Source organism: Myiozetetes cayanensis, unplaced genomic scaffold (assembly GCF_022539395.1).
Source record: "Myiozetetes cayanensis isolate MyiCay16 unplaced genomic scaffold, myiCay2020 scf2-11, whole genome shotgun sequence".
NCBI classification, from domain to species: domain Eukaryota; kingdom Metazoa; phylum Chordata; class Aves; order Passeriformes; family Tyrannidae; genus Myiozetetes; species Myiozetetes cayanensis.
Window position 1 is genome coordinate 55,617,240 of NW_026087411.1, and position 72,089 is coordinate 55,689,328.

General features: G+C 37.2%; 1 long non-coding RNA gene across 1 annotated transcript; it reads right to left on the reverse strand.

The window, feature by feature from the left end:
• Positions 1-1,753: 1,753 nt before the first annotated feature.
• LOC126640761 (uncharacterized) lies at positions 1,754-58,514 on the reverse strand. The gene is made up of 3 exons (XR_007629129.1): positions 58,446-58,514; positions 4,348-4,476; positions 1,754-1,893 (listed from the first exon to the last, which is right to left on the reverse strand). It is a non-coding gene; the product is annotated as an uncharacterized LOC126640761 (long non-coding RNA).
• Positions 58,515-72,089: the final 13,575 nt, after the last annotated feature.

The following is a 72,089-nucleotide window of genomic DNA, read 5'->3' on the forward strand; positions in this document are numbered from 1 at the left end:
TCCCAAATATATTTTATTTTGACAACTCACTTCCTTTATTTTTATTGCTTATTCAGTTACCTTGGTTGTCATTTTAATCTAAATACATTTTCAACTTAGCATAATACTAAATGTTTCTGCTTGCATGTTTTTGTGCCTTTCCAAAGACTTAATTGAGCTCCCATTTTGGGTACCACATGCTTGCCAGGTTTCTTGCATTGAACAAACATTTTAAAACTGTCCAATCAGGCTTACTTTTGACTTGAATCTAATTACCACTGTTGGACCTGGCCTTGCTTTGGTCTTTATTTGCTCTTTGAAGTTATTCTTTTCAGAACATTTAAAATTCATAAAATTAAGTTATTCAAGGAATCTAGATGCTTGGTAATCATTAAGCTTTTTTTTTTTTTTTTTTTTTAAGAAAACACATGTAAGAGGTCCAGCCCTGTCTAATTGTATAATCTATCGAGCTGGGCGATCTATTTATGACATAATGGAAAAGTAAATGAGAGTGATGCAAGCTGTGTGCTTGGCAGTAGCTGTTGTAATCAATATTCCAGTCACGAACAAACTGTCAAAACTTAAGGATGCACAGAACTGTATTATTTTATCATGGGCTGGATTATTTTCAAAGGAATCTGGGGGACTTACAGACCCAGCTCTCATTAAATTCTAATGGGAACTGGGAGTCACACTCTATTGAGCTGTCTTGAAAAAAATCACAGCAGTGGTGAATAATTTTGTGAGGTCACCCAATCAAAATAAATTCCCTCATGACTTCTACAGACAGTTAAACAATTTCGGGGGCATAATTCTTCTCTTTTAAAAGGATTAAGAAAACCTAAATAAATTGTATTTTCATTTTTGTGGGATTCCAAATTATGTTTTCCTGGCAACAGCATGGCTTCTTTTTTCCTTTTAGAGGTAAATTGGTTTTCATGTCATACTTTGTCTTCACTGTGCCATAATCCCATGAGAAAGTGATGAAAAATGTAACTGCTGATACACTTGCAGGGTGAAAAGAAGATGTGCAGTACATATTATGAGACTTTCACATTATACAGGTAGTTCTGGTAAAACAACTAAGTGTGATCAAATTTACTGTTAGATTAAACAGCAGGGATCAATAGTTCTCCAACATTAATAAACTTTCATCTCTTCATATAACCTACAAAGTTTTTCTTCAATAATGTATTCATATATTTAATGTTGTGCAAATTTTTACACGAACCCCGAATACATACTGGGCTTCTGTATAATTTAAATGGTGAAATAAGGAAAGCAAGTGCAGCAAATTGTCATGAAATGGAACATTTCCCCTGCTCATGAAGCAGTCCTGTGAGTGACTGTCATCAAGGTGGCCTGCTACCCTCCCTCTGGATCAGTGTTAATGTATTTTCTCACATAGACAGGAGCCTTTCTTTCCACCTTCTTCCTCTTACCTCATGACTCTGCAGGAAAATATTACCCAAATTCAAATTTTCACTCTTGCCAAAAGGTCATTTTCACAGTGACCATGGGCACATTTATAAATTATATACATGGTGGAGAGGAACCTGTCTCTCTTTTCATAAGGTAGGCAAACTGCTCATTCATTCTAACCTGAAGGACGCTGTTCTTGTCTCATCCTTGCAATTATAGAATTTCGCAAATCCATGTGACAGGACTGAAAATTCAAGTTCAGTGATGAGTTCAATGATGCTGTTCTTTGCTGAAGTCGTGTCTCTTGAGTTGGTCTACCTTGTATTACCATGCAACCCTTTTGGGGAAAACAGAGTCTGTTTGCAGGTCTGCAGTCCTGCATCCTCCTTCATGCAATGTCATGGAATGCTCACATTTGTAAAATAAGTGACTTGCTTGCAGCTGGGATTCTTCTCCTGTCATTTGCTTTATCTGACATCAAGGTATGTAAAACTGAAAGAAGAAAAAAAAATTAATCAGAAGCTGAGGACCTTAATTACCAGTAAGGGCTTATTAATATCAGTCTCTATTTCCTCCTTTTCCCCTTCTCCAAACATTCAGTGAGGATACCAGATACAGAAATTAGAAAACTCAGTACAAGTGAGGCAATTTTCTTTTTCAATGAAACCTTTGCTTTTACTGCTCCATGAAAGCAAGACAAGGTTTGTTAAAATTACATTAAAGATGAACTGCTGGACTGAATTAGAAAATAGGTTTTAGACAATCTAAAAAAGAAAGCAGTGAAGGAGATACAATCAAAATATTGATATGATGAATAAGGAGACAGAAAAAGGGAATGAGTAGCTTTTTAGACAAACTAAGTTTTCCTTCACTTCTTTCAATTTCAGTTTAAAAGCTTTCAGTAAATATGTGAATATATTTACACACATATAGGTATGCATGTAGGCATTCATGCATAGACATATACAGACAGACACACATCCTCAGCTAATGTGAAACAGCCTTTTTTCTAACATCTTTTTCATGTGATAACATAATGGTTGCTGTTTATCTAAAAGCTTGGCTATAATCCTTCACTCAGAACACAAATTTCTCAGAACACAGTTTTACATGATATTAATACAGGCAGCAGTTCCAAGAAAATATATCTGGTACTCCCTTTGTAACTACTCTATCATCTCATTACATTTCACTGTTATTATCAATATTAATTCCAAAACTTTCTTAAATTTATCACAAGGTACTTGTTTTGTTATGAATGAATATTTGTGAAGTTTATGATCTCATTAAAATCAATAGCAATAACTTGCAGGAATAAAGGCAACTGAGTTCTAGAAAAAATCCTCAGTAAAAGAATATGTATTTTTAACCACTTAAAAAATTTCCTCTTTTCCCCTCCACTTAGAACATTTTTAAAGGTTACTGGAGCTACTGTTTTTCACACAGTCTTTGAAACTCCAGAGTACCTTCCATCAGCACCTACAAGGAAAGCCATATATTTTCAATCTGTTGAAAATAATTGTGTGGAAAAAACCATTCTGTTGCTTCCAGACACAATCCAATCAGTGTAATGGCTTTTGAGAAAGAAGGAACTATATTCACATTTCATTCATGTAAAGAATGAGATAATAGAAGACTTTCATGGTAGATGAGCACCCTGCAGGTACTGCAGTTTGCTGCAGCATACATAAGGCCTTGTTGGGTTCATTGCATAAGGGAAAAATCTCTCTTAAATTGTATTCTTCCCCCAGGCTTCAAATACATATTTTTTTTAATGGACTGAAGCAGGAACTGGAGGGATTTTGCATCCCAGTACGACTTTTGCTTTTGAATGGCTGCTCTGATGTTCTGGGAGAACTTGACATAATTCTTGTCTTTCTTTAATGAGGTAAAATTGGCCCAAACAGCAGATATCAGGGCCCTCACTACTACGCTTGGATCATTATTTCCCAATCACACAAAGAAAAGCCCTAAAACAAAAACAACAAGGAAATGAACATCTTGTTTCTTTTTGGTGTTCTCTGTGCCTGCTCCCTTTGTCTGGTTTTCAGTTTTAACTGAGATTCAGTAACAGCAGAGTTCAAACGCAGAGTGGTTGCCAGTCCACGTACTGCAGCAGCACTGCCAGAGAGGTGAGGTTTTTTGACAAAGAAAAATGTTCCTTTGCTTTTTATAGCACACCATTGTTATCAGTTTCCTTTTTATTGAAGTGGGAAAGAGAGTCTCCACTTTCCTGTTGAAATGCTGTGCCCACAACAATCCCTTCTCAGTTGCTCACAACTCCCCAGATTACATCCCTCCTGACCTGAGACTGCTCACCTTCGCTCTGCACACAGATGTACACATTAACAGAGACATATCATTAAATTAAAAACTAGGGGGGGAATGTAGAGCTGGATATATTCAAATATGTCTGAGAAATTAGTTTTGAGCAGTGGTGACTGGAATTTACTCTATCTTGACTTGTTTGACTTTACATGTGTTAACTGATTTTAATTCAGGAGATGCTGATGCTTAACTGATATATAATACATATACTTATATAAGTCAGCAAGAGAAAATGTATGCGGGAGAAAATGAATTCTTGAGAAAAAGCCTCATGTTGTTCAACATTACTAAGAAGCATGAAAGATGTCTTCTTAGCAAGGTTTACTAGCTTTTACATTAAATCCTTGTGCTTCATTTTAAACTATCTGGTCTCACATTTTGGATCAGTTCTAAACAGCACTCAAGATTACAAATGTGTTTGCGAAGCACCACTTTTATTACAGATACAAAGATTTGTATTATTTATTTGCTTTATTAATGTAACATTGTCACAGGCAGAGTTTATACTAGTTTTCATCAAATCTTTCTAGAAAAACAAAATACGTGGTACAACTGCATCTGTAATATGGAATTTTTAGGTCTGGAATTGGCAGTCAGCAATCACACCTGTTCACATACCTGCGTAACATGGCCCAGGTTAACACATATTTGCAATTCCATGTGGTCCAAGTGAGTTCACCTAGAGACTTCCTGCATGATTTAGCACAGCTCATGAGTTCACTCACCCCTCTACAAACCTCAAAGATACTGAAAGAAGCCAGAGAAATATTTATGTTACTCTTGCAAATTTATTTTATATGTTAATAGTTAATTACAGCTCTTTCATTCATGGAATGTTATAGCTTTGGGTAATGCTGGTCTTATAGAGGTAATTTTCACTAAGTGTGTTTTATTGCATTGGATACATTTTTTGTGGAGACTAGGTGTTAACTATGCAGCTGAATTTAGAATGGAAACCACAAAATTTCACACCGAGGATGAATAATTCAGTTTTTTAGTTGCTAGCAAGATAAGTGTATTCCTGTCAAATGATCTTTATCTTATTTGTCAAGATAAAGCGCAGTCCCAAAGCCATAAACAGATTGTAAAGGAGACATTTCCTTCTTACCCTTTCTTTCACACTTTCAAAGATCTTTGCAAATCTGTCCAGCTAAATTAGAGCACATTTTTTCTCTTTATAAGCTGGTACTTTTTAAGCAAAAAAAATCTTAGTTTATGCACCAGTATCTAGAAAGGCTTTCATGCCAATTCTTTTAAAATTGTATGTATATTTAATTAGTGCATGCTGATATCTGGAAGCCCTGACATCAATTTTACAACATATTGTGAAAAGAAAAGCTGCATATTTTTATATTTCTGACATATAAAACTTCAGCCAACATATTCTACTCCCTAGATTTATAATCTATTTAAGGTTAGGTAGCTTTACCTCTGACCATAGCTACTACAGTATTGTTCTCATTAATGACAATGAGAAAAAGAGTATCCTCTCCCTTTTCTGTGTCTTTTTACTTCTCCAAAGTCCCACTTCCAGAAGTGTTATCATTTTGAAACAAAAGCAAATCAATCTCTTCCTTTCTACCTATCTTTCTAAACAGTGCTCCAGAGAGAAAAGTATTTTGACCAAACTTGGAACATATTTCCAGGCTAAACAGTAGTTCCCTCAGGCAACAACTTTGGACTCAGACCAGGACCTCAACTCACACAAATCATAAAATGTCTTTGAAATTAAGACTCAAGATCCCTCACTCCTTTATTCATTTTACCTTAATTCTGTTCTTTTAATAATTCACTTAAAATTATTTGTATATCAACAAATATTTTTTCAAGTTGCCTCTTTCAAATTTCCTTAAAAAGATGAAATTGGGAATTGTTCAATTACAAAATTTCTTTTGGGAAATCATACTGAGATGGGCAAAGCACAACAGAATAAGCAATTATTTTCTGATAGAGAAAATTATTTAGAAATCTAATACTAATATACACAGGGTCTTTGTCAAGACCTTTGTCAAGTTCATCTACAGTTTTAGGCAATACTGTCCAACACTGAATTGCCCAACACAGAGATCACAGAATCACTAAGGTTGGAAAAGACCTTTAACATCATCAAGTTCAACCACAAACCAAACATAACCACCATGTTCACCACTAAACCATGTCCTCAAGTACCATACCCACATGTTTTTTTGCACATTTACCAGGAATGAGGCTGCCAGGTGACTGAATTAGGAATGAGTAAGAGGTGACAGTGTGTCTGAAGTAGCTGATGGTTGAAGTCATTGGTTCCTGTGAATGGTGCCTTAGGCACCGAGGGTTTGCATTTTATGGGGAAGATGGATTGGACAAATTTCATAGTCAAGAGGCCCTGACATGACTAAGAATCAGACATGGGAAGCTTGTTTCATTGTGATACCTTGAGATAACCCCTCAGATACCTTGCCTCTGACTGACTGCTGAACCCCTCTTCCAACCTTCAAACAAGGAATCACGAGGCAAAGAGGATAACAAAGAGTTCCCATTACTTATTTATCTCTCAGAGTCTATCTCTGGTGGTTTTTTTTTTCAGAAAAACTTGTCCAGCGTTATCCAAATATAAGGTTGAGCATGCACGTTTCCCAGAGAAATATGTTCCATTCTCACAGTCCTGTTTTTCTCATGGAAGCAATATATGTATCAAAACAACTATAAGGAGCAAAACCAAAATGCCTCATTGTTTTTCAATATTTTCTGTATTTCTTTTTAAATAATAAAAGGGTTGAATCAGTACATCTTTTAGTGAATTTAATGAGTTATCTTGTGCATAAAAGAGTGGCATATATCTCTGTACTTAATGTTTCTGAGAGATAATCACTTATCATTGGATTATAAGTTCCTTTGGGGTTTGTGAGAGGGAAGGAAATGAATTTTCTTAGTATTCAGGAACTTAAACAGAATATAAAATTACATTTGTCTTTTCCATTGCAGTCTAGCAACAGAACAAGGGGCACATTTAGAAAGAAGTCACTCCAAATTTGTTGCCTTACCCATCTAACAGATCCTAGATGTACTGAATTTCCAAGCACTGTCTGCTTACATAGCGTGAAAAATGTCCCTACCCCTGCAGGATGCTTATGGTAAGCACTAGTTAGTGGATAGGGCCAGAAACCAAGGATCTGTGCAGACAGCCGTATGAGCCCTTGCACCCTGCTATACAGACCACACAGCAACAAAAACAAGCAGCATGGACTAATAACTTCACTGCCTCCTGTTAGAATATCCAAACACTCTTAATGCTGCCATGACAGGGACTTGAGCAAGGAGGAAATTCAAATGCTGGCTTGTCTGGAGGAGTTCTTAACTTTCTGTCAATTAATGGATAGGAGAGTTTATCGTGCCTCATTAAGGCATGAATTAATATTTTGTCTGTGCTCAGAGACATGTACCTGGAGTGGAAAAACTTCATAAGAGATGAGGGAAGTATTCTACTGGAGGATGTGAGGTCCTGCAAAGCATGTATTTCAAAGAGCTGTAGCTGTCTAAAAGAAAACAGTGAAAAACATTGCATTTGGAAGTGTTCCATATTCTCATTTTTTCCCCCTTACTTTGTACTAGTTGGGTTATTTACATGAAAACACCATCTTTGTTCCTAAAGAGTTCATCTCCTGCTTGCTCCCTGCCTGAAGTCAAAATAATGCTATGTTTGTAATAGCTTAATCACCTCTACTGCAAACAATTATGAAATTATAAACAGAAGATTATGACTTCAAGTGGGAACTAAGTGGCTGGAGCTGATGAACTCTTAAAAGCAAAGATCCTGTTATCATGCAAATACTTCCAGTAATGAAGAAAATGAAACAAAAATCATGTAAAAAAATCTAAATATGAGTATCTAGATCATAGACAGCAGTTGATCTTTCAGACAGGATAATGGTCGTTGAAATGATTTCATAATAAAACTATAAAGCCATGTTAGCAATTATTATTTCATTATATACCCATTTTTGCATCTGTAATATTTTTTTTTTCATCATCAGGATTTTGTTCTGAAAAACAGAATCCTCCTCTGGCCTACCATTTTTGAAACAGCATCTCATCATTTTCTGCAGATTGCCCACGCGTTTCACACCTTTTATTTGTTTATGGCAGTTACATCCAAGAAAGCAAGGCATTCATGGTTTATACCAGCTTCCCTCTCCTTCCGGTTGAACATCACTGAGGAAGTCAGGAATAAGCCTGAAATGTTTAGCTTCACAAGTACTAAAAGAAGAAGCCAGTGAGCCTATCTGGATACCAGAGCCTGCACAGAGCAGTGCATGCGTTCTCCAAACCCTTCACCTCAGCTTTGTGCACTGTTAGCAAAGGGAAGGGCTACCCCTCAGCCTTGCTCTTTTACCTGCAAGGCAGGATATACCGAGAAAAGTATTTTACACCAACCTACCTTCACAAACAGTTGCAATGATGCACCATCAAATGCTCAACCACTCCTTATATTTCACAGCTTTTCCTTACAGGAGTGATCACAAGCATTCTGCTCAGCATATCTGTGCAGGCTTCATTGGTATCATTCTCTCCTGATTGACGTGGCTTAGCAATGCTGATCAGCTGAGCAATGGCACTGCTTAGAGAGACCTGCTGTTCTCATGCAGGCTGTGGATTTGGATTGCCCTGAGAATCCCTGGCAAATCCTGACACATCCACTTTAAAAGCTGTTTGCTCCCAGTATGCTCTTTGAACTGCACTCAACCTTTGTAATAAGTAGCTGGATATTTACGGCTATCACTGAATTCCATGTGCTGTTTAGGAACCCCTGCACAAGATTCCTCTAAACTTGCCTTATCTATTTTTGGAGTATGTTTTATTTTTGACAACAAGGCGGGCAGCCTGAAAGACCATTTTAGAGATTGCTTTTGCTATTGGCATAAGAATTAGACAACACTAACAGGACACTTCCAAGGCCACTTAGTCTGGTAGAGGTGATCTGGTGCAGCAAAGGTGATGCACCTGAGGACTGAAGTGTAGCCCAGCCTCCAGAAGGCAGAACTAGTTGTAGCAGAGGTGGAATCACCAAGAGAAATCCAAGTTAATGTCAACTCTTTATGCAAGCAGATAGCATTTTGCCCCCTGAAGTCATGGTATATGCATAATTGACTGAAAGTGCCTGTAAAGCAGGATGGAGGTGAGATTAAGGATATGGCAGACATTATTCACATTGTGATTTTTTTTATGATTGCATGGTAATCAGGCGAAAATGAAGGTTTATCCAGAACTGCACTTTGAGAAAATGGTTGATATTTGTTAGATGACAGGGTTTCAGTATATTTGCTTTGCTTACTGAACCTACAGTTACTCTAAAGATGTAACTGTATGCCATGTGATGAGAGCAACACAGACTATAAAAACAGCTTCCAAAAGATAAAATCAGTCATCGGGTGAAATTTGTCACCTCAAAGGACTAAGCATAAGATTCGATAAGACTTGTTTTGGTAATGTTTGCTACCTTGCATGGAGTCTCAACCTCCAGGAAGAATTAATGCATACAAAATCAGGTTTTATTTTTTTAAGTAAATTTCTAGTATTGTGTTGCAGAGAAAATCTTCAATATATTAGTTGGGTGCACTTTGAAAGTGCCTAAATAAGAAATCTAATTTTAAAAATTACTTTTCAAAATCTCCTGGAAAGGGAGGAAAACATCTTCAATTTTATTTCAGTGTTAGGAGGCTGAGACAGAAATCTGGAACTTCAGTCACATTTACACAATAATTTGAAAATTTTTGCGAAGTTCATGATACTTTTTCTACATAAAGTTTGCCTTCAATTTGATACATTTAAGAGATATTAACAAATCCATACCAAGAACTTCAAGGGGCATGTATTTGATAGCACATGATAGCACACTTTCAAATGTCACATAAAGCCTTAGTTCAGCTATAGAAGCATTTACATAACTGTATCTTATTGTTCTTTCTCTGAAGAGTATATACCAACAAGAAATTTCACACCACCATTTACATCTTATATGTTCTTTCTGTAAAACTTCTTTGCAAAACTCACATAGTTGAATGAAGAAACTATTTCAGTTTTGCTCATAATCAAGACAATGTTTTTTATAATTTTGTTGCTCAACCTCATAATTTAATGGTAAGTATCACAGATATGGATTGTTTAACTCAATATATCATATTAGAAAATCTGAAGGTACAGAAATCAGAAAGATAAATAAAATGCATTAAACTTTAACAACCTAAGCCTTTCTAAGTCAGAAGCATGAATTCAGGGACTTAATTCAATGTGATGCATTAATTTTCCACTTAAAAATACTTCTTATATACATGCTTTGTTGTGTTTAAAATATAGTGTTAGGGGTTTTTTTTAAGATCAGCGAAATTCCTCCTATCTTTTTCTGAGATATGGAAGTATAAAACACTTTTACCTGCTGTCAAAGTTTCTTTTGTAGTGCTCTCTGTAGAAATAATTGAAGATGGAATGTATATATCTTTTATATAGAAAGATATTAATGCTTTTATTTGTTTTCCTTTTTAAGATTCTGAAAGAAACAACAAATAAACATCTATATGCAGTGATTGTGTCACTTTGCAATGCTAGCATTTCCTCACCATTCCTAACTCTTCTTACTATCACTGCTTCTTTTTCTCTTCTAAGGCCATGCACAAGCTGGGTACAAGCTGTGTTGAATAATTTTGCTAGGTTTGTAATATCAGTGTGATGTTCTAATGAAGATTCAAGGAGCAAAAAGGCAGCAGGCCAACTATTTTCACAGACGCACTTAGCAAAGTGAGACATACAACAATAGAAATTATTATTTTTTTTCTTCTCGGTCTTTGTGGGATGCTGTTGCAACCTGCAAATGCCATAGTGTAATTGTACAGCAACAGACTTCTATCATTCTCTGCTGCAGGAAACAACCAGTCCACTGTAACAGATGTAGTTCTCTATTATCCCTGTCTAGTGTCTCCAGCCAGAAAGTAACAACAGCAATTCATCCTTGGTCAGGTCCCACTTGGGACTATGTAATTACTATTGCAGTGGATCAGAAGCAATTAATTTTATTCCTCTTGCTTTAAAAAGCAGCAATCAAAAGAGGGGGATGGTGAGGCTTTTGATGCCAGAATTCAGCCCAACACAGAGATTATGCAATTAAAATAAGAAAATGTCAAGCAATAGAAAAGTTAAAATAGCACTACCTCAGCTGGCTTACAGTGACAGAGTGCTATGAGGAACAATGGCAGTTTATACTCTGCAAAGATCTATTGTAGGTTTCCAGCAGTTCAGACATTGCTATTACTAAACCTTATTTCTTATTAATCACAAAGTGCAGTCTTTTTTGCTACAACAAGGTTTTTTGCTTGATTGTTTTTATTCAAATCTCAGACTAGGAGATGATGATGACTTCTTGGATAAGTGTGAGTCACCATGGCTGTCTGCCCTCATGGTGCATATTTACAAGATCCCCACTAACAATGGCTTTGCTCTACCAAACAAGACTTTTGATTAGCCAAATGTGAGAGGTTTGTCTAACTTGTTTCCAGACTTGTATTGCATTTAATTTCAAAATAAGAAATCAACCACAGTAATAAATCCCATCTGTCACCACACCCCTCACTCATCGCAGCTGTAAAATAATTTGGAAAATATATGAGTTACATCCTTTCAAGTATCCACTGAACTTCACACAGTGAAAATATACTGCTGAAGGGGAGGCAATAAACACAGAGGGCACCAGTTGCTTGTGATGCACATTAAGATGGTTAAGTATGCTGTCAGTGACAGCCATCAAATTTTTGTCTATCCTCACGGAATTCCCAGCACAGAAATAAAGCTTGCTTGAAAGCCAGTCAACAGGTTGCCTTGTCCTCTTCCAAAAACAGTGTCCAGAAAAGAATGTTCTGTATGGTTAAGAGAGCAGTAGTTTTGTTAGACGTGCTTAAAAGGAAGAGACATTCTAAAACATATGACAGAAACTATCTTAGATCTAGTAAACTATGCTCTAATATCATTTGGAACCATGAACTCCTTATTAATTTGACAACAAAAGTATATGCTAGTTCTGACCCACTGTGGTGCTCTTGGAAGAGACTACAATAAAAATGATGTGTATACTTTTCTAAATGATCCATTTCTATTCAGATAACAAACCTCTCTTAACATCTAAAAATGTTACCTCATCTCTTTTCAAACCGAATGGGCTTGTCAATAGACTTGCATGGATGAACTGACTTGGGCTATTTTGGAGAAGGTTTATGGGGGGACTACAGATAAACATATAGGGAATATGAAACAGGATTAGATTATGTTCTGTCTGCCATATCACACAGCTAATCAATTTATTTACTTATTTCCTGATATTTATTTTAAGGTTTGGCTTTTTTTTTTTGCTGGATGTGGTTTTTAATGCTACTGGAAAACCTCCCAGGTGAAAACATGGATACTTTAACATGTCAAGCTTTAGAGTTTTTTAACCTCTAGTGTTGGGAGTCATGAATTTGCCTCACTATCTGATAGCACCCAAACCAGGCTAATAACTAAACGCATACTGCTTAGCTATCCTGCAGTGAATCATTTGAAGGGTCTTAATTCACTTCCTCCTGTTACGGAGGTCACAGTATATGATGTTACTAGGGGTAGCACAGAATTGTCATACTCTTTTGTTTTGGGAACACAAGCGCCACACTAGCAGCAGGAGGCTGAAATAACAGAGGATTTACACCCCCTGCTGTGGTCAGAAAATGTGTTTCCTTCACTCACAATTTTGAGTGAATGATTTGTGCACAGTCACAGCCTGTTTGCTGTGCAATCCACTGCTTGCCCGTCATATGGTCCCAGACCTGGGCTACCATCAGTAGATGACACTGCACATAACTTAAACTCTAGCATGCAGTTGTATCACATGAGAAAGTGCATTAGCTCACAGACATCAAGACTTCAGAAAATGAGGAGCACTGTAAGAACAGTTGTGCTTGCAGTCTTCGGTTTAAGTTACAAGGTGTAGTATTACATTTGCAATGTAAATGAAAAGGTTAAGTTGGACAGAAAACCAAGGCCTTAAATTCATTAGTGGTAGTCTACTCACTACATCTGTTTTACGTTGGCATAACTCCACTAAATTTTTCATTAGAGCATTTTCCTATACATCAGAGAAGAGAAGAACATATTCTAAGTACACATTCATACCCAACACCAAAGTCAGGAGAAAGGGTTTGTGAGCCACTTAACATGCAAAAACAACTGTTAGAAAGTTCTGCCTTGTCTTAAGGTTAACTTTTCAATGCTTTTGTCATGAAAGGCTAATACGCTTTTTTATTGGATTACATGTGTGGATCATATGTGTGCATATACCTCTTACACACACACAAAAATCCATTATCAAATCACATATTAACCTGAGCAATCACTTGCTTATCAAACAGGATGGATATGGATGTGGGCTGAGGTAGACTGTCTAGCTCTGCATTACTCATGCATCTCTGGATAAACAATGTTATACCTCAGGAACAGCCTCACCTTATATTCTATGGGGTACACTGAGAGTTTGAACTCCAATCTGTTTGTATCATTTGTGCAGTACATTTCTATGGATCTTGATGGAAATATTGAGGAACCAAAGGCAAAAGTGCATTTATTATAATAGGCAACCTGAATTCCTAGATATTTCTAGGAATCTTTTTCTCAAAAAATGCTTCCGGCATTCTGCCTACCACAGTCTGCCTTTCTGTTCCTAGAGCAGCATATTCAGTACTTAACAATCTAGCTAAATACCAGCCTACCAGGAGGGGAACCTGCTTAATTACCTGGATTCTGTTTTCACATCTTAAGCTGGACTAGTTCACATCTGTGGCTGTCAGGTTTCTGGCTTGCAAAAGAAGAAATCAGTTGGTCCTGTCCTTAAGGAATACCCAAGGGTACCAAACCTCACATATAAAGTCAAAACATACAATCTGATTTCCATACAGAATAACAATAATATATTGTGTTAATAAGGACTTTTTGAAATTACTATACTTACCTTTTTTTTTTTTAATTCAGAAGACACCATAATATGATTTTAACCTCAGCTATGTTATATGGGTGCATTCAGACTTTTCACTGACTCCATTTTGACTGACATGTTTGAATCATTCTATGGGGTTTTTTTAATAAACAAAAGTTATTATGAAAAGCCTGCCTCATGGCAATATATACACCAAAACTATCAACCAACTAAAAATCCTGCCTTCAAACCTAAGCATCAATTGAGAGGTGTGGAAAAGGGCAACCTTGTTGCTGTATAAGGAAGATTATTTTTCTCCTGTACAATTTCTCTCTTTAAATACAGTCTTGAGTCAAGGTAAATCAGTTTCTTTACAATAAACCTGAATGTTAAATAACTACAGAGCTGCAGTTTTTTGAAGCAAAAGTGAATCCTCCTATAAATCATAAAAGAGGTTTGCTGGCATCAAATGTTCTACTAAAAAAAAATCTGTATGACCTACTTTACCTTTCCCCATACAAACTATTTTTCAAATAAAAGACTGTGTACACTCTTCTGCATGTAAAAGATATTACTATATTCAAAGAACATTAAGGATGTCAAGTTAAGTAATAAAAAATGCTGGAAATCAGGTGGTTTTTTCTACTTTAGATTGTAAATCAAAGTCCATCACTATGGTAGCTGAAGTCTTCCATACAAAATCAATACCAATAACAAATTCCACACAGCATAGCATTTTCATACTTATCTGCTTTGACATCAGATTTTTGCCTGTACATGATTAATTCAACTGTGTTGTTTATGCGTATTGCTGATACAATCTTTAATTAGGTAATTACCTGGTATTTTTCAACACAATGCACAGGATGACTAGCTCTCTCTTCATGAGCAACTAATCAATATTTCTTCTTATCCTCCTCTTTATTGTGTAGTTCTGACCTTATTTATTCCAGAGTCTCTTCACTGAGCAGAAAAATATTTATTTCTCAGTAGATTTCTTTGTGACATTGCTGTCACCACAATATGACTCAAAGGTAAATAATTCATCTTTGCAATATAGTCACTAGCTAAAACCTTCGGAAAATTAGAACCTAGGGAACAACTGCTCTCTGGTAGTATCTGAAAGTTGTTTTCTACTGGTCATTCTTCTGGCCATGCTGTTGGAATTCTATCAAACCCACAGCATGGGAAAAGAAGAAGTAGATAAGTGGAACACATCTATATCCCATTTAATTTGGATGCCATGCCTCTGGAACTGGCAGTTGGAAAGCTTTTTTGGGCTTCACAGTTTACACTTGACCAAAGAAATAAGTCTAATAATTGCCCCAATTTTATGTGCACACATGTAGGAACAGAATTCTGTATCTTTTCCCAGTTCCTTAGCATTTCACAAAAGCAGCTCAGCTGGACATTAGCTCAGATTAAAATGGAAAAGATAAAAAGTGTGAAGGGGGTCACGCTCTTGGAAGATGGAAAATGTGACTGGCGACTGCCCAGATCTTCCTCTTATAGACAATAGCTCAGTCCCTTAGATTATCACACACAAAAAGATATGACATAACAATCATCAGTGTTTGAAGGAAGAAACTAAAGGCAATTTACAGCAGTCACAGTAAAATAAGTAGTAGATAAGTGAATGCCAAATTGAGCTCCAGCACATTAAATGTGGAAGCTAAGAGGAAAACTGTGGTGCTGTGTACCTTTAAGTTATTACATTTTAAAATGTTCAATTGTTTATGAAAATTTAGGGCAGAAACTGATAAAAGGATTTTTAAAAGACATTTTAAATATTTTTCCATTGAGCAGTGGAAGATATAAGGCACAAATATGTATGTATGTCCTTCTTTCTACTGTTGACACAAAGAGCATTCAGATAAGAACAACACACCGTGGGAACATGCACTTTCCTCATGGACCTCTACAAATTTCCATAGTACCTTCACATCCTCTTACATAGCTTTGAGAAGACAGTTCTTGGAGTAATGCCCAGAATACTAGGCATTTCTTCATCACCCAGAGCAATGGGAAAAGCAAGAGTTATTAACTAGACCTTCACAGAGAATTTCAATGCCCTCCTGACAATGAATTTGAGAATTTTAAATGTACACAGAAAGAAGTTAGAAAACTTTTCTAAAATTTGTACTGGCTCCTACCACCAATGTTTCCCATTGCTTTTTTAATTTGGAAGTTTAAGCATGAAAATTTCAGAAGGTGAAGTTATTTATGTGCCCCATTTAATTTGCAGTGCTAATTCTAAATGGTCGGCAACAATTTTTATCCAGTTATCACCAACTTAAAACCTGGGGGAAGTAAAATACCTACTAAAGTTCACAGAGGAACTAAGACCTTACTTTAGCAGCTGCAGCCACTGTGACATTCTCCCAGTATGAAAAAATTAGTTTCCCACTTAAACACCAACAAGTACAACTTCTCAATTTTCCACAGCAGCAGAAGAAGGAAATGAAGGTCTAGAAGGAAAATAAATGTTTCTACGACCATGTATGCTGCACATGGTACTTCCAGATTTTCAGACAAATGGCTTATATAGATAACCATCTCCACAGCATGTTAAATATGTAGCTTTCAGATATAGGGATAAATAGAGGGGGTAGATGCAATGAAGCTACAGTTTATGCACAGGTTATCCTCAGTTTATCAAGAAATCAACTAACTGTACACTTGAATTCTTATGCCCTGAATCTACTTTGGTCTGAAAACAAACCATTAGAAGTCAGGTTTTTTCTCTTTATTCTCACAACCTGACAGACTGAAGAAAATGAAAGACAGAAAATGTCAGTCTTTTTACCTTTCCCTTTCTCTTTTTCAATTTCTCTATAAAAGGGAAAAATGAAAGTGCAATAAATATGGCTGAGGGAATGATGCCTGAGTTGTTGCTACACTGCACATATTCTTATAGCCTTCTAAATCGTAAAATGTTAACAGCAAAACTAAATCTTGACATGTTGATAGCTAAAACCATACTGCAATATGGCACATCAATTGCCTGTTATGTTTTTGAGGACCAAAAAATATTCTCTTCTGTACCATTAACATAAATCAAACTGGTTAAATCACTTGAATACTTCAGGTGCCTTTTTTTCCCTCCTATGGCACAATGGTTGATGTCAGTGCTAGTGGCAGAGGGGGGAGTGAAGAAGAGGGGGAAGGGAAATCAGACTGTAGATTTGCAGAAGGGTTCAGTACACAAATCAAGCTCAATAAGCTTGTCAGAAGAACATTTCACATTAAACAAAATAATAACCTGTCATATGATTTTAAACAACTTCTTTTCTCTCTTTTTCCTTTTTTTTTTCTTGTATGCCAGGTTTCAGAAGAGCAATGAAAGTCTGTAAGTACAGTATCACAGCTGCATTTCCCAAACTCTGAGCAAACATTGGAAAGCCTTCATATCCTTTCTTGTTGCCAGATGTTGATTCTGACAGGAAATAAAGCACCAGGTTTTCCCAAAACTTTATCATGGGTGAATTATGGCTAGTAGAAAACAAAACACAACATAACCCCAAAACAAATAAACAAACAAACAAAAAGTAAAATCTCTGGTTCTGCAGATCTGGTAAATTAACTGTGCACAAGTAACATTTGACCCAGCAAAAAGGTGTCAATTAAAATAAAATCATAGAAAAAACACAACCCAATTGGCATGTGACTGCTTTGGGTGTTTGGAGGGCTAATTCTCATGCTTTAGCTAACCAAGTTAGGACCTCAACATCCTCTCTGCTAGCCACCAGCAACTCATTTCTCTCAAAGCAGCTCTATTCAACCTCTAATAAATATTTAATTATCTGATGACAGCAAAAGCTCATGTTGGAATTCCTCTATTCAGAGAAGGAATAGAGCTCATAAAATCACAGGGTTCATTCAAGGTAATCTGTCTATGAACTAGTTTTTTCATAAGAAATTCTGTTTCATGAACTGCTTCAATTTCAGACCACTAAAACTGTAATTAATGGTAATGGAGTGACTAGACCTCATTTGCCTGATGAGTGCACAGTCCACCTGATGCCCGTTCTCATACAAGGGTTTGCTGCTGTGTTCAAACGTAATTATACGGGTTAACAGCTGAGAGATTGGGGTTCATTTTTGTTGTTTATATAATCTTGACTTTCGCTTTAGAATCTGTGCCTCAGTTACTCCTGACTGTACAGGTGAAAAAAAAACAAACACCAAATTGTACAAATCACTTCAAGTTTTGCGCATAGGGGAGTGCTAACTGTATATACAGAGCATTAGCCAATTCATTCTCAAATGTAATTAGGTTGCATGTAGCTAATTCTCTTTGTATCATGATGTATTACAAAACCGTTATTAAAGACCATATTTCTGAATGCCTTTAAGAAATTAGGTTCTGGTTCTGTTCATACTGAATTTGACGGCAAATTTTCCATTAAATTCATTGGTTCAGGTTCACAGCTTAATGAGCATAATTCTTTGAGTCTGTTCTTGGTATAACAAAGAGTTTTCACTGTACTGTAGTCTTTGTTCATTACAACATTCAGGATACAGTCAATATATCAGTAAAGGAAACTCATTAAATGAGAATCTACATTCAGAGTGACTCACATTAAGATTTTAGTATAAAAGATACTGTAACAGAAAGTGTGCATATTTGTACGTGAAGGAGAACTCAGATACAGAGGTATTTGTTGAAAGGATAGCTCAAATCCTCAATCTCTTTTGTCTATAAATTGTGTTCATAATCAACAGCTCATTAACAAGTCATTATGGATACTGAATATTGTACAAACAGAGGCAGTGCAGCAAAGGAGACAAAAAATGAATTAATGAAAGGGAAAACAGGGAGGTATTTTTCAACTGAAGAGTATGACTTCATTAATGGCATTTGGATTCTCTTTTTTCTGCATTTGAGTTGCTAGAAACAGATCTCTTGAAAACTACCACTTCTAGTACCTGAGGAAAAATATGTATGCTACATGTAGATAATAGACCAGATGTACAACCATGCAGTGCCTGCTTTCCACAGACTACTGTGCAATGAGCACAGTAGCCTTCATTAGCACAGCCCAGGAAATACTACTTCTTCTTTACACTGACAATCCTCAGAAAATAACAGTGACACTCAACACATTGCCATTTGATCTGAATCTTTATGTAACCACCTATCATATGCATTTTAATTATTCTATGGGAAAGATAGTACCAAAGGAAAAATACTACTTTTCAAGTCCATGAGACCCCTATTTAGCTCCAGGGGAGAAGGGTAACACATCTTCCCTAAGTTTTAGTGTCATTTTAAAGGTACTACACATACTCTACCAGCCTTGGTTTACACAGTTCCACGATTATTTATCAGTACAATAGGATCAATGACTCCTGCAAGACCGCAACACCAATACTTCAGATTATTTAAATACTGTCTTGTTCTTCTACAATAATATAAGTAAAAGGAATGTATGAAGCAGCCAAAGCAGACATATTTCATAACTAAAGGAATTAGCACAGAAAACGCTGTGTTGATGAAAGATTATATTCCTATCTACAGGCAAAGAAATAGGAAATTTATAAGACTTATGCATGTTCAGTGTCTTAGAGATCATTTTTTATTTCAAAAGGTTACAGAAAATGTTACAGCATCACAGAACATGTTGAGTTGGAAGGCACCTGTAGGCATTGAGTCCAACTCCTAGCCCTGCACAGGACCATTCCAAAGAGTCATACCATATGCCCAAGAGTATTGTCTAAATGCTTCTTGAACTCTATCAGGTTTGGTGCTATGACCACTGCCCTGGGGAGCCTGTTTCAGTGCCCAACCACCCTCTTGAGTGAAGAACCTCTTAATAATATGCAACCTAATTCTCCCCTGACACAACTTAAGGCCATTCCCTTGGGTCCTGTCACTGGTCACCACAGAGAAGAGATCAGTGGCTGCCCCTTCTCTTCCCCTCACGGGGATGTTGCAGACTGCAATGAGGTCTCCCCTCAGTCTCCTCTTCTCCAGGCTGAACAGACCAAGTGACCTCAGCCGTTCCTCATACAGCTTCCCCTCAAGGCCTTTCACCATTTCCATTGCCCTCCTTTGGACAATTTCTAACAGCTTAATATCTTTCTTATATTGTGATGTCCAAAACTGCCCATAATATTCAAGGTGAGGCTGTACCAGTGCAGAGCAGAGCAGGACAATCACCTCCCTTGACTGGTTGAAGATGCTTTACCTGATGCCCCCCAGGACACGGTTGGCTCTCCTGGCTGCCAGGGCACTGCTGGTTCATATTCAGTTTGCTGTCAACCAGGACTCCCAGTTCCCTTTCCACGGCACAGGTTTCCAGCATCTCATCCCCATCTGTATATTTGTCAAGGTCTCTCTGCAGGGCCTCCCTGCCTTCCAGGGACTCAACAGCTCTTTCCAATTTTATGTAATTTGCAAACTTGCTGCATATTCCTTCTAGTCCTGTGTCCAAGTCATTTATGAAGATGCTGAAGAGCACAGGGCCCAAGATGGAGCCCAGTGGAACCCCACTAGTGGCAGGCCAACAGTCTGATGTCATCCCCTTCACTATTACCCTCTGTGCTCAACCCTGAGCCACTTGCTCACCCATCACATGATGTGTTTATTTAGTCCAGAAGGATCCTGTGAGAGACAGCACTGAAAGCTTTACTGAAATCCAAAAAGATGACATCAACAGGCTTCCACAAATCTAGTTGTGTTACCTTGTCACAGAAGGAAATCAGGTTAGATAAGCAGGGCTTTCCCCTCACGAAGCTGTGGTGGCTGTGACTGATGACAACATTATCTTTCAGGTGTTTTTCAATACTTCCCAGAATAATCTTCTCCATAACTTTATCAGGCACTGAAGTGAGACTAACAGGTTCTTCACCTGGAGGGGGTTGGGCACTGGAACAGACTCCTCAGAGAAGTGGTCAAAGCACCAAGCCTGACAGATTTCAAAAAGCATTTGAATGATACTCTCAGGTACTTGGTGTGACTCTTGGGGATGATCCTGTGCAGGGCTAAGCATTGGACTCGATGTTCCTTGCAACTCAGCATATTCTGTGATTTGGCAATTCTACTTCCTGAAGACATTTAGACACTCATAAATGACAAACTTGAGTGCGTCTCAATTTTCCTCTTTGAATTTCTGACCGGATTTGTCCTACTTGAGAGAAGAATCTCCTAAGTTTGAAGAACCTTCTTGATTTTCCCTCAGTCAGATCAAGCTCGATGCTGACTAAAGAAAAGAGCAAAAAATCCTAACTGAACATCCTCAAGCCCAAACTGGAAAAATTAATACCTGTTCAGTGTCTTTTAAAAGGCTCTTTTGCTTCCTAAGTGAAAGATCTGATGTCCCTTCCCTAAGGCATGTGTCAAGACTGGTGAAGAGGATCCTAAGAAAATTAGACAGTTTTCAAAAATTCATTAGGAAAGCTCTTAAATCATTGCTTTCAACATTGTTCATAGGAAGAGAATGAAGCTGTAGATCCATCTTCATGGCTGTCTGTTGAAATCCACTTAATTTCAAGAATGATATCTTTGTGGAAATGTGTGAATACTGTTTCATACAGAGACTTTGAGATCTTTTAGACAAGAAGGAAGATTTCACTTTGTATTTTACCAATCTTACATCAATGAATTGTACATGTAGTGACAAAATGGACTTAAAGATTAATGTAGTTAAAGACAGAGAGACTCAGAACTACAAGACTGGAAGATGAGCTAAAGGTGATGGCACCCATATTTCATTTATTTAAAACTGTGTAATAACACTACTCATTATGTAATATTTCAGAAGTGTGACTGGCACTCAGACAATGGGATTAGACAGCCAGCATCATGACATGAAAATGTCCTCTGGTGATGACTCAAGTGCCTTTATTAAGGCTACAAAGCATTTAATGGTTGTACATATTTGTGTATTTTTACATTATTACAACATTATTACAACAAAACTCACATTACATTTCAGTCCTGTGTTGTAGCATTAACAGGTAATGAATCACAGGTGGAAAACTGTTGAAAACCATATACATTATGATTTTGTTGATGATAGGATGCATATGAACAAACAAATTTTTAAAATTTAGGAAAGAAAGGGAAAAAAAACAACTGTATATACAATGCTTAAACATAATTTATTTTAATAAACCCAGGGTATCACATTTTGGCATGATCACATTGAATCATGCCAAAAAGCCATGATAATGCGTGCACCTGTTACTGGAAATATTTATTGGTGAAATTCCCTGAGAAGTGCAACAGTAAAAACTGGGTTTGATGCTTCTTAAATAAAATGAAAGCGTTGATTTTCTTTAAATTAGCAACCCAACATTTCTCTATTTACTCTGAAAACTCTTTGCAAGTAGATTGCTATGCAGACATTCAGACTTTTCCAGCTAAGATTAGATTAGCACTTCTGTTCTAAACTGTTACTTTCAGTGTTATCCATAGATATTAAGTCATTCTTATATATGTAATCCAGGCTGAAGTTTAGAAAAAATAATCTCAGTCCAAAATTAACATAGGTCTTTTATCATGGGGTGTTTTTTTAATATTTTGTATTTTCAGGGGGAAATTTTTTTGCTGATACCTTTTGCAACATACATGAAAATCAATAGGGTAAGAAAAAGAAACCCTAGGTGTTTTGTAGTCTGAATGGAAATTACCCATTTTTTCTCTACCTTTCCAAAGCTTTGCCAGCAGGAAATACCCAAAGACAATCCTTTTTGATAAGTGGCAAAGTAGGTGTCTCTTCAAAGTCTTTATATTTAGTGTCTTGGCTTTTTCTGAAAGACAGATTATTGAGAGTCATGTAGTCATTACTAAGTGACATTAAATGGCCTTGTAATACACTAGGTCAGATTAATTATTCCTTCTAGCTTTAGAAATCTAATCAACATAGGAATGAGGGGTAAATGTTAAATATGTAGTCTAGTTTTTTATTTTTATGGTTATGGTAATTATATGTTACAGTACAAACCAAAATTCCTTCATATTTTGCAGAGGCTGTGGACCTTGAGAGACCAAAATATCGGAAGTTCTACCTCTAACTATCACACTGTTTTGTGGTGGCTAATTTCTAACAATACCAAGTCCCATACTATTTTATAGGGAAAACTTTTTGTGACAGAGGGAGAATGTCCAAGCAGAGAGGGTATCTCCAAAACATACCATGTCCAACCAGCAATTTTGTAAATTAGCAGAGTGCAGCTCTGTAACCATAACTTCATCAAGACACAGAGACAGTATAACAGTGTAGCTTATAATATGTCAGAAGAAAATTGTTAAAAGATGATCTGCTTTATCCCAAGAAATAGACAATCAAGTTTATAAATCACAGAAATCAGATATGAAAGTAAGTCAACGATATATCAAAACCTATAAGAAAATATGACACTACTAATCAAAATCTGAAGCTCTGACTACTTTTTCTAGCTATGTTCTTGGATCAAACTGCAAGTAACTAATTAACTGTTGACTGTTAAAATACCTTATCATATTTACTAGCACAGCTGGGCAGATACATGTAGCAGGCATGTGGAAACGAAAAAGAAGGAAAAAAAGAATGCTGCTCAGAGTATTTTAAATGTTCAAATCATTTATTTAAAAAAAAAATAGTTTCAGAATTCAGAAAAAAGTCCTTCTTTTTCCCCACTCCTGAAAGAGGAAGAGGCTTGCCCTCCCTCCCTTTTATATTGCTGTAAAAATGACATGTCCATTCTGCTGACTTTAAGCCACAAACTCTACACTCTGATAGCATCAGTCCTCATAAGCAGATTTTCCTTCTTTAAACAAATTGTCACTTTGAAGTCCACCTCTCTCATAAGTCCCTGTCAACAAACATATATTTTACCCGAAAGACATAGGTTTTTAATTAACCATACTGCAAGTACCAGAGACCTATATTCCTTCAAGGAGTGAATTGATCTAGTCATCTATCCTTTCTCTATCTTGGAGTACAACAAAAAGAACAGTGAAATTGTCAAAGTTATCCAATTAAAAACACAATTGAAAGAGACAAGGAAAAAAAAGTAGAAAAGTCAACATGCAACTTTTTGGATCTCATCAGTGGAAGTAACTGCACAGAAAACAGTTCCTCTTTTATTTACCTTATATGTCTCTTCATTCCCAAAAAGACACCACAAAAAGATGCGATAATTTAAAAAATATCTTGATTTTTATTTCTTTTTGGTTTTTAAGCGATCATTTCTTTATTTAGTAAGGAGGAATAAAAATTTTCTTTGGCAGCAATTATTTGTCATCACACTGGCAAATAAAATTGGGGAATTATATTCTCTCCTGGACACAGAATCTCCACTAGAAATTTTTAAGGAAATTAGTCTTGATTATCAGCTTATACCATGACTGAAAAGTTTTATACAATGATTTTTACAAATTTTTGAGGGCCTTTGTTCTCAAATAACAGAATTGTTCCATTTTTATTACTATACTGCAATGACAGAGTTAATTATAGGAATACAGTAACAGAAAAGCAATGGATGATATTTTTTAAAATGCACTTAGCATAGTTAGAGGATTTCCTTTGAATCAGTTTCAATTAACTTGAACAAAACAACTCTTTAGGATACAAATAAGTACCTGTTTTAGGAGTTTTGCAGAAGCCACTGTATTTAGGGAGTTAGGGGTCTTGAGTAAGTCACATGGGACCTTCTACATAAGGCTTGAGAAACCTGTGTGCTAGCATGAGTGGCCACAGTATAACCACATATAAAAATGTAAGGGAGTATGCTGGAATATCCTGTTCCTGGATACAGTTTCTAGATATGTGTATCTAGATACGCTCTCATGGGCATTAAGAAAGAGGTAGCATTCCTACATGATGAGAACTTTGAGAGTTTTGCTACTGTAGATATAAGGAGACAGGATGTAGAGGGAGTGGAATCTCTCCACAGACGATAACCCTGCACAGCATGCCATGGCTGTCCAACCGGTGTCTGCCTCATGCGGTACAAAAGTGAGGTTCCCACCACCTGTAAGAACATAAGACTGGCTTGCTATCTGTATTTCCTTTCTTACTTTCTACCTTATTCTACTTACTGTTCTGTCTTTCTTACTGAGACCCAGAAAGAACCCTGCCTTTCCACCTTCTGGGGCAGAACAGTACCTCCACAGTTTCAAAATAAGGTCATAAACCCCAAACATAGCAAATTAACAGATATTTCTCAAACATTTGTGATAAGCCTCCAAGTCTGGAAGAAGACATTCAGAGACATCTTTTGTGACCTTTCTGGGCAGCCAAGAAAGCACAAGAGTTGACTACTGGATGCCAACTGCCATCCCTGTGAAAGACTATGTCTGAACGTCTCGCTAGAAAGGGAATTAAAAAGGTTGTCTAGTGTTCAAAATTTTGACTCATGACATAGGTAAAAGAAGGGAGAATAAGCAGGTGGTTTTGCAAATGCAGTTAAGAGACAAAAAAAAAAAAAAAAAAAAAAGGAAAGAGGAAGACAAAATGTACTTTTAATTTTTTTTTAATTGTACAAATTCAGGTTAGCTGCAAAAAAAACCAAATAAACCAAAAGAAACCAACAAAAAAATACACAAACAAACAACCAACCAAAAAAAAAATTTAAAAAGTTACTATATTGATTTTGTCTAGTCCAGTAGCAGAAGGACAAGGCTTGACAAAATCCTGGACTGACTAGCCCACTATTTCCTCTGTATGAGAAAAAATGAAATGAGCAGCGTGTAGATTAAGGATACAGGAAAAGACTAGATGAACATTATGGTCCAGGCCTTCAAAGCTTTAAGTTCAAAGGTATTAGATGCCTCACTCCTATTTAAAGCAAGTTCAAGTGATTAAACACTTCAAGAATTTTATCTTGAGAGTCCAAAAGGAAGGCTACGTGTATTTGAGGTGATAACAGATACATTTACTTCTGAAAGCAATCCCAGTTATTTTGACTCGGTGATGTCCCAGACACGTCGATCTAAATAATAATTCAGCTTCTCAAATGAGAACTAAACCAGCAATTTTCATGATGCAGAGGTGTTAGTTGCTTGATACTACAAACAGATAGACTAGATGTTGATCAGTTCTTACAGCTTTCAAGATGAACATGGGTCTAAGTTTTTGCACTAAGCTAGGGCCTAATTTTCCTAATGTTCTTGTTTTCTTACATATATTATTATGTGCTTTAAAAAAATCCCAATGGCAGATTTTGTGTTTAGTTACAAAGTTTTGGAGTATGAAGTTTCAAGATCCTTGTTCTAAAATCACCCTTACATTAGAAAAATGTCTTTTGCTCCCTGACAGAGAGCTCAGGAAGCTCATCAGAGATTGATGATGGACAGTACTTCTTCACAGACTTCAGGAAAGGATGTTCAAACAGCTGGCTTTTTCTAGGCTGTGGCATCAGGTCACAACTTGGACCTGTCCTAGGTACTGCAGATGGTTCCAAAGCAACTTCCATGTGTTCTTTTGACTGAGAAAACACTGAACACTAATGAGATGTTTGGAAGAAGGTCCTCATGTCCTATGCCCATACTAAGCCAGGTACATAATAAATATTAATATATATAATTATATAACATATACATACATACATATGTATACATTCATAATAAATACACCATTATAGCTCTTTTAATTCAGTAAAGGAATACCCTAAAAATACCTGTGTGCATATACACATGAGTTTGTCTTGAATTCCCTCCATTTCCAAAGACTTTTGGATTTAGCAGTTGATGATTCAGCCAAACATGACTGAGGAATGGAGAAAGATAATATTTCAATAAATTAAGTGGGCCTGAAAGATGTGTTGCATTATCAAGTCATGCCATAGTGGAGATTCTGACAATATATATACACACATGGCCCTTGAACAAGCTTCAGTATCAAGAACCTCTGTTAGAACTCCTACCACACGGCATTTAAAACCAAAAGAAAACACACAAAACATATCTGGAGATTGAATTTTGCAGGTTTGTTACTCCCAGAACTACTTGCTTCTTTTGCTATCCCATGGCATTGTTTTTGCACTTCAATGTCTGTGGTCCTCACTCTCTGTGAAGGTGGTAGGACATTAATTCTAGTTAAACCATAGAACATTTCCCTTGTGAGGCTGCTAAATATTTTTTTCAGATTAAACATTAATCATGAACTCTGAAACTTATTTCAAGGGAAAAATATTTTTCCTGTTTCTTACATCCCACTTCCTCGCTTCAAAGGAAAGAAAAATCTGCTATCTGACATAACAGCCCTGGAGTAAGACATACATTGATGAATCTGCAACAACATTAAATATGAATTTCTATAGAGATATGCTCCAGTTTAAACATTTACTTACAGAGCATTTATCAAGAAAAGAAAAAACAGACCATTTACCGATTCAGTGAAACAGACTTTATAACCCAAAATTAGCAAAATAAGATGAAATCTTCATTCTATAACAGTCAGAAAGTAAGCTCCCTTCAATAATAATAATATAATGGCCAGTCTTCGCGAGCGAAGATCCGGGGAAGGTCTTTACACCTTCCAGCCTGCGCATTGGATTTTTTAGGTGAGACACAGTGTGCGCGGAACTGAGCCCACCCTTTAATCCTAAGGTTCATCTGCCGGGGCCAAGCGAGCTTGGACGGTGGCAGCGAGGTCCTTAGGACGTAGGTGGGTTGCCTTTAAGGGCTAACGAGCTCCACCTGCCCGGGAGTGGCCCTGACCGGGAATCGAACCCGGGTCTCCGCGGTGATAGCGCGGCGCCTTTACCACTAGACCACCAGGGGCTCCACGCTCCCTTCAAACTACACATATAAAAGTAAGACTGGGGTGAAGTAATTTGCCTTTTCTTTCTGATAATGTCTTGTCTGTGGCCTTCCAGCAGGCAACTAATAATAACCTGAAACAATTTTGCTTCTAGGTTTTCTAATGCCTCATACATGTTAATGAGGACTCAACATTCTTCCTGCTTATTGACACCAAACAAAAAAAATTCCCTTACTTGTCATTTCAAGTGATGGTATCTATCTCAAGGTGTAAAAAAAGGTGATTTGAAACCTTCCTGGGCCACACAACCACCTCTGCCTGCAGGGCAGGTGTCTGATTTCAGGCATGTGCCATTAATTGGAAACATGTAATCAATACTGGCTACTAGGTGTTTACAGGTCATGCTTCAAAGAAAATTGCAAGGTAGATAATATCCTTAAATAAATATAAATAATTAATGTTTTAAGGCCACTGCAAATTACAGTTCTTCAAATATTTTTAAAATCTGTGAGCAGAAATCCTATTCAGAACAAAATTTAACCACATACATATCTATATATGTACATATCTAATATATCTGCATATCTACAAAATATTCCTTTTTAAGCACTGAACTAGGATGTGCTAGTTCTGGATCATTTGTTGTGCACATCAACTCTTGGCAGGAAGCCAAAGATGATAGCATTTTACACATTTTTAAGTAAATGTTTATTTTTTTTAGTTTGCTTAAATTAGAGGAAAGGATTTCCAACAGAGAATATTCTGCTTTCTTAAACTGAATTATAGGATTAGTTGCAACTGCAGATAAACTGTACTGAAGTGCCTTTTCATACCTCTCAAGCACACTTTCCTGAGAAGGGGTTTGTTACCTTCAACTTTCTGTGGATAGAGCCATATGGTCCCACCACTCTCAGACTGGAAATCCTGGCGGCAATCTCTCATTTACTACTCATGTTCAACAGACAGACCCAACTGTGTTTGTCATCAATATGCCTTTTCTTCCAAGAGCTTATGATGGCAAATGAATTGAAGTGACCTCAAGCCAGCTTCTCCAAAACAAAGCATTATTCACTCAAACACATAGGAAAGGCCTTAAGCAAACAAAAGACCCTTACCTCAGCTTTCATCTTGCAGTCTGAGCTTCAGTAAATTCAGCTTTAGTCAGGTGGGGGTAGGTGTGACTGTTTTGTTTCAGCTTGCTTATGTGCCCCTCAGAGTCAGTCATCATCTCCCCCCTGTGCCCCTCAGAGTCAATCATCATCTCCCCCCTGTGCAGCTGCTGACACCCACTTAACACCCTTTTTTCCCTTGAATCAGCATCTGAAAAGTTTTAGTGTCCTGCTTGGACCTGGAAAGGGCAAACTTGCTCACCATTTTGATGTCTGGTAATTTCCTATTCAGAGCTTTTCTGTTAGTTTCCACAAGAACCTTGGACATTTTCCTCAGACTCTACCATTATTCTTTCATGTGGTTTTCCCTTTTCAGTCAGGAAAGACAGTAATAACTAGGGAAAGTGAGGTGCATATGGTATTTGTTAAAAATATGCATAGTAATACATAGCTCCCACATCTTCCAAAGCAGTAGAAAGCAGACTCTAGTGAGGGTGATAGCCTCAGTCCCCAGTTTCAGGCTTTACTTGGTCACAGGAAAATAATATTACCTGTTCTTTAACACCTTAAAAATACGTGTATTAAGTTGCATTACATACTGCCACTTTCATTCACCCTACAACATAGGTATATAAATACAGAGTAAAATGTTTCTAAAACTTACTGGAGCTGGACTACATCTGAGCACCTTGATTCTCTCTAGGACAAAAAGAGGCAGAATTTATCCCTACTTACTGACTCCTCTCAGGTTCAGCTGCTCAGAGCACCTCTTGACTGTGCTCCATACTGTGTTACACACAATAGGCTTCACCTGATTAACTGGCACGAGAATCCTGAGAGAAGTAGCAAGATCTTCATGTGAGCACTGATTTACAATGTACTGGAGAAGGTATCTGGAATTATAATATACAGAATGAAGTGTCTTAAGTGGATGATGGACAAGACTACTGATTGTAGTCTTATACCCAGCATTTCTTACTCTGTTCAGAGACATAAGGGTAGGTGGCTTGACATAGTAAGGTTTGATGTAACTTGCATTACAAGTTTTTGCTATTTAGATAAGAAGGGGGCACTTACTTTGTTACATTCCTAAATCTAAAATACCATCCCTTTCTGTACATTTACTGGTCTGTAGGTGCTAAATTAAAGTGTCTCACAGCCAGCAGAGGACTAGAATTGTCCAGTTGCAATTCTTTGTGTTCAAATGATAATTTGAAGCAAGTCTTTCTCACTGCTACATATTGTTCTATTATCATGTGCCACCACATGGGCTTTCTCCCACTCTAGAACCACTTTCAGAGACAAAAGAGACCACAGTTCCGGGGAACACACTCTTCTAGAGGGCTTCTCAGAGAAGCCCTAGTGATTAAATTAAGATCCCTTCCACACATCCAGAGACAGAAGGAGGCAGAGCAGCAGAAACCACCACTGCAGTCACCAGAGCCAACTGACAAGGAACTTTGCAGCTATTCACTTAGGAATGTGACTGCCTTAAGGAGATATATTCTGTCCAAAGCTCCCACCAGAGACTGATACATTGAAAGGAATTCAATAATTAATACATTATAGCTGTCCTTCTTTGTAGTCCTTTGGTAGAACCTGCACATAGAACTGGTGCTGACACTCAGTGCACCATCCTCATCTCAGCAGCATACTCTGTTGAAGATGAAGCACCACATGATAACATCAGTCTGCACGATAATGCTTCTGAATGAAAGTGACCAGAGGGTGTATTATTGCATTATTTGGGCACCTTTGATGTTTTACTTTGGTCATTTTGTTCTGTCTCCAACTGCCGAACAGAATGGTCCCTGATGTTTGATGTTCAGTGAAAGGAAGGAAAAATGTTCCACTGTTTTAAATTTGTTAATTCTACTTAAAGATTAGCTTATTATTGTAAGATTCTGTAAATTAATGACATTTCACCAAAAAAAAATTGTATCCTTAGCACTACAGTGCTTGCACTGGGACAGTAGGCTAAACAATTTTTTTCCATTTGATGTAAAGTTTTCCAGCATTTGTTTGCTTTTCCAGCCGAACAGCCTTTGCCAGGAGAAACAGACAGCCTAAACTGTGAAGGCAAAAATGCTTCCTGTGGTTAAACAAAATATTATTGATGTTATTATACTATGTACACCAATTATTAACAGGTGTCATTCCAATGCAGTAAGAACTGCCATGGCCATTCCACCCATACTAAAACCTGATTGCTAGAGTTTGAATTAAAAAAAAAAAAATCACTACGTTTCTATTAGAATTTGGATGTCTAGTCTTAAAGTGCTTCAAAATAGTATGATGTCATAAACACAAGTGTGAGGAAGGTGAGGTGGAATAGAGCTGTTAGAAACAGTGATTTAGTCTATTCAGGTGAGGACCAGGGAGAGACAGTACAGTTTGCAAATAGTTGCTACAGCTTTCATTTAAGGCCTGACATTTCCAGCAAGATATTCATAAGTACTTTTTCTGCATAAATTCTGGGAGACAAAACAGAAAAATACCATCAAAAAACCCCACTACTTTTACTGTTGCAAAACCTGAAAGACTGAGAAAGTTCACAACAGTCTGTTCAAACCTGTCCATGAGATGATGTTTATTTTCTAAACATACAGTTTCCTTAAGCATCTTGACTTATAGATTCTTATCCTGAGGTTATATCACCATTAAACTTAACAGTGGTAGGGCCCATTCCCTGGCCCTGAGAACAACGGTGTAGTCTGGCTCTTTTCCATAACTTCCTACCAGGAATGGTCCACAGCCTCTACTAATTCCCAACACTGTCCCTAGGAGTTACTTGACAGGGTAAAAGTTGGCTGAACTCAGAATCCCAAGGAGTTTTTTCCTAGCAGTGTCTCTGTGCAGCGTATTTTCTGCCAGTGCCTGGACCCAAATCCTAATACCCTTCAAGGTAATACAACAAACCTAGCACGAAAGTCTGGGATTGTTTTGTTTTGCTGGTGGTTGCACGTTTAACCCAGTCTCTTGTTCTTAAACAGGAAAAAGTCTAATTAACCTTGTTAGATGTTTTCCTTTTATGAGTGCTATGAGTTTGCTGTAACAGCTGGATCTGATCCGATCTGCAAAAAGACATTTTCATACATCATTAACATTAAATTCCTCTGCTATCCACCTTGATTAGCTTGAAGGCCTTCCCTAAAGAATGAGTGAAGAAATTTAAAATACAATCCCTCTCCTGGGGAATTTGCTGAGTTGTGCATAAAGCATACACCACATCAACATCTTCATGACCATGTTACAGCTCAGCAGAACTAGCTGTCTATTCTGATGTTCAGAAATCCTCAGCCACGTTACCACATTTCCTCAGCTGCCCTTTTGGTGTGACAACAGTCACACACATTGTAAAAGAGATGCTGATCACATCAAAGAGAAACCCCTCACTAATAAAGTGTGCCCCCCACAAGTCACAGTGTGCTCACTCACAGTCTCGGGTAGAGATAACCAGGAGAGATCAATGTAACTAACTTTTAATCACTCTCCCACTTCTAGGGATGGGGTGTTGGAGCACCAAGCACCAAGGACCACAGTCAAAGTCTGCTTTGGTCTGAGATGACAGTAAACAATGATAGAATGTTTCTGACCAGGTGTACCTGTCTGTCTGCCTTGGCTGTAACCAGCTTTTGTCAACTCAGCCTGTTCTGCCTCACCCTTCACAAATATGGGACTGATGAGCCCCTAGTTCAGATTCAAATAGTCAACACTTCTACTCTGCCAGTCTGCAGAAGCACCTGAAGGACAATGTTAGTGAGGATACAGAACAGCTTCAGTGCAGCATGAAAAAGATTGTTCTCATACTTCTATATCTTCTTTCTTCCTCTAAAGTTCAGCCATTATTCTCTTTAAAATCCCAGGACAAATCCAACCTACTTCTCACTGACAAGCTTTCCTAAGTTCCTTCATTAACTACTGTGAAGTATTTCACTTAAAATGTTCTTCCCAGAAAGGACCAGTAGCAAAACTCTGGGACCAGTCTCTTAGACATCTTACAGAGTTTTGTTGGAGGTAGATGAAAAAAAATATCTGACATGAGACACAGGATTAGAATTTCTCTTTTTTTATACTCTATTTATATATAATCACCTTTGCATGTTGAGATCTGGTGAAGCCCTTGCTTCCAGCTTCCTGAAAAAGCACATTAATCATCACAGTCCTTCAAGAGTGTTTCTTGCTTTCTGGGTTGGTACATCAAGGAGCTGATGAAGTGGTCTGAATCACCTAGCACTTACACTTCATAATGTCATGTCCAGCTTCATTAGAGAGGAACTTGCCTGGGGACAACATCTTCCAGAGAAATGTGGCATCTTTGCATTGCCAATTCACTGTAGAGTATTAGCACATCAAAATGACAGTGGTGAATCAGTACAGGTGAGAAGCAGAGAAAATACACATACAAATAGATTTGCAGTTAAGTTTTTCTGCCCCCTACATAGCCAATATAGCTAAAGGGAAATAAAGGAGATGGTACCAATTTAATCATACTTGGAAAGAGGAGTGTCTCAGTTGTAAGACGTGAAACCAGGCAGTAATTCAAATTTTAGCAGCTCTACTGGGAACTCAAGTAGATAACAGAACAACCCATTCTGAATTTAAAGTCTATGACTATTAATGAAAACAAACATATATCTGCTGTTTCATCATCTGTCTTCCTAACTATATAAACAGCATGTTAGTAACTAATAGACAACTTCCTTCTGGAAGGAGTTTAAATAGTTCACATGGAAACAGGCCATCCATTTAAAAACATAACTTGCATTTGTTCACAAATATTAACAATGCATTAGTTACAAACAGAACTTTTATATGTAATTTTTCATGTGTGATAGCCATGGGAATATATTAAAAAAAAAAAAAAAAAAAAGAAAGAAAAAAAAAGGTGCCATGATAGCTTTTGGGGAAACCAAAACAAAACAAAATTAAATAAGTTTAAAAGTGATAATTAGAAGGTTAGAAGGTTAGAAGGTATTTTCTTAGTAATCAAGCAGAGCTAAGAAAGGATTGTCAGGGACCATCAAGAGCTGGTGGCTTCCTAAGGAATGGGAGGCCCAGAGCAGTTCCCAAACAAGCAGGGCCCAGCCCTCGCACATGGCAGTGAAGCAGGGGGAGGAGGCCAGCTCCTCCTGACTGTCCAGTGATCTGCTGGCAAAAGCAGGGCAACACCTTGAGTCCAAGGTTAATCCACAAAATGCAACCAACATGGCTGAGAAGCAGAACCACATCAACTCTCAAGTGCTTTCAGGGCCCTGACTGGGAGGAATTTTGTGTTAAAGTATTCTAGTTTTTATCTAATACAATATGGAATGGAAAAGGCTGTGACTTCTCTAAGCGTTAGTGATGAAGATTTCAGTTTGGTTTCATGACTGTGATAATTTATTAGGATGAAGGAACTGCAGAGTCCACATTTGTTGTTCCTCATATGGACCAATGGGTTCAGTGACTGTGTTTTGCAGCTGCCTAACAGACCAAAATATTGTAAAGTTTTCTTAAGATAATGGTGAGTCCTGATTGACTTCTTTTTTGTATATATTTGCAGTGTTATTTCAGATATTAAACAAGATACAAAATATGTTGCAAAGCATTACTTGTTATCACTGGTTAAAATGCTCCCTATGCTGTCCAATACAGCCCTTACCTGGCTCATTCAGCTTCTTATCCAGGATACAAGCAAGGTGCAATTATAATTATTTGCCAAATAAAATGTGAAGAATAAAACTTCAATGGTTTTAAAGGTGCACAAATATCTCAATTTTAATAATAATACAAAATACTATGCATGGTGAATAAAAGAGAGCGGACATATTTATTGCTGAGCTGAACTGTCACCAGATAACTGTAAACTTTCATCACAACTGTCCTAAATATGGTACCTCTTTGAAACATATCACAAGCCTGGTTCCAGATATTTCTACCCTATTTCTAGTTTATTTCCCTTTTAACTGTCAGTCTGCTGCAAAAGCTGAAAGAACCATCCCCTAAAGTCTTTTTCTTTTACTACCAGATACATAAAGGACAAGTAGCCTGAGGCTTAGTATTTTTCAAGCTTTTAAATATTTTTTTCTCCATGTAGAATGAGCTTGTGTCATTTCTGCATCAATTCAAAAGCAAATGGTCCCAAGTTCAAACTGTGACTTTTTAGATCTGTCATTAAAAATTTGTTGGGATGAAATGGAATTCATTTGCAGTAGATGACAACCCATATTGACAGAAATAGGGATTCATTTACAAAGGAAAAACAAATTCCAGGGATCCAAAAATCCCAAACATGGTAATGTGTCAAGTGAAATGTCTTTATTTCCACCCCTACACCTGACTGCTCTGTTCAGTGACAAAGTATCAAAGGGATTATCCAAAAAATGATCAGACAGGTGGGCTGTTCCACTTCTAAATGGCGGTTTCTCTTTTTAAAGTACACTATCAGTCAGCAGACAGAGAACAGAAATACAGAGCCAAGAACTAAACTACCATTAAGGGCCAGCTACATGAGCAGCTCCTTCTCAAATTCATGGTTTTATTTCTGTGGTCAGTGTTTTGAGAACCAGTCATGAATTAATAAACATCAGTGGCTCCAGCTTTTTCACAACACAGATTTTTCTGCAGTATTTAACTGAGTGAGGAGACGTGGTAGGGAACTCATAATGGTTTCCAATAACTGGACACGAGCAAGGACAACGGTGTTCTTCTGTTAATTAAATGCTAGAGCACAGTGAATAATTCAACATGAAGTATTTGTTTGACAGATCTATTCTTTTACTGATTGCCTTCTTGAGAACAGTTATGTCTTCTTCAAATCCATTTTGTTTTAAAGGGTGGAATGACCATGAATAATTCAGGTCACTCATTCATTATGTTACTACCGAAATATGGGTTATCTTTTCTCAAGTTTACTTGTTAGGTTAAGGTAAATTAAATAAGTACGCAACCTCTTCCATATAAAAATTTTTATGCATTGAAATTTTAGACACAAATGTCATAAGATATATCAGACATAGGATTTTAAGTATATGTTGCTCTGGAACTGAAAACTTGGGAAGCAGGAAAGATACTAAAAATTTGCAATCAACATGGAAAAATCAGCCATCTATCACAAAAATTATACCTTACAGTGTATAAAATTTTGAAAATTGCCAAGATTATTAAGTATTTTCTTATTTTTTACAGCATGTGTACCTGCTTATTTTACATTCCCTGCTGGACATACAGTTTTCCCTTGCTGTTTTGATGTACTTGGCAACATGCAGATGCTGTGAGAGGAAAATAAATAGCATGTTTTAAAAATGGGCTTTTGTGACTGTAACACTGGAAAAAAAAAAATCAGTCAGGGCAGGTCAAGTACTTCTTAATTTGCTCAGTTAACCATATCACTGTGAGAATAGCTATTTTAATAATATCGTAGATACTGTTGTTACCCAGGCCACTGCAAGCTAAATTACATAGCTGAACCTTGGAAAAACATGCAGCTAAAAGTTGTCAGTGGTTTACCATGCTTATCCTACCAGCTGAAATTATACTGAGATATGTGCTCATGAAATCTTAAGGCAAAGTGTTATTTATATTTCCATACTGACCAGTGTGATAGCCACTGATACATACTCATTGCACTACTACCTAGTCAGCACTTACTTTAACCTGTAAGGCTCATAACAGTCTAAGATTATTTAATCAAATGTAAGATAATGAAGGAGGGGACCATAGTCTACTCTGCAAATGCTAGTGCCACCAGAGTTAGAAGGAATGTCAGATTTTCCCAGCTTATTAGGTATCCACTCACAGGGCTTTTATAATGACCATAGAACAAGGTTGAAGGCTCAAACATGGCGAACAAGGATTTCTGAGAGAGATCTAAAACACAAAAGGCATTCAGACACTCGTAGATTTTAGTAATTTGCACAAATAACCATCCTTTTTGCATTTATAAATCTCTGACTTGGTTGCTTTTCCCTCATGAATTTTTAGGATGTTTTCAGTCATTAAGAGCAGAATATTAATTACATTGAAAAAAAAAAAAAGGCTAGCAAGCAAGCAAGAAGAAATTCTTGAGGGTTTTTGTCTGCTTGTTCCATTCATGAGCTTACCATGTTTGTGTTTTTAGTACTCTGTTCTATGTTCTCCTAATTTTCCCTTTTCTAGAACGAGAACTGAAGAACAGTATGAACAAAGGTCAGTTTGAAAATGGGAAAATTTGTTGGCTAAAAAAATACTCTGGTGACTTAGAAGTAAGGCAATAGATAGGCAGTGACTCATACTTAGTAAGTGGTACTTGCATTAGAACACACAGCATGACAATGAAAGTACTATAAAGGCTGATGTTTAAGCAGAACCAAAAGCTTGTAAGGAAAGAAGCAGGTGATCTGTGAAGGCAGAAGATAAGAGCTGATGCAAAGTGGAGTGTTCATGATTCTTTTTGCTCTTTACTTCCTTTGCATTGAAATCTGCAAAGAAAGACTGATGGAGACAGAAACCTGGAAACTTAAAAACACTTCTGTCTCACAACATATACTTAATTTTCTATTGATATATATATATATGTAAGCAAGAACTGTTCTTTTATAAATATAATACTTAAAAGATCTCATTTTTTTTTTGTCAACATGGATTTACTGTTCAAATAAAACAGAGCAAGGTTCAATACAAAGGAGTTACTTCAGTGGTCTTTTTTATAAAAAATTACTTCTTGCTACGTGGTCTTCATTTTAGCAAACTGTTTTAGTCTCTTGTTTGTGAAATACTAATATTTATATATATCAATAATATTTTCCATGCAGGATCAGTAATTAGCTTCACTGGATCCCAGGTACAATTTGGAAGTTTTGTTGACAACTGGCTTGTGGCCAACACTTCCTCGTGTCTTCCATTAAATTATTTAGAGAAGAGAAAAGAAAAAGACATGGTTAGAGCTCAGTGCTGCAGAGCATTATGCAGGTACTTACATGCGATATATACAGCATTAAAGGAATTCAGTGACAACAAAGTGAGACTTCTTTCTTGATATAAGAACCAGATTCATATATTTGCTACAGGCAAAATATGAACGCTTAAGAGGCTGCTGTGTGAAACTGGGTTTACTGGTGTGGGGACTGAGATACAGAGCAGTACAATATTTTACTACCTAAATGCAGTAGATAGACAAGGGGTGAAAAAGACTAGAAAACAGAAAGACGTCTCCCATCAGGGAGTTTGAATGAACAGCCCACGACAAGAAGGTCTGTAGCTTCCCCTAGGTACTTAGTTGACTGTCAAAGGCTGAAGAAGCTGCTCGACACAAAGCCTGATGCTTTGAGAAGTACCTAGGCATCACCCTCCCTGCTTCTTCTGTGTGATCCAGAAAAAGGACACCTGGGAGAAAGCTCTGATGGACAGTAGCCTTCCTGCAAGATTACACAAGAAGATGACACCTGAATTGTCTGCTGTGCTTCTGTCTAAAAGTAACTAGAAGAAAAGAGCAAGTGAAGAAGACCTAAATATAATAGATAGTTCTGAAATAGAGCTGTCTGTCTCAAGACAGAATAAATAAAACAGCTTATTTCTACTGTGTTCAAATGAGAATTTATAGTTGAGTCAGGCTGAGAACGGGATTGAATGTGGATGTAAAAGTACCTTGGGAACAGGAGTGGAGAGCAGACAGTGCTCAAACAGATAAGGATTGGAATGACAGGACAGAATAATTCATGTTTAGAAAGCACTGAGCTAGTCCATTCTTCCTGAAGAAGTTCACATCTCAATCTGTATGCAGCATAAGGGGCCTAAGTCTCCTCATTCCTCTACTGTCAGAAAACATGACAGTAGAAACCCACTAGGAAAAAAAAGTAAAAAGGCACAAATCTTTTAGTTCTGGGGATAAACTGGAGTTGTATATTGGACAGACCCTCTCTTCATTCATTGACAATGTCAAAGACAAAGATGTCAAATGCCAGTACAAAAGCTAATAGGATTATAAAACCTTTCTTCTATATCAGGAAAAAAGAAACAGAAGTTGGGATAAAGAGAATAAACCCTTTAAAACTATAACAATGGGTGACCATAACTACTTTTATATAAACCATTCATACACCACGTCAAAAATGAGGTGTGGAAAAGCAATTTTTTGGTTTTATATGAGTTGAATAGTTCTGGCAGTTTTAGGAAATTCAAGAAGAAAACCTCATCCTAAGTAACACCTAAGGAATTTGATTAAAATTTGTATTGAACATTAAGCTTAGTGACCAAGCTGTAATTCTTGCAACACTGTAGTACAGAGTGGTGCTATGAAATCAGGAAGTGTGCATAAACTTTCCCCCTTTTCCATCTTCATTAGATATGGTTTCTTGGTCCTGAAGTCAGTTTCTGGATCTCTCTTTCTAAATAACTCTGCCTCTGTGTATGCCCATGTTTCTTCTTCACAAGTAGGATTCAACTTTGTAGGTCCCCCACTAATTCACCACAAGGAGAGGTTGAAGGAGAAGTTTTCAGTTTAGGTTACCAAACGTTTTCTGAAACTGATAGCATGAAACAGACTTTGAAAACAAACTCTCTCAACAAAAAAGACTAACAGGTGATCCTTGAATGGCAGCAGGGGAAACATGAGGGACATTCAAGAGGCAAGAGCAAGTAAGTAGAGGGAACCAGTGGGAATGGTGGAAGAGGTTTCACAATCATGTGAAATTCTTTTGAGAAAATGAAAATCCATAGTCAGGACCAGCACTGGACCTCTCTAGAGAGCTGAGGAGAAGTAAATTCTACGGATTTGAGAGGCTGTTTCTTTTGCCTGCGTTGGCGATTTCTTTCTCTGCAACTGTGTGTCTTCAGTCAAGGACGATTCCTGCTGGAGAAGAGACCTTTGATAACTTGTGTCTATTCTAATTCAGGTGGGAGATCATAACTGTGCTGTGCTGGTAGCTCAGAGACCTGCAAAAAAAATCTTTGTTCTCCATGACTGCATCCTGCTTAAGCTCCTGAAGGCTATTAAGAGTACTTGAAAACAATGATGTATGTGAGCCATACAGATATGATGACCAAGCAGAGTGAAATTCAAAAAGTCCTCTCCCAGCTCAGAACCAAAAATTGGCTCAGTCTATTTTGTCTTCTTTTCTGTTTGTTTTTTGTTTGTTTTGGTGGGGTTTTTTTAGACTTGAACAGGAATGTCATATCATGTCACAGCTGCTAAGAGGAAAACAAAATCTTCCAAATCAATAAAGCTAAAACTGATATGCAAAATATATTTAATATAGTGGGACTCAAAACAAATTAAGAATGCCTTCAGTCCTAAACAAAGACCAGTGAAAAATGAAAATCACCCAATGAAAAAATAGTCATCCATTCTTAATGCAACAAAAGTTGGTGATTCAACTGCTGCAATAGCACATGGCAAAATAGAAAGCATTTGTAGATAAGAAAGCAGAACCTAATGGATATTTTCAGAAAGCCTAAAAGCTCTGTTACCACTGTAGTGAAAAGATAATGGTTTCTACCTCTACAATTCCTTACAATGATTATTTTGCCAATATATAGTATAAAAGAAACAAAGACTAATAATTGCTTGTCAGCACTGATGAAGCATGACAGGCATCAGCCATGGGAAGGGGAAATGCCACTTCACTGCTATATCGGATAGTAACAGACTGCATACAGTTTATACTGTTCACCTATGGAACTGGGTCAGGAGTGTAAAGGAAAGGACATCTGAATGTCAGCTTAAGCAAGCTGCTTTTGTCTATCTAGTTAAAATACATTCAAGGACTCTCAGTCACTGAGATCAATTAAAACTGAACAGAATGATGTTGCAAATCATACGATAGAGCTCAGCTCTGCTCACAGATCAGGTCCAAATGAAGTTCAGAAAAGCTGCAACAAAATATTTTTTCCAGGAAAAAGCATTTGTCTCAGAACCTTACATCACAGAGGGTTATCTAAATATAGGCTAATTACATAAAATTATATGCAACATACAGATTCAGATTGTGTAGTGGAGGCAAAGAAGGAAGGAGTCACCAGATGAAACCTCATTATAAAAAGTATGCACAGTGAAAGATAGCTCATAGTTTATGAACATCCTGGAAAAAGAAATGCTGATAATGTTGCTATTACTCATATTCTAGCTATCATTTAAATCAAGACTCGCAAGTATAGTTTCTTAAGGATTGATTTCTTCTGGAATTTACAAAGGCCTATTTTTGGAGGGTTTTGTTAGTATATTTATGTTTCCATAAAAATAAGGTTCTTAACATTTTTAAAACTATTTGAATAAAAATTTCAAAAGGCACAATGGTCTTAGGAACTTGACCTGGAGTACCTTACAGAAGTCAGATTGTCAGAGCCTGGGGCTCTTTAAATTCTGAAATTCAGAAGTCAATTAGACCTCAAGGTCCTTTCACTCTTTAAGTAATGGTCTGGTCTGCCGTAAGAAGAGGAAAAGCAAGATCTCATACATTAAAACATATAGGAGACCAATAATCCAAGTTCTACCTCGATGTTTAGGCCACAATGCTAATTGCTAGTTTGATTTAGTTATGGGGAAAAAAAACAAACAAACAAAACACCCTTACATATTAAATTTTAAAGCTAGTTTTAAAATATGCAAACACATTATTAATTTTGAGAGGATTCCTATTTTTTATTACAATTTTTTAAGGTTAATTGTCTTCTCACTCTTTGGGGTCTGCAGACTCATTTTACAGTAAAAATTCTGGATTTTTTCCTGCAATATGAGTAAAGTATTTCCCTGAGGAAATATGACAAAAGTTCAGTAAGTTTATCAGAGGAAGGACCTTTTCACTTTAATTGCAAAAAATGTGTTTACCAATGCAAATAATAGAATGCACAACTGAACAAAAATCATAATAAGGTTGCAGAAAAGAAACAGTCTTTTTACAAAGCAGCAACACAATTTTATATTTAAATTCCAGAGCAAGGAAGTCTCCAGCTAATCAGCTTTATTCCCCTGGTAAGTATTTTGCTACAGACCATGGAATTACTCTAGAGAGGTTCGCAGTTGCAGAGACTGGATGTCTCAGGGGAACAATACTGGGCTACCAAGCCTTGCACCTCTAAATTGACCATGGAACACAACACAAGGAAGAAATAGATGATATTCTGAAAGTAGTGAAATGTTGTCTTTAATTCATCGTTAGACTCAATAAAAATATTTCTAAAGGAATCTTTTATTCTGATGTATGTCCAGGGTCAGTCTTAATGATGCTTGAATTCTTTTATTATGTATCAGAATTGCAGTCATTACTAGTAGTTCATGACAGCTTCAGACTCACAGATGTAAGGAATGAATGTAGAAGATGAAATATCACCCCAGAAATTTTCTGTCCCAGAATCACTTGAGAGAAATTAATGGATTAGTGAGCACAAATTTACATTAGGTTTCCCTAAACTACAGAGCATCAGTAGATGTCTGTAGTCCCCAAGGCTATCAATTCAACAGCTTTCATTATTATAATACCTTCAAAAAAAACTCCTAAAATAGAGTACATTCTCAGGAAATCTAGATTCATATAAATCAATGAAAGATAAATCAATGAGCAAAATAACATAATAAGCTACCAAGAGAACAGCACTATCTGAACACATAAAAGAATAAACCTTCAATACTTTATACCATACAAAACTTTTGGTGACTAGAGCCTTTTAATTGCTATCTATCTAGAAAGGTTTCTTTTAAGATGTGCATATATTTGCTTTCTGGTACAGTGCAGTCTATTTATAATCAATGTTTAACTTTTCTGGGATTAAATTTTAAGAACAGTACTTTGAAAATTTGTGTCCTTCACCATAAGGTGCCATATCTAACAAGAAATACTTTGGATTCATTCAATTAAATGACTCTGACAAACAGATATGTAAGTTATATCTTTCAATTTTTTTCTTACTTATTCCTGTGTATTGCCTCATTTTGTAGATGAATGGATGTTAGCACGAAAGGAAAAGAAAACAGCAGCACTTTATTCACATTCTTGATGCTGGTCACTATGTCCTTCTAAAATGCAGATTTTTTTTCTTCGTTGCCAAAATCTCCATAGAAGATATAATGCAGACAGAATAATTACAGTGTAAGATGAGGAAAGTGCATCCTTTTTAGGTAACATTTTGAGGGGGCACATTTTCTTCCTCTTATGTTTGAGCAATATATGCATCTCTATCACATTTGCCGCAGGCGTTTCCCAGAGGATTTTCAGGAGAACTCCTCCTCCTGTAAATAGGCCAATTCTCTTGCAAGTATGTATTCTAGAAAAGAGTAAATACATAAAACTTGAAGGTGGCTGTTACCATGCTCCAGCTGCACCTTGCACTTCACACCTTGTCTACACTAAGGATGTTTTAGGGGAAGGTTCACACCTAGACTAGAAAACCTAGTTTGACTTCTGTCAGCATTTTAGCACCATATTGAATAGACCTGCATACACAGTTCTTGAAACACTGACAGAATATGGAATTACCTTCTACATCCAAACAGTGAAATCAAATTAAGTGCAGGAAGAAGAAATTCCTGTTTCTAAACTTCCTAATTGGCAGAATTGCGGCCTATATAGATACACACTCATTCATGCAGTTTAATATCTCTGAAGGATGCAGCCATTTGCTTCCAAGGTAAATGGAGTGCATTATGAAGCAATTCAGTGAGGACTGATCCAGGGTTTTCCTTCTGAAGTCAGGATCAGCTTGGAGGATTGTATTGCGCAATGAGTAAGGAGACCAGGAGAGGAGGAAAAAAAATAAGCAGATGAGAATGAATGACATTTTTGGTGGGATATTTTAGTGGACAATAAATAACTTCTTACCACTTATCTATATGATTCTATGTTATTCTGTTTGTATCATCACCCTCAAAAGTACTAACAGGAATGAAAGGTTTTCAGTGACTTAATTCCTTCATTTTTCAGGGTGCCCATCTGCCATCCTGGTTTCAGTATCTCCTGTGGTCATGGCTCAGACTATCCAGTGGTTCTTCCAGGCTGAATCAGCACTCTTATCAGAAAAGGTTGTTGCTGTCTATAACTCTTGAAATGCTTAATCTGTTTATATCAAAGATTAGCACCACTAAAGCTACTACAATGCAAACTCTAAGGCAGGCTTGTCCAGTACTGTGGGAAACCACTGAAACAGAGAGAAAGTTTGATTAAATTGCTGTGTGTCACGTAGTTTAGTCATACCCTGGGTTGCAGTCTGCAATCCAGTTTTAAAGTTATTTGTCGAGGTTATTCTGAAAACATTCTCCACAATGACTTTGGCCCTTCCTGACACCTTCTCACAAACAGGTAGAAAGAAAACATTAGCGATATAGCATGTACCTACTAAATCTGCTTGCTAAATCTGCCCATTAGATGATCCAACCAGGACTTCAAGCTTCACTGCAAGATGCTGCAGTAGGTTTGAACTCTAGAATGTAAACTTCCCCGTATCCCAAGCATTGTCAGCAGGGGTATCGTGCAGGCAGAAGCAGACTCTCAAGGGTAACTCTTCGGAACAGCACACAAGCCAGAGGCAGCCACTACCACTCCCACCTACTCATGTGAGTCCACAGTAGATGGCTTTGCATGTTCCACTTTTTGAGGTTTTATACCTGTATAATGCAAGAGGGTTTTTGAACAATTTCAAACATGGATGAGTCCAGAGACTGAACCCAGTCAGTATGTAAAAAAGGACACTTTAAAGGAACTTCTACAGCAAGGCACAAGTCAAGCCCTGTGATGATGAAAATTTGTAGGATATGTCAGCAATACTATCAATAGGCTTTAGGAGAACACACTAAGGGTTCAAGGTCAGATTTCAAAGCAAAATAGTCAGCAATATAAATTGTAGTCAAGTCAGATTTTGTACTTAACAGTATTAGTATCTGACTTTCCTCATCTAAAAAAACCACTCACTAGCTGTATGTTTACAACAGGTACTCCACAACAATGGGAGCTATAGTGGCTTTCTGTGGCTAGGTTTTGTTAGCAAGGGGGGCTACAGAGATGGCTTCTGTTAGAAGCTGCCAGAAGCTTCCCCTGTCTGGTGGAGCCAATGCCAGCTGGCTCCAGGATGGGCTTCCTGCCACTGGCCAAGGCTGAGCCAATCAGGAGTGACAGTAACGCCTGTGTGATAACATATTTAAGAACCGAAGGTTGTTTAGCAAATGAAAATTCCAGCCAGGGAAGATGCAGAGTGAGAACATGTGAATAACATGTGAACTAAGGTCAGTGCAGAAGGAGTGGGAGAAGGTACTCCTGGCACTGAAGCTGAGGCCCTGCAGTCCATGGTGCAGACCATGGTGGGGCAGCTGTGCCCCTGCAGCCCATGGAGGACCATCGGGGTGCAGAGACCCCCCTGCAGCCCATGGAGGAGCCCACGCTGGAGCAGCTGGGTACCCGAAGCAGTCTGTGACCCTGTGGTAGGTCCAAGATGGAGCAGGGTCCTGCCAGGGATCTGCAGCCCATGGAGAAAGGAGCCCACGCTGGAGCAGGTTTTTCCCAAGTAGGACTTGTGGCCCCCATGGGGAACTCACGTCAGTACAGCTCATTCATGAAGGACTGCACCCCATGGAGGAGTGATCCACAGGAAAGCAGTTTGGGAAGAACTGTTGCCTGTGGGATGGACTCACGCCAGAGAGGTCCATCAAGGACTGTCGCCTGTGGAAGGAGCCCCACAGGAGCAGGGGGACTCCTCTCCCTGAGCAGTGGTAGAAACAACAACTGACTGTAACCCCCATTTTCCCATCCTCCTGCACCACTGGGGGGAAAGGAGGGAGAACATGGAAGGAAGGAGGGATGAGGGGAATAATCTTAAAAACATTATTTTACTTCTAATTCTTTTGCTGACCCTGTTAGTAACAAATTCAGTTAACATCCCCACTTTGAGTCTCTTTTGCCCATGATGGTGATGAGTAAGTAACCTTTCCCAGCTCTTAACTCATGAATCCTTTGCTTTTTTCTTGCTCTCCTCTGTCCAGTTGCAGAGGGGAGAGAGAGAGGCTGTAATGAGTACCTGGCATCCAGCCAGGATCAACCCACTACAGGAGCCTGTCATGGGCACAAGTGAACTGATTCTGCCTGTGTCCAGAACCGAGGAAAAAAACCCAATCCTTAAGTGATCTGTATCAGTGCATTACACATCATGTGCTAATAATCTTAGCCTCTCAATAGCTTTCAGAAGCTCATCAGTTTATTACTGTCCTCATGTATCCTTTTCCATTCAGCTCAGGGCACAGATAGGGCAGGTTTGCATCTACCCAGATCGTATAGTGAAAGTACTATATAGGAGGACTCTGTAGCAAGGATTATTTGACATCCCTCATGTAGACCAGATTTCACCCATGGAAAAACAAAGGACTTAAGGATGTGACCATTCCCTAACCCAAGTAGTGGAAGAGAAACAAGAATGTGCTGGGAGGGACGGAGAGCAGCAGCTGTAGAGTCACTGATTGATTAGTGTGGGAGGGGCTCCCATACAAAACTGACATTGATCTATCTTTTAATCTAGCAGCACAACAACAAATCTTAAGGCAATCAATTTTAATGGTATTAATAGTCTCATTCAAATTATTCACTTTCTCCCTTAATTTAGGAGGCTGGCTTCATATTTCTTGAGCAGATTTGTCAAATAAATATTGCTGTTTCTTTGAGAGCAGCTTTCCTTACCGCTCCATTTCCTTAAACATGCTTGCTTCTTTAAAGAGTGTTATAATTTCCTCCCAGGACTGAATAATTAATAATTCATTCATTTACTGCTTGTTGTGATAATATTTCTTCTTTGTATAAATCAATTTCCATGTTGGCTTGGTTTTCCTTTTGGCAAACTACAGGGAGCCTCAACATATCTTAATCCAACACAAGTTCTGATCAGTTTAGATAATCTTTGTCACTCCTAAATCACAACTGGGCACAGGTCAGGACTCTTCATTCTAGTAATTGCCCTCTCTTCATCCATAATTTGCTGTCTTGAATAAACCATTAGTTCAACTTCTTTTTTTCATTCATTTCAGACCTCATCCAGTGGCCATGGGAATCAATGGGAGATTTTACTCTGAGAACAATAAGCACTGAGCAAAATTTTTATCACTTTCCAGTGTATTGAACTGGGTGAGAGGAGCAAATGGAGCAGGGCTGGAATGAACCGCTTCGAGACAGAAAGCAATAACTTGAGCAGCAAGCTCACAGAGCTCAGAGCCCTGCAAGCATATGATCATCTTCCACGGCTGCTTAAGTCTCTGGTATAAGTAAATAAATAATAAATACATGAACAGAAGCCAAATTGCAGTATTCCCATAACCATTATCCATAGAGAAATGCAGTAATATTATTTTCCATTTTAATTTGTTTTTAAGTTAAATATGAACATAAATACATGTAAACACCATATGCAAAACCCATACTATAAAAGGACTACATTTTCATTTAAAGGAATACAGTTTAAGGGAATGCAATTAAGTAAATATACAGTTTCAAAGAACTTCTTAATTTCAGAAAACTCATACACTTTGGGAATGGACATATCTGCTAAAAGTTGGAAGATTGAGTTTGATTTCTCTCTCTTCATACAGTCTTCCATAAAGATTGGGTACTGACCACTTCCAGAGTTGGGTTTGATGCATTTTTCATCTGACACAGTAAGACAGTCCTTACACAGTCACAGTAGGGGTTGTCCCCCTGCAGCCCATAGGAGATCATCAGGGTGCAAAGACCTCCCCCCCGCCTTGCACCCGATGGAGGAGCAACCCACAGGGCAGCAGACTGGCAAGAACTGCTGTCCGAGAAGTGGACTCAAACTGATTGCAAACACCTTCCCATTCCCCTGCACTGCTGGGGTGTGGGTGGACAGGGCAGGCTGCCACTGTGGGTTTGGGCACTTGGCTGGGGCCAGGTCCAAACCACCACAAACAGTTTCACAGCAAGTTATTTTTTTTTTTAACGGTATTTTTAATGTTTGCTTTTGAAATCCAGGTATAGTGTATCTGACTGCACACTTAATACCATACCAAAAAATCCTGTACTCAAAGTTTACTATACCAGCATTGAGTAAGCCATGAATAATCACTTTGTTAAGTATTTAGTGTATTTTTTAGAACCTGTATTTCACTATTTATTACACAAATGTGCAATACAAAGACAAATTACAGTGTAATTGTGGTGCAACTATGGGATATTCAATGAGCCAGTCAAAAGGATGCACATGTTGTGACTCAAACACTGTGTTGGACAGTGCAGTATTAAAAGTCACCTTATTAGTCCCACCAGAAAATTGAGAAATATGTGCACAAAGATCTTATCTTGAAGAATCAATGAGGATATTTAGAAAAACAAACATCAATACACTGAGTCTTGGGAAAAAGATTCAAATATGTCAAAAAGTCACTGAAGTACTGACTATGACCCTCTCATGTAATTTCTTGAAGGCAATATGCCCCTTGGAGATAGTGAAGAAGATGATGAGAACTATTTGTCTTGCTAATGGTTTATGGAGGGATGTCAAATAATACAAGGGGAGACAACCTCAAAAAGGAAGCCCACAGCTGGCTGTGCTCTGCACCTCTGTGTCTGGAAAGAAACCTCAGGTGTGTGTGAAAGGGAATGAGTGGCAGTGCCACTCTCACCACTCCCTAGTTTTTTTCCTGTAGCCTTTCTTTTATTTTTTAATGTTTGGAAGACAAACTGATTGGGATATTGAGGTATTAATCTTTCCTCTGTAGGCATCTTTAGTGCCTAACATCATCACCAAAATTTCAGAAGTGTTAAAAAAAAATCAACAAGTGTCAACAATCCTAGCAGAAGTTCCCATAAACCACAATTAAATGCCTTCAGCTTTATGATACTCAAATCCTCCTACCGACTTAGTGTGACAAAATACAGAACATGACTTCACATCCTCTCCATGCTGCTAGTCCCATCTGGCCAGAGACTGAGACCACTTGGAACACTACAGGAGCAAATGTTTGTGGTGGCCACAACCCTTGGCACTGTTTGGAAGTTATATGATGTCAGTCCCTGTTTCCCAACATAAGGAATTCTCAATAATATGCCACGAAATTTAAATTATGAGCTGTCATTGTATGACTTTGCTGACTATACTAGAAAAGAAACCTGAGTAGCAAAAATGCTGTATGATTAGGGCTCTACCATGAGCTAAAAAGGAGAGAGAGGCTTGGTCATCAAATCGAAAGGCTGTACTTTCTTGGATATCTATAAATAGACTGCATGAACCATGTTAAAATTTATAATCTTGCAATATCTCCCTCTTTCTCTTCCTCTTCTCTTCCAGTCGAATAACAAATGGTAAATGTGTCTTCCATTCATTTCAATCAATATCTGATAAATATGCCTTTTTTAATCATTTTTTATTAGCATCTGTGAGTTCTGGGCACAGACTAAGAACTTGTGGTCACAGACAATGTGTACATAGATCACAAAGGTATCCCTACTCTACCTTCTATTCCACACAGCTCTGGCAAACAATTTACTAGACAATAAACTATAGTCATCTTTTCTATGACTGCAGAGATTGGTATATTTTGACTGAGCAACTGGAATTGTTGTAGGCTGAGCCTGAAAATTGTTTCTATAATATTGAGTCAAGTGGGCAGTTAAGTCCATCAGGGCAAGACAGAAGGATGCTTTATGACCCTTTTCTTAATAGGGAGAAAAAATAACTGCAACTTTTCAAAATATTATAATCTCTTACATTCCCATTCTAGTACGACCTCCCACAGCTGCCTAGAGATGGCATCCTGGAAGCAATGAGCTGTTCACAGGAGACATCCTTTCCCATGAGAGAAAATAAATGGCTCCAGGAACAGGAGGTGGACAGGAAGGACTATGCAAGTGGTAGGGTCTGCAGTCTAAACTTGCCAGCAGAAACCCAGACTTTTCAGGGGCAAGACCAAAATTATGACTTTTCATGCACAACATGCACTTGTTCTTTTAAATTCAGTCAGAGTTAATAAGCATGGCATTGTATAAGAAAAAGTTTGTTAATTCATTTCCCTAGAAGTATAGGAATGCTGGGAAAACATACCCTCTTAACAAAGCCTGGGAGCTGTAGGCAACCATAGTGACCATGAACACTCTACAATTATTGTAGATATGATCCCTCCTCACCCTCTGCCTGCACTGAGGACAGCTGTCACTCTCTGACCATTCTGCTTCTGAATTTCTCTTTCAGCTTTTGACATTGTATTTGGACACAGATATAAGGTTGTAACAGGATAACAATGGAAACAGCGGCATCACAGAGCAATTTTCCTCCTTCCACCTCCAGCTTCTCATCCTCCCCCAGCAGTGCACAAACAAATAATGCACCTGCAGCCTTTTAGCAGCTTGAGATTGAGTTCACAGTTTCATTCAGGACACTGCACTAGGATGATTCTTGTTTATCTGAGCCACTGAAGTAGTCAAAACTTGCACCAGTGTTTTCTTGGTGCAGTTAATTGGAGCATTTCAGGGTTTTTCTGGGCCTATCTTTAGGTTGATCTTCCATAGGATGGAATCCAGTGAAAAATATAAATGTTAAAATAGAACAAGCAAGACTTATGCCCATACAATGCCACGAACCCTTCATGAGTAGTATTTAAGATCCAACCAGTCTTAGAGTTTAGAAGGTGAAATCTTCCTCAGGAAGGATCAAGGCTGCTATTTTCTGAGGGTAGAACAAAAATTTTAAACCACAGTGGAAAGACATGGAAAAGCAAAGGTATCTCTTTTTGTAAATTTATAATAATTTAGATGTTGTCTAACAGGCATTCTGAGTTTCTTCACTGTTAGAAAATGAGGCATTTGGTCATTTTTCTCTTTTAAAAAAATATCAATCCCATTAAAATGCCAAACAAAACCTACTTTCCAATATTTTCAGACCCTTCATAGTCTTTCTTTTACCTGGAACCCAAGGTTTGTTTTAGTTTCAAATATTTAACAAGACATTAATTTAGTCAACATTTCCATATGCTTTTAAATCTTATTTTGTCTTTCTTATTATTTGGTTTTTTTGGTTTCTGAGACTTTGATATATATTGAGTAACTTTTGTAGTTTCCTCTCAAGCCAAAATGCTGGTAGCTTATGGCTTTTTGAAGGTTTTGTTCCGAAGCTGGATTTCTGGCATAATGTCATAACTCCCAAAGTCTATCTTCTATACTAATAAATAAAATACATAATGCAGTTGCAATATTGTCTACCTTTCTTTGGTCTAACAGCTGGCGAAAGAAAATCTAAGCAACTGTAAACAAAACAAAAGTTTCCCAAATGAAAGATTCAGCTTTCATCAAAAATCACACATGTTTCCAGACAAAGATTTTCTTTTGAAATTTTGGTTTTCATTTCATCTGAAAATGCTACAAAAGCCTTTAATTGATAGGAAAGTTGTGAATTCTTCTGATATATTTTCCCCCTAGTGCCTAATCACCTTCTCTGTGTAAAGATGCTTATTTTATTTCTCATTTGCAATTGTCTGACTTCGGCTTCCAGCTTTTATACTTTGCAACACCTTTGTCTTCTAGATTAAAGAACACTTCAGTAGCCAGTGTTTTCTTCCTGTGAAGTTACTCCTTCTAAGCTATAATCAAGTCACCTCTCAATCTTCTTTTACTTTAAAGGAGTGTGAGGGATGAAAGACTAGCAGACTGTGAGCTCTGGAGGGGTACTAGAATGGGAAACCCAGTGTTCATTAAAGGACCTGTCGTTCACCCTCAGGCAAACCAGCTTATCTACCCCCATGTTTTCCTTCTTACAGATTTTTCTTGGTTGTTTAAATTGCAAAGCCTTTGGGTGTGTCTGTAGCACAACAGATTAGAGACCTTTTTCAGATCTTTATTAGTGCAATAAAAAGCGGCTAAAAACATAGTACAAAGGGGTCTGTCCATTGTAGTTCATTTACATTTATTTGGTTGGTAAGTGTTCTCACACTGTTCTCCAAAGTTTTTCCTTCTTTGTTTGTTTGTTTTCTAGATGAAGCACTTTGATTGGCTTAGAAGACATGAGGATCCCTCTTTAGATCACTGCTGACCTGATTTCAGAAAGTGTAGGGTTTTAGATAATATTTTTTCCAACCTATCAATTTCAAATCCCAAGGGAAAACCAATGGAAAAGCAGTTTGAAATATATCTTTGTGCGGGTTTTGTGAACTGCCAGATAACTAATGCAGGAAATCACGTTCTTTTGAAGTACTAGTTGCGCCTTTTTAATTAAGCATATAAACAAGATGTCTCTACCCTATAGAAAAATTAATAATATTAATAAAAAATATGTACTTTATACATTGCTTTTGCACATATTTCTGCTGTAATTAAAGGCCTTAACTGACTGAGTCAAAAGTGAAAAGGATCATTTAATAATATCTGAACTCCGCTCCATAATGCTTACCGGTTTTGATGCAGGTTGAGTTAATTAATATTTGGAGAAAAGAGTAAGAAGTTAATCAAACCCAGGGCAAAGTGAAAGATTTTTGAAGATAAGAATTTCCAGAGGTATAACTGCAGTCAGGACAGAATAATTCTGGGAATACTTCAAAAAGACAAAATACCATGGTGGGCTGAAATAGGTAGTACATGACAGATAATTATGTGATAGATAACATTCCCTCTGGCTACACAATTCTGACTGCATACTATGGACATCATCAAGGCCAGCTGAACTATTAACACTGCTTCAGTAAAACTGACCAAACCAATGGAATAAGAACATAGCATATTATTTTCATCAAGCTATTCACTTATTGGGTGAAAGAAATGGATGACTGAAGGAAATACTAAAAAGTCCTTACCTGTGCACACCAAAGATTGATGAGGCATAATAAATAATTAATTAATTTTGTTTGGGTTTTTTTTTCACTGAATTCACATGGAAAAGTTGGAGGCAGGAAAGAATGAAATTTTGAATGTTAAGTCAGAGACTTTTAAAACATCACAGAGGTTCTTTATCTTCGTTCTGGACCACCTTAGATATGACAACATTTTAGTACAAGATATAATTTTGAAATGTACCTTTTTAAAGCAGAGACCATTTATGAAAATTGTGGAATCAGAATTCAAGTAACATTTAGAGAGTTATATGAATCTATTAAGCAATACACTTACATGAGCTTCTGTAAATTACTTCTCACCCATCCCGAGAAATAAACAGGATTAGCGTTTATTCTATGTCAAAATCCATTCTGGAGGCTCCTCCAAAATTAATGAAACTGAATATTAAGACTCGGTCCATAAAGTGCTGCAGAAGACAGAAACAAACTAATCAGGACATTGTGAGGAAGTTTACTTTCAATATTTGTATAAGGTGAGTTTACTTCATAATTTTGTATAGCAAATTCCACTCTAACCTAATTAATAAATACAGAGAAAGACAAGGAAAAAAAGTTTGAGATGAAGGTGGTGACATGTTCATTAAAGTTACTCTCCACCTCATTTTAAAGTAAATGTTAGGGTCGTCATGGTTCACCTTGATGCTAGCAACTTATTTACACTGACCCCTCTGGGCAGAAGCCTAAAAGTAAAGCAGGTGGGCTGAGATTTCCACACTAAAAGCCATTCCAAGGTTGAATTGTTGTAACTATGCGAGGTGTGAACTGATTCTTATGATAAAACTGAAGGGTGGTCATGTTGTCCAAGCATGCTGACCCTGTTGTACCCAGGAATAACTACTGATGGCATTAACCCATCATCCCTCCTAGTTTCCAGGCTAAAATAATCTGCCTTTATATTTTATGCTGGCTCTTTCCAGCTCTAACATTTAAACTGTGGCTCTCATTGCTTGAACCTTAACTTTAGGGATGGCCCATATATTAACCCTGGAGAGATCCAAACAGCCAGATGGGACCAGTTCTTGTGTGAGCACAGTGCCTCTTGGACATCCCTGCCTATAGAAGCCTCCATTCCTTCTGGTCTTAATTTCAAACCAGAGGCCATTTCCATAGCCAGAGATCATAAACTGGGCACAGGTCATGCTGGCTGATCCTGCTGGTTGATTCTGCTCTAGTCCTCATCCAGTTTGGCCAGCACTCTCTTGCACCTCTCACCTTGTGTGGGTATATGTCATATAGACAGGAATAGGTATAAAAATTCACATCCATATATGTATGTATAGCTGTATGCACATTGTATACAAATACATACCAGAATACACCAAAATATGTAAATATATACATATATAAATATGTATATATATATATGTTTAGTTATGCCAGTAACAAATACCACTGTTAAACTATGATTTATAAAAACACACGTGATATTTGCCTATGTCAGTGTTACTTTTTGCTGTATCTGTAGCTTAAAACATGTAAACCCCTCCTAGTCCTACCACTCAAAGTATTTTCATAGTAGTCCTTTCAGGTGCATGTTTCTCCTGTTCGCTAGAATTCTGACAACAAGGAAAAAAAAAATGTGTGCAAAGGCTCCTGGCAGGTTGGTTTGAGTTTTTTTTTACAATTAGCAATCTGATGTGATTCTGACAGTAACTAAAATGTTCATTATGTATCAAGGACTTAGAAAGGCTCTTTAACTGGTACCCTGGATGGCTCAAAACTGTACTGGCGCCTTCCTGCCTGCTTCAGTACCTTAAACTAGGCATGAGTCATAAGCAATTGCCAGCCTAATCAAATTCTACCTGAATGTATGTTGCATAGAGTTGCAGAAGATGTGCTATATCTTGAAAAACGGAAATATATTTCAAAGTCTAATAAGATCACTATAAGTAGAGAAGCAGTGATTGCTAACACCAAATGAAATTAGACTGTGGATAGTACAGAGTGCGTTATTAGATAAGAGCCAAGTGATCACTAGTATAAATTATTGATCACTACTTTCAAATTCCACTGTATGACTGACTTCTTCTTCAGTGTTTTTAAGCATGGCTCAATTTTTATGTGACTAACAAAGTACATGCCAAGTTTCCTAAGAAGGGATCAGCCTGATTCATTCCTCTTTAATTTCAGTTTTGGCAACATATGCAGTGTTATTGAGCTCAGTGGCAAATAAGCAGGGCTAGTGAATAAATCTATAAGGATCAATAATATAAATGACAGACAACTATCTTAAATCCCAGTATGACTGTTTCAGTGCTGCAGGATCGAGCTGAGGGAGATGACTGCAGAAGAAGCAAATAGAGAAAGAACTATGTAATTTCAAAGAGCATCTCTAGTCTGGAGCTAAATCTTTTTTTAACTGCCATTGGTACCGAGAGAGCTATAACAGGAAGGTAAAGGGTGTGCATGTCTGTGTATAGGGAAGACAAGGATAAGAAGCAACAATATTAGCAACAATATGCTAAGAATTCCCCTTGTTATGAAGGGTAACATCTTGCCTATTTCTTGGAAGGCTTTCAGAGACAACCAAGAAAGGTACAGTTTACTCAGAGCAGAGAAAATCCCAAAGCACTCAATTCCCAGATATTTGGAAATATAGAATCCAAGCCCAGCAGCTGGTGGAAGTTTACTTGTGCCACAGAAATATGTACTGACAGCACTACGCAGATATGTAAAAGGAAGAGAAAAAACACAGACTGACTCAGAAAATATGGATCACTGGACTGATTTGCCTTCAGAGAATCACTGAAAATCTTTATCTTTCACTTACACTGCAATTTATACTTCATGCTGCCTACTCTTCTGAGCCAGGTGCACACACCAGGTTTTTGGCTCACTTAACACTTTACTTTCCTGTGGTTTTCAAGACTCTCCTCCTAACTATTTTATCATATTTCTGTAAAACATTTAAAAAAAAAAATCAAACCACATATTTCTTATTCAGGAACTTTACTGTCTCTCTAAGGTATATAGGATTGACCATTTTTGTATGAAATCCAAATAGGGAGTGGAAAGGAATGTGGGCAAAATGAGAGGAAAAGCCAGTTGCTCTGAACTGCTTTGTTGCAGTCGAAACCAAGAAGTTCAAGTACTGTGAAGAGAACAAAGGATGCCTTTTGGTTTTCATACAGAAGTGTACTCCTCAAAGATTTCAAGCTCAATATTCAAATAAAAAGCTTTCAGTAGAACTGCAATATGAGTTCACCTTCTGCTCAACATCATGTACTGTATGTTACATATATTGTTTAGGTCAAAGGTATAATTTTCATTTGATCCCTTTGTCTGAATGTTCATATCTGTTATATTGACTTGGGTTTTCTGGAGTGGAACAAAAATTGTCATTGAAACAAGAGTCACTGCACATCAACTGCACACATTTTTCACAATATTTTTTCCCAAACAAGTTTCTGGATCAATTGAAACCAGTTGGCTTGGGAATTTGCTATCAATTCAGATTTCATAGGAAAGAAATCAGTAAAGCTGTTGAAATTCATAGTACCAAAGTTAGTACTTTATAGTACTAAATACATAGTTCTAAAGAATATGACCTGTTAACTAACCAACATTTAAATAATCACTCCTAGGCTCAATATAAAATTTCCATGGCTTTAAACAGTAGTTTTAGCTAATACTTATTCATTAGTATGTCAGATTTGTTAGATATGGTTTATTGATTTCCAAATCAATGAAGGATGGTATTGAAAATGCAGCAGAGACTATTTATTAAAAGCTCTAATTTAAATTCACAGAAGTGTTAACCAAGATAGCGAAAGATAAAACCTCTAGTATATAAAACATTGAGATCGGTAAGGAAGGGCATAATTTTTGCAAGTACATTATGATTTTCTGCATCTGTTTGATTTTCCTACTATAGCAGCAAAAGTCAGAATAAGTCAAAAGGAACATATGAGAACATATCTTCAGATACAGCCAAGAATGCTTTTAAAACTCTTTAAATCCCGAGCAAAGAATTAAATCTGTAGAAATCTAATTGATCCCATGAAAAGGAAAAATAAGATCAAAAAAAGTATACTGAGAAGCATATACTTCAGAACAGTTCAACTCCACTCAAAAGGAAACAGATTTATTAGTTATTATTGTTCTCTAAGATTCATTTTGCAATGTTAGTTCTAGATCAGGGCAGAAAGCTTAACTCCATTTTAAAATGAATTTCCCATTGTATTCACCTTCTCAGAAATCCCATTTTCTGGCACAAATGCAGAAGCGTATTTCAAGTATACACGGAAATAGGATTTTCAATTCTCCCATGCAAATATTCACCCTGGAAGAGCATGCATGGTCATTCAGTCCAGAAATAGAAATTATATCATGTGAGTTTCTAACCAGCCACAATTGAGCAACACAATTATAAACTTTGGCTGTTTGCATATCAACTACTCACAGAAAATGGTTTATGATTAATGCCCTCAGGCAATAAATACTGAAAAATGGCAATGACAGTCCACTCAAAGAAGCAAAGAATACTAACCTGAATACAGATATTTCAAAGAACACACATACATAAACAAAGATGTAGTTTCATAAATGATTGACTTAAAAATATTTCTGTGAGGGAGACAATTTTTTCTATTTTAAATATGGTGGTTCCAAGTGCAAAATTAATTCTTTCCAGTTGTCCATAAAAGAAAATCAAGTCAACTTTGTCATTACTGACTGTTCATTTACTTATTGAACTGTACATGGGAATGTTTTGCAGTACTTAGCCACAGCATAATAAGCTATAGAGGAAAAACAGTGCATGAATTTCTGGACATACATAAGTTCTAAGTGCTATACTTCTTTAACATATCTTAACATCTTTTTGTCTATTCTTTTGCATTTGATCTTCACTTGAAAAGATTTTTTCTTCTTGCAGATATATTTACTTTACTGTAACACAATAATATTATGCAATTTTTCACGTGCTTATTTCAATTGTACAGTAAGAAGAAAAGTACAGTCTACATTGGCTGTAAGAATACTGCCTGTACTGCCTTTCAGGAAGTCAGGCTGTACAGACAGATTATCAGGTTATTTTCTGCAGCTTGACAGTAGCAGCTGCATTATGGGATCTTTTTTTTTTTTTATTCAGACATTTGGAATTGTTTGTTTCTGTTGGTAATGAGTCAATGTTCCTGACTCATAAGTACTTGAAATTTTCTTATTTCAGAAAAATGACAGAATAACATGAAAGATGCTGTCACTTACTCCATTTTTCTGCAACCTCTGTGACATATCTCAAGTAAAGTAAAGAAACAGAGCATTTATCTCCCCCTCCCCTCACTAGGAAGAGAGACTGCAGTGGATTCAAACAGTTTTAACTCTTTAGTATCTGACAGCAGAAGAGAAGCAAACAGCAAGCATTAGAAAAATAAGTATGGAAGGATGAGTCAGGCAGACAGGAAGAACAAATCAGAGATCCACCACCCTCTCCACGAATAAGTGAGAGAGACTAACCACCTCAGGGACTTGATAAAGATGTCTGGAGTTCTTGGGAAGGAAGGACTGCTGGACCCAGCCCCAAACATGGTGCTCTGCATGAACACAGCAGGACATCTCTCTGAACTGATTAAACTGGATTATTTTTATTAACAAATAAACTCCAGGAAAAAGCAGCCCCTCTTGCAGCACTAAGCTAAAAATACGTGTTTTAGTTCCTCTATCAGCCCTAGCTACAGGATCACAGAGCATCAGCTTAGCTGCTTATTACCACAAGTGCTCCTTCAATGAATATAAAACCAGCTTAACAAGCTTCAGATCAAGGGAACTGGGACTGCAATGGCTAATACCTACTGCCTCCTCTCAGGAGTGACACAATAGCAGTGATCTTTTGTGACTGACTGAGCATGAATGCTATTTTCCCCAATGTGGCTTAATCTACCCTGTCAGACTTACAGGGGGTAAACTAACATCAGTGGGAACCCTTCAGTTAAATCCCTGTGAACTATTCTTTAAATGTCCCCCCACACATGACCTTTTAGAAAGCCAATTGTGCTGCACAACAACACTCTCTGAGGCTCAGGCATCTCATTGCTGGAGGAGGAACACAGTTTCAAGGTATCAGGACAAGCTGGAGTAATACAGGTAATAAAGGAATCTCTTCTAAGTGAAATGAAATAGAAGTGAAATTAAGTGAAATGAAAATAGAAAAGTTCTAATGATAAATGGGACACATTAATAGTAAGACACCCTACCTTGTAACTGGTATCTTGGCTGACCTCCATACTCAACAAAATATTTCCAGAAGCATCGACTATGTCAAGATGTGGACAACTGAATGAGATAAAAAGTATTTGACAGTTCAGGACCAGGTCTAATCAATCAGACAGGCCTAGCAAACTTTCTAATGCTCTACCTTCATTTTTAGGATTACTGCCAGGAAGGCAAAGGAAGCTTTATGTGGCAAAAATAGATTATGATACTCGTGGGCTGAGGTATGCTGAAACCTGATTTACCATTCAATATCTTTAAGACTTTACCTTTGAATTTTAATGCCATGCCTACTTCTCTAATTAGAGTTACAGCAGTCATGACTGCTCCCAGCTCTGATCCTTCCTCGCCATTTACCCTGTAATATGAATTAATGGACTGAAGGATTAAGAAATCTTAATCCAGATTTTATTTCTCTACTTCACCTGTAGCATGTGTGGCCAACTAGCTGCCTGCAGTGACATATTGCATTATTTTCTCTCCACTGTTGTCTGCTCTATCCTCCAAAGGCAGTCCAAGCACCGCAAACCCAGAGGCAGATCTCTTCAAATTTCTGTTTGTCACTTCTTGGAGGATTTTTGCCCACCAATATTATTCTCCTATGATTCTTTTGCCGTGGACAAAACTTCAGGTTCAAGACACTGATAAGTCATTTCTTCTTCTTTCCAAATCCTGATTATTCCCACAACAGAATTATTACTTTTCTGTAAGTAGGTTTGTATTCAAGGATAATTAATACCTAATTTTAAAAAGGACTCACAGTAATAAGTATTTCTTTTCCCATTACAACTATTCTCCCCACACTCTAGTTCTTCCTGTCTCTTCACATAAAGCAATGAAATAACATTTTTTTAAAAAATCTGGTTTTTTCAAAAATCATTAAGACTAGACAACTTTTCCTTTTTTTCTGTACCTATTTGCAGTTTTCTTTTCAGCAACTTTTCCTGAAATACCCATCAATTTCTCCCATTCCAAGCTCTACACAATTTTTTTTTATTCTGTAAACATCCTGTGAATACAGACTGTAATTAGTAGATAGTATTCCCTAAGGGTGAATTTTATTAAGGACCATCCCAGGCCCTCTGGAGCTCTTCAGCTTTAAGTGAAGCTGAGAAATATGAGTGGAATGGAAACATGGAGAGCAAATTCCTTGAAGTGTCTCTAATCCCATTATATACAGGTTAGTACCAAGTAGAGTGCCATGGAAATTCTCTCACCTCTTTTATGGCACTGAGTCACTGGTATGGGGTTCATGAAGTTCAGCCTCTCTAGACAGCTTAGATGTGGAAGGGGTAAAAATATTTTCACTCGAAAATGTGAAACATAATAAGTTGAAATTTGGATATACACACACATACTATCATAAATAGAAAACATGCAAAAAGGAAAGGGATAAAACAGTCCTGTAGGAGACCATTCAGTAGCCTGAAGCTTTACCTCACCATGCAAAGTTTACTCATGTTATAAAGAAATGTTCCCTAATAAGCAGTTTGGAGTTTAACTTCATTCATTTTAGTATTTAGTACCGGTTTGTACTTTGTAGTTCACATATTATCTCTACACTGTACAGATCCAATATAATCTTCTTCAGAGTGACAGAGAAAAGAAGATACCTGTAAGTAGGGGGCTGAAAAGCTTCTCAGTGAAGAACATCTTGTAGTGCTCTTGTCTGACCACAACAGAGCCTAGAAGGACTGGGTATTGAAATATTGTCCATGTTTCCCTCCGTCAACTAAAAATCCATCTTTGAACCTTTGCACCCACCTGTGCAACACTTTTTTGCGCTGCCTTGCAATGCTTATTGCCTGGATGCCATCTGAGGAGCAGGGGTGAACAGCAGCTAAGTATTGAGGCAAAGCATTCAAAGGTACTCAAACTATTGCACTTTCTATTCATTAGTGATGCAAACATTTATTCTTTTAATTTCATTTCTGTGTGTGGATAGCCCAGTTTCTTCATACTTCCACAAAGGTGTAATTATTTCACTCATCTTCCAGTTTGAGAGCCACTGTTTCTTCTATTACCTCAAACATTTTCTGAGATCCCAAATAAGATATTTATTCAGTGCAAACCTCTGCCCTCCAGGCCAGCACAGGGTTTCTTAGATAAACAGCTCCATATATGCTAATGACAATGTCTGCCTGGAAGTAGGGTTATAAAACTCAGAACCTCTCCTAGCTGCTTTTTTTCCACCATAAAAGAAACAGGTCAAAACATGCCCCTTGGGCTTCGAGAACAGCTTATATTACCAAAGAAAAACTCCATGACAGCATAAAACCCCTGCATGTTATTGCAGAGGGAAAGCTAAGTTCTTTTAAAAGTGATGGATGCAAAGTAAAGTCTAAAAGAGCGCTGGCATTCGCAGATGCAGGTTGCTCTCAGGTGCAGCACAATGTAATTCTTCCTAATAGCTGACTAATTTATGCATGACAGAACAGTCAATCTGAGTCAATTTCAGGAACTTCTGCCAAGACCTGCTCCTGCTTTCCTCTCTCACACTATCAGATGAGATCTTTCACTGTGGCTGGACTCCTGTTGAATAAGAAGGATGCCACAGTGGTAGTTCAGACTCACAGAGGCAGTGGGTGGTGCTGAGAATACTTCTAGGATTCTGGAGCATCCAATTACACTTGTGCATTTTGGGGTCCTACTTCAATATTCTCACCTGTGTTAATTGTCACCATCAGGAAGGTAGGACAAAGCTGTAACACCAAAGATTTCCCCCTTATCTGAGGTAATCTTCTCTCCTTGTAAGACCTTTTTTAGTCCTGATAAACACAAAATGGTTGCTGAGGGAGTGATACAAGGATCTAAGTTCAGTGTCGTTCTAGAGATGGTCTATTAAAGTGACAGTTTGGATTGGAAGTCTATTTATTAGTACCTATGCATCAAGGTTGGTAACACCCTGTGCAGCATTTCTTTAAAACAAACAAAAGAATCTATTCCCTGCTACTACTCATGATTGAACAGTGGGGCAAAATAAATATCACATCTTGATTCTCAGCTGAAAAGTCGACCATCAGTTGAGAGAGCAGTCACTCCCACTGAAAAGATGCAGCAGCAAAGTATGTCAGGAAACAGGGAGAAAGGTGGGGGTGGGGCTGCTTATGAGACATGTGTGAACCAGACAAGCCTAGCCCACACACACAAAAACAACACACAAAAAAAACCCCACACACAAAAAATAATTGTTCAGGTTTTCTCCTAGAGACTTAAGACATTAAACTAATCAGGAAAAAATCTCATAAGATTTTTCTCAAAACAGATGGATATAACACTATTAAAAGAAACAAAAATATTAAAGAAGAGTAGGAATAGCTGGCTCACTATATGCCAGTTGGAATGTCTGGTTATATTATACCCCACTCTTAGTCTGTTATATACTTTTACAGTTCTTACTATGAAAATGAAACCACTGAGTTGTGTTGGTGTTTTTTTTTCTTTTCAGCATTTAAGAATGACATTACAACAGCATGAAAGAAATCACATTCGAAATACAAAGGCTCAGCAAATTCACTCAGTTTTCTGGCTGTTTGCAGACTGCTCTTTGAGAGGAATAGTTCCTCAGTAATCAGATCAGAAACTCCCACCTGATCAGCTTAGCATTTGTTCTTTCTTAGGAGTGCAAGCAGAGGGCCCAAGGAAACCCTCCTGGCAAGATGCCCTGGAGAGATGCTACTGCTTAGCACCGAAATTTTAAAAGTAGTTTAGGAGAGAGGAAAAGAATCAGATAGAAACACTATCACAGACTAACTGGAAATTAATGTAAGCAAAGTCTTTCCATTGCACTCATTTAGTCCTCAAAGACAACTAATTGAAGGACAAAAGAAGAGTTTATGTGCTCAAACATTTCTCTTTTTTCAATGGTATGACTTGCTGTCACAGAAAAAAGTGCCTCTTTCCACAAACCTGGTTGATGAACAGTCTGCTTCAACTGAATCAGCAAAAAGGAAGAAGGTAAAAGGAAGGAAAAAGAAAATTGAACCAAACCACAGCAACCATACTGCAAAGGTCTTTGTTAGTTTAGTAGTTTGCCTATTTTAGTTTCGGTTTTAACATGCACAGACAATTTTCTGGTTCATATTACAAAGTAGGAAACAAGTTTCATTGTCAACAAACAGCCACCTCCAACCAGGATGTGACAACATCTTGAAATTAGACTCACTCTTGGTCCAAAATAAGATTAGCAGAAGGAAGCAATTTTCTTGCATTTTTATCATTAAAGTTTTTTTCCCCGTACATTGACAACAAAGTGACCATTTAGACTTATTCTACCCGTCTGGAATTTAGATGATGCTTAAATGGTTATTTTTGCTTACACAAGTTCTTGAGATATTTTCTTTGGTGTTTATGGGCCTGATTATCAAAAGAGCCAAGCAGATTTTTAAAATCTGGTCACCACATTTTACTTGGAGGCAGAAGGAAATTGATTGTGTGACTGAAAACATTTGTGTGTTTTGTTTTTTTTTTTAATTGATACCAAACATTCTTCATCGACTAGGCATTGTAGCTCAAACCTTTGGCATCAAACCACTAACCTCTACCTCTTGAAATAAGGAACTAGCCTGCTGGCTTCTAACTTTATGTCTACAATAAAGTTGTTGACATAAAAAAATAAAGAAGGAAAAGGGTTTGCATGTATTATTCACCTATATGGCATTTATATCCACTGAAGCTCTTCAAATTCTGACACATGCTCTTTGGACAATCAAAATTGGGAATCATGTGCGTGGGTCACAACCAACACCCTTCTGTGAAAATAACCCCGGATACCAAAGTCCCATTGAGTCCTCAGTTAGGACTGTCTGTATCTATTGGTAGCCACAAACACTTCAGAAAATACCAGCCTCAGTGAGTATAGAGCCACTCCCCTTTCCTTCAGCTTTCATGCATGCCTGTGAAGGTATGAACCTCATCAGAGCCCTACATGTTTTTATTTTGCAACACAATGTACTCTCCTTCACCAGAATAGTCATTTCTCATCACAGCTTTGCTCCCCAGTATAGGACGGAAAAAATCTGCTTTAACATCTACAACAAACTTCCCATCCTAGGAGTGAGCTACTCTCCTTAGATACTCGTGAGGTCACTGCTGCATCATCAGGAAAAAGCTGCCCCCTGAGAGGACTGCTGAACTGCCTGGATCAACTTTGGATTGGACCTGGACACAACAGTGATATTAAGAAACAGATAGGACAACAGTATCTGGAGACTATAGCATCATATTGCACTGTTCTTGCAAGCAATCAGCTTCCAGCCAAGAATACTACTAGGACTGGGAGACAATAACCAAAACACAGAATAAATATAATTTACTTACATGTTCCTATGTGGTGATAAGAAACCAGTTTTTCAAATTGTACAGAATATTATTCAGCTACATCCTCCAATGACTGCTAAGGTAGGAAATATGGGTATACAGGGAAGTTATCCTTTACTGATCATACAAGAAAGCCTAGGGGATAATTCCAAGTAAAATAAAATGAAATTCAGGCCTCACAAACATTGCCCAAGTAGCAAAAAAATACATACTGCACAATGGATAAACAGAGTTCTTTTACAATGGAACATCTTGATTAGGATAGGTGTATTAGAGTGGACTTGTGCTGAGATGCCTGTTGGGCATTACAGAAATGAGTAAGTAAGGGCAGTATTGATTACAGAGCAAGGGAGTCTGCTCATAGCATGGATCTTTATTGCCTGAAACTAAAGAATTACATTAACAGTAGACTTTGTCTTTTATTTCATAGCCTGCACTACGATTGCATCAGGAGACAGACACAGGTTGGCCCACCAGAACACTAAGATTTCTCTGTGTTTTTTCAGAAGATACACCATCATCCAGTTTCACAAAAATGAACTTCATTCACTTCATCGCTGTATAAGACAGAGTCAATACAGTCTACAAGTCACAGAGAAATGGTTGGATAATAAAGAACTATTATCATATTGGTGTACCACTCACTTGCCCCTGCAATAGCACTGATGATTTACACAATAAAGCCTGCTAGTTCTACTTTGAGTTAGCTGCTGAGATCCTTGGGACTCTCATCCTGATATAAGTGTCACTAACTAACAGTTCTTGAGAAAGGTTTGCTCCTTCAGAACTATTTTTATTGAAAAAATATGGCAAATGACACACGCATTCATGGGAATACAATGCATCACCCTCCCCACTATAATTCATCAGGGTCAATTACCATTCTTGACATAAAACATGCATATTATCATCACTACAATCTTGAAATGTATGCTAACCCTAGGGAATACAGTAAATCATTTCTTAAAGAAATAATATAGCATATTGTTTGTATGGTACAAACCTTTTAATAGAATTATAACCTAGTCCATCTGTATTTTAGCACAGTGTTTGTGTTACTCCATAATCCTAGAGTGTGACATTCTGTGTCATCTATTAAATATTTACTTTTGACTTATTGGGCTCTCAGTCTAATATAAAACACCTTTTGGGTCCACTTATCCCCTCATATAAACCAATATTATTTGCTAGGGAAAAGCATTCCATATTCCCAGGGGCATATTAACAGCTGCCTGGCTTAAATCCAAAATCAAAATGAACAACAAATAAAAAATTTTTTTTCAGTGACTATTTTATTTCTGACGGATCTGGTATCACAGGAGGCATTAGCTAGTATGGCAAATGATCTTCTTGTATTGAGTTACACACAAAATCTTAGCCACATTACTCACTGTTTTTTATATTATGCAAGAGATTTATACTTCCTTTATTTGACACCTAAATCACTAGTTTTCCCAGACAATCTCAGAATCAAGAAACTTTTATTTCAAACTATTTGAAAGATGTCAACAAACAATCTGACTTGAAAACAGTATTTGAAAAGCATTTCAACAAATAATTGAATTAATTAAGTTAATTATTAATTAAGACAAACCTTTTCTACATAATTTTTTCCACTTCTCAGACATGGCATGTAGGCTTGGACTGCACCTGCAGACATAGGGGAAGCAGAGCATATGTCTGTGAACATAAGAGTGCTTGTTTTAATATGACTATGGAACCAGGTGAACACATTTGCATACACATTAGTGAATAATCAACAGCTTTGGTCCTGCCAAGCACTTAAAAATACATGACTAATGACTTTTAACCTAGCATTTAAATGAACCTGAAACTTCAATGAACACTGATGAGATGACAAAGCAAAGTTGTGCTGGGCTGTCTTTTACAAACATTTTCACCCATGTCTCGTTCTGCCTTTTCAGCCCAATCTAACAGTCAAACAACATTTAGGAAGAGCACACAAAGTGATTCTGACTTACAAGACCACTGTCATCACAGACTTATTTTTTTATCTCTTGTCCACAGAGATGGCCACAGCTCAGTCTTGTGTTTGTGAATCGCCAAGCAATACACTGCTTTCTTGAACTTCTCATTCCTCCCCAATGCCCTTACAAATCCACTCCAGTGGGTTTGGCCTTTACCCCCACCATAAACAGTCCTCAGCCATTTTATAGGAGCTGTTTCATGCCTTCGTTCACCTTAGCCTGAAACCTTCTGTGCTGGTTTAAAGGTAAACTGGCAGGAGAAATTAGCCCAACTCAAAAGAGATTATAAATCAGAATTACAATTTAATAAAAATAATACAATAAATACAATTATACAGATGATCAATTGGTTTTAATGCACAAAAACCCAGATGTATAACCCGGCACCCTGGAGCATGAACAGAATGGTGTTTGTTGTCCCCCATGCTGTTAGCCCCACATGGTCCCCCTGAGTTCAAAAGCAAAAGGAGAGGAAGAACCTGTTGGTGTGAGTGATGGTCACAATCTGGTTGAGACCGGTGATTGCAGTCTGGTCAAGGTTCTGGTCCTCCTCTGGATCTCACGAGTGGTACCACAAGTCCCAAGACCCCAAGATTATATACACTCAGGTTTGAGTGGGAATGCCCAGCACCTCCCCAGGGCGGGGAGTTCCACAATGGGTGATTGTGAGTTGTGTGTGTGAGGACAGGAACATCCTCCTATCCTCCTGTCTCAGAGGCCTCTTAACACATGACATAGAGGGTGTAGAAAACACAGTTTGGGTTACACCCACACAGTGATGAACTGATCCCTGCTGTTCTAACTAGGACACCTTCATATCTCCATTACTGTTATATCTTTCTTGAGATAATGGGACCAGAAGTATAGGCTATGTATGTGAGATGCTATCAAATCTTGGACTTTTACATGAGTGTCTTTGCTTATGTTTTGTATCCTTTCCTTTATAAGTTTTAACCTATTATTTTTCTGCTACTGAGTAGTAAGCTGATATTTGTGACGGGCTAACACCCAAATTTTTTGCGTGATAATGACTATTTTGATGTCTAGAATTCCCATTTGCATAATTTGATATTTATTTAAAGCTTATTTGTTGATTTGTTTCATTTTTCAAATTTATTTGTTATTTTGTACATTTCATTTCTTCTTTCTGAAGGCCTTCTGACCATACCTTTGCAGAACTATTGAATATTATCAGATATCTGTCATCACAGTGTATGATTGGTCTTTCTATACCTCTCGTTAATCCTTATCTGTGCATAACTCCCCCGCACATCCCTTCAGCACACACCAGTGACCTGCAATAAGAAAACTAAATATTATTTTGTTGTATACTTTTTGCTTTCCAGTCTTTAACAGAATACTGATCCTTTTGAGGACACTTCTGCTTATACCATGTCAGCTTGCTTCTTCAAGTACCTTTGGTGAGAAGGTTCCATCTTTTGGAAACATAAGTAAATTATATCAGCCAGATATTCCTTCACCTTCATGCTTGATGTTTCCTGGGACCTTAGCTAGGACAATCTTGTCTTCTCATAACTGTTAAGTCCTTCAAAGAACTCCACTGGTTTTGTGATGAATGGTCTCCATTCACACTAGCACTGTCAATTGTCACATGGTAAAACTACATTTTATCCATTTTCTAGCAATTCTCTTCTTCAGCATAGTTTTGTCAGTCTGCCTAGTATGAACATCATACTCAAGACAATTTTCACCAATATGTTAGCATATTAATTTTTCATTCATTTCATTCTTAAACTGTGTCAGAATCCTTAGGTAAATACTACTGGGTCCTGATGACACCTGACAGTTTATTTTGGCCAGCTTGCTCTATAATGTCTTCTGCTGACCCTTCATTTTGAGATAGATTACACAGTGCTTCTCCCATAAAGATTGCAGAATGGCAACCCTTCTAAGTTTCCCCTTGGTGAATACAGAAAAAAAACTTAGTTTTTCCAGTAGAGTCTCATCTTCTCTCAGTGTTTCTTTATTCAGCATAGGAGGCCCTACAGATTCTCTAGCAGGTTTCCTGCTACTGATGCATTTGAAAAGGGATTTATTGCATTTTCCAAGAGTTTTCTAAAAATGTTATCTATTTTGAACTGTTTCAGTGTTGTTATATTTTACATGCCAGAGTTTGGGGTTTTTTTGGGGTTTTTTTCTGGTTTTGTGTTTTGTTTTGTTGGTAATTGTGTATTTTTTTTCTTTTCAACATAGCTTTCTTTGACTTTTTCAAGGTCATTCTCTTGCTTCTGGTAGCCTGCCACTCCCTCTTATATAGCTTTCTTCAGTTTTTACCTAAAGTTTTTTAACAGGCAGTGTCTTCTACAAGCCACTAGTGTTATTTATTCAAGATTTTACATTACCTGCAAATATTTTCTCCTTTAACTGCCCCTTTTAATTTCCTTCCAATAAGATTCCTCATTTGCAAGCTGTTTTCCTTTTTATAACTATGCATTACAGCAATTAATTTCTTGGTTTTGTGTATGCTGCATCTATGAACATATCACATTATGTCATAGCTCTGACACTTGTCATGTAGCTTGTAGTTATGACATAATCCTTTAGCCTTTACTTTATCATGTCCTATTGGGATTACTGTGTAGTGGAAAAAAAGACTTCCATACAAACAACCAATAGAAATACATACCTGTCTAAATGAAAATGGAAATCAGAATATTACTTTACTGTAGCCAAGAGGAACATGAGCAGCTATGACCCAATCCTGACACAAGATAGTCTTTATCAAGGATCAGTCTGTCTCTACATATGATTGCAGGTGCCTAATTATTAGGAGAAGGGACTTTTGAGATGTTGTGGATGGAAGGAGTCTCTGAGCTAGCTCTCTTGCCACCATAACTGAAAATTGAAATCTGAGAAACATCAGCTTTGTGAGAAGGCAGGGAGGTGCAGAGCTAGTGCAGACCCTGAAATAAAGAGAAAGGATAAGGTAGAGAAAAATCCATGAACAAGCTCTGAAATAGATAATCTGTAAATCAAATTACCAAAAAAAAACTTTTGGTAAAAAAACCTCCCTAGGATTCATATCAGCATGGAGCAAGGAAGGCAATAAACATGCAAGGGAAGTGACAAACTTGAGAAGTGAGGACACATGTCAGTGGGAAACCTCTGGGGCCTGGAAGACTGAGAAGGAAAACCAAAAGTAATACCAACTCTCCTTTGGGAGATCAAGATAGCCCCAGGACCTGACCATGTGGAAAAGGCATGAGTGCTTCATATACACAGATAGTCTGACATATGTTTTTTATACATTACATATGGTATGTGTGTGGACTGTAATCAAAGGGAACCACTCTTATGAATCAATATATGATCTCACATAAGTTTAATATGTAAAACATATGCTATGTAGGTATATATAGCACTTGCACATAGCTTACATTTTTTGATGCATCATGGGCAAGGGTAATAGGAGACATTTAAATGACTGTGAATGCAGAGGGAAGGGATTTTTAAGGCAGGAGAAGACTCTAAAGGAGTATCCAATAGTGGAATGATGGAAAAGGCTGAAAGAAAAGTCAGTGAAATGATTTAGAGATGCTAACACTGCAGACTGAGAGGAGGGGTAGGAAAAGGGGTGCTTCTGCCTCCTAGCTTGGAGTACAAGAAACCTATAGTGAGAAAAATGCATCTTATAGAAGAATTTGCTATAACAGATGGAAGAGAAGCATAAAGCAAATTTAAAAAAAATATGTGTACAGGAAAATGAATAATCAAAAAAAACCGAGCAGCAGAATAAAAGGAAAAATGCAGAGGAAACAAAATAAAAATAAATGTTAAAACCAGAGAATTAAAAGAAAAATAAATGCTAAAAAAACCCCTCCAATAAGAAAGAAGCAGAGTACAGAAAAAGAAACAAAAAGCAGTTGATTATTTTATTGATAGCAATTAAATGCATTAATACAGCTTGAAAAATAAAGTATCATTTTCTGTGTATTAACAAAGTAATATTAGACATTTTTTTTCTCAGCCTTTGTCACATCATGCCTCCTCCGGATGTTGAGATTATACATCATTAGGATCTGTTCGGATGAAAGGCACTATGTAAATTTAAACTTATTAGCATAGTAATTGTGACATTTTCACAAATGCATTATGATTCAGTCTAATTTATTTGTTATTTGAATTGATTTGCTAAGTAATTTCTATAATTCTTGGTCTGCAGCTCATCCATAGTTCATTGTGAAGAACTGAAATTCATAACCCAAGCTATTTTGGTTGAAGAAATAATCACATGGTGATTTTTTTGTTTGCTGATTGGAGGGCTGTGACTCAGAATATGCATTTTTGTCCATGTATCTTCTTGATTACCAATTTAAAATCTGCTTGTAGTTAGCAGTCTGTATTTTTCATATAAAACCCTGTGCTCTAGAAAAAACTCTTGCCAGGAAATTTGTTTGTAAGAGTGGATATTGGTGGAAAGTGAATAAAATAGTTATATCTACAAAGTACTTGAAAATCATTTAAAATTGCAAATGAATGTTCACAGTATGTTTCTTCTAGCATTTGCCAGCTCTGGAAATAATCATGGCCTAAGTTACACCCAGAAACATGTGTGTACACCATATTTAAGACAGATTTAAAATTCTCACTAATTTATGTGTGAAAAATGGAGTAGATAACACTTCTAATTAGCTTGTTTTACAAAAGAGCAACATATTATTGTTCTTCTAAGGAGAATAAACTGATAGGCCCTAGTACATCAGCAGCAAATGTATTTGTGTTTGTGAATCTTTTTCTAAAATGTATATTCATTTGGATAAATTCAAGGTTTGATACAAGACATGACTCATTATACCTGAATTCACAGTAAACAGCAGGCACTTTCTTTACTCTTAAGGAATGGTTGTGTCAAACACTGGGATGAAAACATAGCTCATGATTTCATCTTACTTAGAAATACTGTGTGGATTTAAATTTGTATTGAAGAACTGTCTTTCCATCATGCAGATCTTAATTTGAACCTATAATCAACCTCTAGTTCCTATAATGGCTAATTTCTGTTTCATATGGCACTTTGCCACATCAGCTTATGTTTCACCACCTATAGAGAGAGATGAATCATAACATGGATACAGTAAAATGCATCCAGATGCAGACTTAGCTGGAATTTCCTAATTACATTCATGTAGTCAATCACATTGTTCTGTACATCACATGTCATTTTTTTGTTCCCCGTAGCCATGGTCTCATGTTCATTTGAAGATACAGGTTCTTTCACTACACTTTCAGAATATTTTCTGCGAATGAGCACAGTTTTTATTAGGCAGGGAGTTTTTGTATAGTCAAAGACCTGAGATACCCAACTTTTGTTGAGGTTTTGAAACTAAACTGAAGTTGTCAGTAACCATTAACAAGTGTTTATTTAAGCAAAATATCCAAACTAGTTATATGTTTCCTGTCAATCTCTGTCTCCCCAAAACTATAGGATAAAGTGGTAGGACTTCTTGCAAGCAGAAATGCATGATTTTCAAAGGTGGGGCATGATAGGTTATAAATTTGCTCCAAGAATAACAAAGGACATTTCTAATTCCATTATTTCATTTCATGGTAACCTGATGCTTGTAAAAAATGATAGAATAATTACCTATGGTAATTAGTTCCTGTGTTCACCAGCTGTAAATTTAGAGCAGCAGTAAGAGAAGTTTCTAACACTTTCCCTGAAAAATGCCTCAATCTTCATTTTGAAGATCGATCAGAAAAATCATTCATCCTCTGTTCTGATTCTCTGTTAGATTCCTTACAAGTAGTAACTGTTACGATTTTATGTAGGTAATACACTGTGTGCTTGGATACACAGCCAGTCAATCCAGATGTGAAAGATAATATTTAGATTAGTGAGCAGATGTTCTAGACAGCCATACTATAAAAGTGCAGGATATTTTAGTATTGCCTATATATTCTGTGGTGCATATAAACATTTTTCTATTGTTCCATGCACAGTAGGGAATTACGTTCCAGTGGGTGATAATCAATTAACCAAGCAAGTAAACTCATGTAAAATGCACAGTATATTGGATGTTTGATAACAAAAGCATTAAAATAAAAAAGGGTTAATGCTGTGAATGCAATTATATTATCTAAATCAGTATTATTATTTCCCACCAAAAATTGATGTTGTAATGAGACATCTTAAATGACAATATTTATGATGAGAGAAGAACTGGACACTGAGGTATATGAATAATATTTTTTTCTGACAAAAATTAGTTCAATTTTTAGCTCTAATTATATTCATCTAGAAGAATAAATTGAGCAGTTAGACATACTTAGAGATTCTCCATAGAACATCGATAAATTTCA